The sequence below is a fragment of the Delphinapterus leucas genome, chromosome 7 (assembly GCF_059928025.1).
Source record: "Delphinapterus leucas isolate spDelLeu-1000000601 "Yukka" chromosome 7, BTC_Dleu_Yukka2, whole genome shotgun sequence".
Classification (NCBI taxonomy): Eukaryota; Metazoa; Chordata; class Mammalia; order Artiodactyla; family Monodontidae; genus Delphinapterus; species Delphinapterus leucas.
In genome coordinates this window covers 95,245,267-95,317,355 of record NC_143135.1, presented here as the reverse complement: position 1 = coordinate 95,317,355, position 72,089 = coordinate 95,245,267, and the positions used below count along the sequence as shown (strand labels likewise).

Genomic DNA, 72,089 nt, shown 5'->3' with positions numbered 1-72,089 from the left:
ATCACTACCACCACCATCATCACCACTGGTTTATATGTGCCATTCCCCTTTCCCTAATACAGTTATATCATAATTTTGGTTACTTAGTCTTATTAAGGTTATTAAGTCATTAAGGCTATGTAAATGCTATTCACAAGTGAGTCATATAATGTACTATGATTAGTGTTCCTTTCTTGCAAAACTTTTTGTTTCCCGGAAGTTAATAATTATCCTTTTTGTTTGAATGCTTAGTTTTCTAATTCATCTCCAAACCTTCCCCCAGCCATTACATCCTCACTCAATACATTAAGTGCTTTGGGGGTTCTAGTGCTTTCCTTTGGCAACATCTCTCCAGGAGCCATTGGACCCACTCCAATCCAGACTGGTTGCTGTGACCCCAGCTGCACAGTATCTGCCCAGCACCTCTTTTCACCATCATCCTGTGATTCCCTTCACCTTTCTCTGTGTTGGGACTTTCCAGTCCATGTTTTCCTCCTTGATTTATTTCTTCATTTTGGTGGAGTACATCCCTTAGTAGCTTCCTGAATACAACTACAATTTCCTGTAGTTGGGAAATTAATTTTTGGAGACTTTGCATGCTTGAAAATGTCTTTGCTTTCCTACTTCATTGATAGTTTGGCTATATTTGGGATACTAGGTTATAAATAATTTTTCCTCAGAATTTTAAAGGTATCTCTTCATTGCCTTCTAGCTTCTAGTATGACTGCTAATAGGTCTGAAGTCATTTTGATTCCTAAGTCTTTCTTTGTGGCCTATTTTTGATTAGTTTTGCTCCTAAATCTTTCTATGTGGCCTACTTTTGATGAGTTTTGTTTCCTTTCTGGGACCTGTTCTTCTCTTTATCCCTGATTTTCTGATGTGCCTTGATGATGTAATGTGCCTTGTTGTGGGCCTGTTTTCATTCACTGTGCTGGCACTAGGTGGGACATTTCAATGTGGTAAGTCCTTCAATTCTGGGGAATGTTTTCTTTTCATAAATTTTATTTATTTATTTTTGGCTGTGTTGGGTCTTTGTTGCTGCGCGCAGGCTTTCTCTAGTTGCGGCGAGCGGGGGCTACTCTTGGTTGTGGTGCATGGGCTTCTCATTGATGTGGCTTCTGTTGTTGCAGAGCACGGGCTCTAGGCACACAGGCTTCAGCAGTTGTGGTGTGCGGGCTCAGTAGTTGTGGCTCGTGGGCTCTAGAGCACAGGCTCAGTAGTTGTGGTGCACAGGCTTAGTTGCTGCTCAGCATGTGGGATCTTCCTGGGCCAGGGCTTGAACCCATGTCCCCTGCATTAGCAGGTGACTTCTTAACCACTGTGCCACCAGGGAAGCCCCTGGGGAATGTTCTTTAATTGTTCATTTGATAACTTTCTCCTCTCTGATTTCTCTGTTCTCTTTCTTGAGTACCTGTTTAGATGCTGGATCTCCTGGCCTAATGCAATTATTTTGGGGCTTATTTTGTTTTTGATTTTTACCCCTTTATAATCTATCTTTGTCTTTTTTTTTTTTTTCTGTAAGATTTCCCCAACTTTGTCTTGTAAACTTTCTGTTGCGTTTTTTTTTTTTTTTTTAATTTCTGCTATCAGACAAAGACAAATACTGTATGGTTTCACTTATATGTGAAATCTAAAAAACAAACCAAATGAATAAAACATAACAAAATAGAAAGAGAGTCACGGATAGAACACGCAGGTGGTTGCCAGAGGTGAAGGGGGTGGGGGGGGGGAAAGAAATAGCTGAGGGAGATTAAAACGTACAAACTTCCAGTTGTAAAATAAATGAGTCACGGGTGTGAAATGTGCAGTGTGGGGAATGTAGTCAATAACTACGTAATATCTTAGTATGGTGACAGATCGTAACTAGACAAAAAAATTCTGCTGTCATATTTTTAATTTACAGCAGTTATTTCTTGTTTATGAGTTTCTTTTTATAGCACACTGTTCATTAATGTGATCCTCTTATTTCTCTGAGGATATTAGTGATAGATTTTTAATTTAATTTCTCTTTATCATGAAAGAAGTTTAAATTTTCAAAAAATTGTGAGAATAGTTTAAAGAAATTTTTTCTTGGATCATTTGCGAGTAAATTGCCAACATGATACCCATCATCACCAATACTAGTATGTATGTATTTCCTCAAACAAGGCCATGCTTCTACCTAACAAAATCATTAGAATCAGCAAATTCATACTGATACATGATTGCCATCTAATCCACAGACCACCCCAGTTAAATTTCTCCAATTGTCCCAATGCTGCCTTTTATAACAAAGGATCCAATCTAGGACCATACATCGCACTTATTGTCCTGTCTCTTTAGTTTCTTTTAGTCTAGAACAATTATTCCACTGTTTCTTTGGCTTTCATGACCTTGACAATTCTTTTACAGGCCAGTTATTTTGTAGAATGTCCCTCACCTTGAGTTTCCTCATGATTGAATTCAGGTTATGCTTTTGGGGGACAAGAATAGCATAAAAGTGATGCGGTGTTCTTTTTATTACCTCCTGTCAGATAATAACTGGTTTCAATTTGTCCCATTATTGAGACTGTTTTTGATCACTTGATTAAGTGGTGTCTGCTAGGTTTCTCCATTGTGAAGTTACTCTTTTGCCCCGTGTAATTAGTAAGAATTTTGTGAGGAGGTACTTTGAGACTGTGTATATATTCTGCTCCTCATCAAACTTTTACTCACTAGTTTTTTTGACTGAATGAATTTTTACTATGATGGTTGCCAAACGGCGATTTTCCAATTTATTATTCCTTAATTTTTTAGTTGTCATTCTACAGTAAGGAAAAATTTTCTCTTCTGCCCATTCACTTATTTATTCATTTTTTATATCAGTATGGACATATATCTTCCTATTTTATTCAATGGATTATGACCTTTGACTATCATTTTATATATTATTTTTTAATTTTTTTTTTTGTGTGTGGTACGCGGGCCTCTCACTGTTGTGGCCTCCAGTTGTGGAGCACAGGCTCTGGACGCGCAGGCTCAGTGGCCATGGCTCACGGGCCCAGCCGCTCCGCGGCATGTGGGATCTTCCCGGACCGGGGCACGAACCCGTGTCCCCTGCATCGGCAGGCAGACTCTCAACCACTGCGCCACCGATGCTCAAATTTTGTTAATGAAAGTCCCCATCAAGCTCCTTCTATGTTCTTTTGATATGTCTCCATCACTCTTTAAGCACCTCTTTATTTCTGACACAGAAACGTGGTCCAGGTTTATCTTGTACTTTTCCTATCTCAACCCTGGAATCAATCATTTCTCCAAGGGTCCCTGGTTTCTTTTAGTAGAGGATGGTATTTAGAGACTAAGATTTGGGCAGTAGAGGTGTTCATTGCCATTGGAGTAATGCTGTTTCCAAGCTCTCTCTCAGTGGATGAAGCTAGAGAATATGTGTATCCAAAACCCCAATTGCAGACACTCACCTCCCCTGGACCCCAGTTGTTCTCCTTATTCTGCTTAGGTACCCATAACCTGTTTTGGGCCACTGCCACATACAGCCTCCCACCTCACACAGATGCTATCTTCCCTCCACCTGGGCTCCAACATATCACACGGGTTGTGGACATGACTCCTTACTCTGCTCAGATTCTGACCTCCCGAGCTGTATAGCTGCCTCTGCTTCCCCTGGTCAGACACCCTCCTTGCCCTGCCCAGGCGCTGACACCAAGCTTGGGGCTATTGCCACCCACCCCTCAATGCCTGATGGCCTCTTTGACTCATCTGGGCTCTAATACACTGGTAGGTTACTACTGCTGCCACTCCCGCTCACTCTGCAAATATTTTCTTTATCCCACTTGGGCTCAATACCTGTGCGGATTCCTTGTCACTCTACTTAGACTCCAACTCCCCACACTTGGCTGCCAATGCCACCACCCCTGACCCCCACCCCACAGAAGTCCTGCTCACCCTGCTCTAATACTCCCCCAGCCCCTCATAGATAACCTACTTGCTCATGCCGGTCTAATGGCTTTGGGACTAAATTAGTCAAGAGGAATGGAAGACAGGAAGACAGGAAGTAGGTTTCTACCTAGTCTATTTTCTTTAAGTAGCTTTTTTCTGTTTGTTTTGGTCTCTCTTTCATATAAGAGGACATTCTCAGATACCTAGTGATTCTTGGTTGTCTGTGGGGGGAGGTGGAGGGGGTGTTTGCTTATCATTTGGACACTTTACTGATCTTGCAGGGCTATTTCACTGAGGAATGTCCAAAGGCTACATCTTTAGGTCTTGTCTCTTTTTTCTGCTCCAGAAACTAAACCTCCAGTTTTCTGTTGGAATGAGGGAAGAGGGAGGAGCAGTTGCCCAGCAGCTTGGAGTCAGCGAGGGGGTCTGGATGTCTAACAGCATTGTAACCGGACTTTCAACCAACCTCCTGTTTATAGTCCCTTCTCACCGCAACTTCCAGAGGTACCCGTGTCAGCAGTTCCTGAGCCTTTGAAAGTTCTGGGTGAAAATATAGTTGCTTCTTGGACTTCTCTGTCAGTTAGGACACCAGTTTCCTGGCTCTGCTAACCCGGTTACCATTCATCTCCTCTCCTGTCCTCTTTGTTCTTAAGAAGTGTTTTTTAAAAGTCTCTTTTCTGTCATTTGAGTAGAGTTTTGAAAGGAAGTGGAATTAAGTGTATGTTTAATCTGGCATCTCTTACTGGAACTCCAATTTGAACTTTCAGGCTTTTAATTTGCCTTCATGACTCAGTATCGAGGGTCAAAAGCCCAAATACAATTCTTTTGGATTGCGTGTTCTTTTAATCCTTCATCCTTTTACTTCTTTGTGTTTCTTTCTGTTTGGTTCTTCTTACCATTGACCTCTTTGCCATCTCTTTCACTGTGTCCTATACAATCCTCATTGCAATAACAGCAATAACAGTAATAAAGAAATCTTGACTTCTCCCTGTTGACAAAAAATTAATCAGTCAATCTAAGAAAGAAATGGAAAATTTTTTTCGAGCCAAATTGAGGATTACAACTTGGGAGAAGCCTCTCTGAAAGCTCTGAGAATGGTTCAGCCTGTTAAAGGTCAGAGTACAGTTATATAAGTTTTTGAGACAGAGGGCTCTACATTAAATGAGGTATTTTTGACAGTACACAATCCAGATTGTGGGTCATCGTGGCCCCTTACAAGATTTAAGAAGCAAGGCTATCTCCCAAGTTGCGACCCTTGATGAGATCAAGAAAGAATGTTATCTCCTAAGGATGTCTGGTTAATGCAGATGTACGATACATACTAAAGGGGAAGGAGGAGGCTCAAATGGACAAAGAAAAGTTTTATGTTTAAATTTTCCTTGTCATGCCATAAAATATGAATTTTATTTCATCATCCCTTAGCCACACATCAAATTTATCCCCAAGGCTAAATTCTTGATTCTTCCTCCTAAATATCTCTAGAGCCTGCTACTTCTCTCCCTCAACACTTGATTCTCACTCAGACCTTCATTCCTCACCTGTATTACCTTCTGATCTTCCTGCCTCTAGTCTAGCTCCATTTTATGCATCTAATTTCTTTTTCTAAAATACAAATGTGATCATGGCACTTTCCCAGGGTCATGGTTTTAAAATTCAAATTTGAATGCTTTCAGGTGAGCGTGTACTCTGGAAATCTTTGCAGGCCCCATCACTTCCTCTAGGACATTTTTTTAGGCCACCTGCCTTCCCCTAAAGGCATTTGAGCTTCTGATCCCCTGCTTTAACCATTTTCCATTGCCATAGGGTAAACTACAAACTCTTTATCTGACCTACAAGACCTTCATGATCTGGCCCTGCTCACCTCTCTCCAGCCTCATCTTTCCCCATAACTCTGTTCTCCAACCTGAACTACTGAATACTTTTACTTCAAATTTGCTAAACTGCATCTTGCCTCAGGGCTTTTTGTGTGCTATTCTCATTCTCCCCTTCCCATTCATCTGGCTGATTCTGACTCACACCTCAGTTTCAATTTAGACATAATTTCCTTTGGGGAGCCCTACCAGTTATTTGCCCTTCCTGCTGGCTCTCACAGGGAACTCTGTCTACTTCTTCTATAATAGCACTTATCACACAATATTCTAATTACCTGTTTATTGTTCTATCTCCAAAATATATCTCAGTATTTGACACATAGGAGACCCTCAATAAATATTTCTGAATTAATAAATACATTTATTTAGTAACTAATGATAGGTCAGGCCCTGGGATAAGCTATATATAAATATATAGATATTTATATACCACACACACACACACACACACACACACACACACACACACACGATCTCCTTTTGTCCTCACAATAACTCTGGATGTAGATATTATTATCATGATAATATACATTTTCTAGGTGAGGAAATTAAGTCTCAGAAAAATAAAGAAACGTGGCCTAAGTCATATAGCTATTAAGCAACAGATCCAGGATTCAAATACAAGTCTGCCTGATCCTGAAACCTTGCTCCCAACCACTTAGGTTGCTACATCTTTAGTCTAGTTCAGGAAACAGCCATCCATGCCTTCCTGGACCAAGTCCTAGCCTGCCCCAGGCACTTGCTCTCTCACAGTCCCCTTGTAAGTAGTCCACTCACTCTTTCATGATCTGTTGTGCACACAGCCAGGAGACAGAGCGGCATTCTCATGGCATCCCATAGCTTCTCCCAGGTAGGGTTGTCAGATTTAGCAAATAAAAATTCAGGAAGCCAAGTTAAATTTGAATTTCAGGTAAATAAGAAATTATTTTCTTGTCTATGTCCCAATGCAATATTTGAGACATATTTATATTAAAAACTTATTCTCTGCTTATCTGAGATTCTGATTTTTAACTGTGTGTCTTATATTTTATCTGGCATCTCTGCACCATTGTCCTTCCACCTTCTTTGAAAGCCCCTCTACTTTTAAACCATCCCGCTCACTGTCATCTGTTGATTCATTTGTTCAACACATACTGAAAAATCAGATACTGACTTGCTGTGATACCACACATCCCCTACAGGGAATATAGAGAAGTCACTACCTTATCAGTATTTAGCGCTCTATTTTTTTTTTTAATACATATCACTGAGCACATAAACATGCCTTCACAATAATTGTCAGCCCTATTTTCCCTTCTCAGAATCACCCTATTTTTCTCTTCTACTCAGCTCAGATTCTTAAAAGACTTGTCTCCACTTCCTCACCTTCCATTCATTTGAAAGATAGGGTAAAGAATAGTGATTAAGAGTATGGATTTTACTGTCAGAATACTTGGGTTAATATCCAAACTGACTCTTGCTATTAGTAACCCAAAGAGCTTGATCTCTCTAAGCATCAATTTCCTTGCCCATAAAAAGAGATAACAGTGCCTGCCTCACTTCAGAGGGTTTCTGTGAGCATTAAATTAGATCATTCATATAAAACACTTAGCACATGCCTGCAGATAATAAACATTCAATAAACATTAGTATTATCCAACTGAAATCTATATTCTGCCCAGTACTCTACTGAAAATGCTCTGGCCTACGTTATCAATGACCTTGTAATTGTCAGATCCAAGGGTAGTTTTTGGTCCTCATCTTGCTGAACTCTTTTTTTTTTTTCTTGCTGAACTCTTGTGACACTTGGCACTACTTCTTTCTTTTCTTTTTTCTTTTTTAATATTTATTTATTTATTTGGTTGCGCCGGGTCTTAATTGCAGCAGGCAGTTCCTTATTTGCAGCTCACAGGCTCCTTAGTTGCAGCAGGCGGGCTCCTTAGTTGTGGCATGCGAACTCTTAGTTGTGGCATGCATGTGGGATCTAGTTCCCTGACCAGGGATTGAACCCGGGCCCGCTGCATTGGGAGCTCAGAGTCTTAACCACTGTACCACCAGGGAAGTCCCACTACTTCTTTCTTGAAGTTCCCTCTCCCTTTCTCCCCACTTTCTCCTTGTTTTCCTTGGCCTGTCTCTTCTTCTCAGACTTCTTTGCCACATCCTCTTCTTCTGCCTGACTCCCCTGACGTGCTCTTCCTTGAGTTTATCCTTCGTCCTTCTGCCTCAGTCCCACCTACCTTTCCTGGGACATCATTCCCACTTCTGTTGTTTTAACTCTCCCTCTATGAAGAAGACATTTTTCCTTTTTCCACTTCTGACCTCTCCTCTGACTTTCAGTTCCATATCTCCAGATAGATGCCTACAATAGACTGAATGGTTGCTTCCCTCCAAAATTCATATATTGAAATTCTACTCTCAATGTGGTGGTATTTGGAGGTAGGGCCTTTGGGAGGTAATTAAGTTATGAAGGTGGAGTCCTCATGAATGGGATTAGTGCCCTTATAAGAAGATGCCAGGGAGCTAGCTAGCTCTTTTTTCTACCATGTGAGGATACAATGAGAAGTCAACTGTCTGCAACCTGGAAGAGGGTCTCACCAGAACCTGACCATGTTGACACTGATCTCAGACTTCTAGTCTCCAGACAGTGAAAGATAAATTTCTGTTGTTTATGAGCCACTCAGACTATGGTATTTTGTTATAGCAGCCTGAACTGATTAAGACAATGCCCAAGAGGCATGTCAAACTCAGTACTCAACTTAGCCATCTCTGAAAGTATCACTTAGCATCCCCACCATGAACCTAATCTTCCTCTTAGGTTCTCTCTGACAGTGGCTGTTGCTTCCAACCTCCCAAGTCTGCAGGCCTAAATGTAGACATCATTCTTTCCACCTCCTTTACCTTTCTTTCTTTTTCTTTTAAATTTATTTTTATTAACTATCTATCTATCTATCTATTTATTTATTTATTATTTTTGGCTGTGTTGGTTCTTCGTTGCTGCACGCGGGCTTTCTCTAGTTGCAGTGAATGGGGGCTACTCTTCGTTGTGGTGTGTGGGCTTCTCATTGCGGTGGCTTCTCTTGCTGTGGAGCATGGGCTCTAGGCATGCGGGCTTCAGTAGTTGTGGCACACAGGCTCAGTAGTTGTGGCTTGTGGGCTCTAGAGCGTAGGCTCAGTAGTTGTGGCGCACGGGCTTTGTTGCTCTGCAGCATGTGGGACCTTCCTGGTCCAGGGCTCAAACCCGTGTCCCCTGCATTGGCAGGCGAATTCTTAACCACTGGACCATGAGGGAAGTCCTCCTTTACCTTTCTTCCCCACATCCAATCTATTCCCATGTTCTGTCATTTAACTTACTATTGATCTCCCAAATCTGTCTCTCTTTGTCAACCCTCATGCTGGGTAGAGAATGGATTATAAGGACCAAGGAGATCAGTTAGGAGGTGTTTTCAGTAGTCTAAATGAGAGATGATGAGGAACCTCTTAACTGATCTCCTTGGCCCCTCAAAAATCCATCTCTATTCAGCTGTCAGAGTAATATTCCTTTTATTTTATTTTGCCACACCACACGGCTTATGGGGTCTTAGTTCCCCAATCAGGGATTGAACCTGGGCCCTTGGCAGTGAGAACATGGAGTCCTAACCACTGGATTGCCAGGGAATTTCCGGAGAGTAATATTCCTATAGTCCCATAAAGTCACCTTCATCTTCAAACTCTGTAGGTTAATGTATAACCTTCAATGCTTGACACAGGCTGTTTATAGAGTGACTCCTGACAGGCTCTCCAGCCTCAGCTATAGTCACTTATTTTCCCAACACACACCTACACACCTAAGCTACTTGTGGGACCCCACTCCCCATCCTAGTCAACCTGCTGTTGACTCTGTCAGTAATGCTCTTTAATCCATAGTCCACCTGATCAATTCCTACTCAACTTTCAGCAGCTTGCTCAGAATTTCATCTTGAAAGCTTCCCTGAAGCACTGCATCCCTACCCCCTTGCAGAATTAATTACTCCCTGTACTCCTTTTAGGCTTAGTACATATTTTCTTATTTTAAAGCTTGGTACCTGTTTTTATTATAGAATGCATTATTATGTTATTTTGTTAATGTGTTTATCTTTGCTACTATTAGAGTGTAAATTCCTTTTCATTCATATTTGCTCCCCCAGAGTCAAATGTCAGGCCTGGCACATAGTGGATGTACAGTTAATGTTTTTTAAGCTCAGCTGAATTTCTGTACAGATGAGGCCTTGAGGAGGAAGGAAAAGGGAATATTAAGCGAGAGGGTAGGTGGGAGCTAAGTTTGGAGAGGTTGGGAGAAGGCACCTTGTTTGCCAATCTACGACGCTTGGATTTTACCCTATGGAAATTTGGAACCAGCAGAATCTTCAAGCTGGGGAGTGATGTAGAAAAAATTGTTTCAAGAAGCCAGTTCTAAAAGCAGACTTGAAGACTGTTGCAATAATGTAGGCAATGGATAATAAATGTGTACATCAAGATAATGGCAGTGGGTGTAGACAAAGGAGCTAAGCTGTAAACAGTATTTCTGAAATAAATTTGATCAATTTAATTCAGAGGGGTAAGGAATGAAGGTTAAGACTTCTAGGTTTCTGGCTTAGATGTCTGGTGATACCATTAACCAAGATACACAATACAAGAAGGGCAGGGATGCTGGGGGGTTGGGACACAGTCAGAATGAAAGGCTAGTGAGGCAGCCAGAATAGATGTACCTAGTCACTAGATGGGGACACAAGCCTGGGGGTTATGCATTTGGTGGTTATTAACACACTAAATGCCTGGTGACCTCATGATGGGTGAGATCATCTTCAAAGGAAGAAAGAGAACCAGGAAAAGTGGAATCCTAGGAGCCAAGGAAGGAAGATATGGAGAAATAGTGGGTACTCAACAATATCTAACACTGGAGAGTAACGTGTTCCCATGTGTGTGTTTTATGAACTCCCCTGGGATGTTTTACAGTATTCTACTACTGGGAACGTGAGAGAACAAAGAGAGCAACTGGTGATCGAGTTTGGAAAATCCTGTGCTAAACAAATTTGAACAATTTTTTTCTGTTGCAGGATTTTACATTTACATATTCACACTGTGAATTTCCCAGAGGGAAATGTATTCATTCATTCATTCATTCTTTCAGTTCGACAAATATTAAACATCTTTTACGTGCTGGAATTATGGGGCTATTCAGTAACAAAACAGATAAGGGGTTCCTGCCCTGAAGAACATGCATTTCTCAGAAAAGTCAGATATTAACTAATTAAACAAATTAACTGCAATTGAGCTACATGCTACAGAGTTGACGCACAAGGTACTACAGCAGCATCTAATAGGAGGAACATGAACTCACTTTTTTACCAGAGTAACTCTAGGGACTAGTGTTCTGCAGAACCAAATTGAGGAAGTGTGGCTGTGGAAGGGTCAAGTAGGCTGAGAACTGGAGCATATGTCTGTGGATTTCAAAACAAAGAGGTCATTCATGGTACTAGTGAGGGCTGTTTCACAGAGTGGGAGTGGATGAGGTCTAGACAGACAATCTACTCTTTGGTAAAGTAAGGGAAGAAGCAAACAGGGCTGCAGCTGCAAGGGGAAGAGAAAGTCTAGGGTAAGTCTTTAGTCTTTAGTCTGTCTTTTGTCTGGGGAGTCATACCCATTTGCAAGTTAAAAGGAAGGAATCAGAAGAGCTAGACAGTTTGCACTCAAAAATAGTGAGGGCACTCAGTCGTGTACAGTATTCACTTGTAAATGTTTGTTTGGTATATTCTTTGCTCTAGGGATTGTACTAGGCACTTGGGATACAAGGGGGAAGACAATATACATTGTCCCTGCTCTCCTATATTCTAACAGGGAAGACAAACAATAAACAAGTCATCATGAAGAAATAAAATAATTAGAGCTATGATAAGAAGTATGAAGAAAATAAACAAGATCCTGTGATAAGGGACACGGTGTATGTGTGTGCGGGAGAGTCTTTGAGGAATGATATTTACTTGAAGAATAACAAGAAGCCAGCAGTGTAAGGAGAGGAGAGGAGTGCTTCAGTTAGAGGAAACAGTAGGTCTTGAGGTGGGAAAGAGTTTAGCTGATCTAAGAACTTCCAAGGGCCACTGTGGCTCAAGTAGAATGAGCAGCTAGGAGAGTGGCAGGAACTGAAGTAGAAGGGGTAGGTAGGACTCGGATCATGTAGGTCCTTGCAGACCAGGGCAGGGAATTGGGAGCATATTCTCAGCATATTGGGAAGCTATTAACAATGCAGGGTACTGATGCTTTCATTTACATGAAAAAATATCACTGAGGCTGTGTGGAAAATAGATTGGGGTAAGACAAGGAGTAAGTAGGGAGCCCAAGTTAGGACACAACAGCAGTAAACAGGCCAGTGAAAGACAATTCTATCTGGTTGAGATTGGAGGCAATGGGGTAAAGGAGTGGACAGATTCAGGAAATATTTTAGAGGTTGGTGATGGATTGGATATAAGAGATGAGGGAAAGATCTAGGCTGAGGAAGTAGAAATTGAGATACTATGTAATTCTTTTGGAAGGATTTTTATTTTCAGTAAAACTTTCTGTGATCATCGAAATGTTTTACATTTGCCCTGTCCATTATGAGCCATACTGTGTGACTATTTATTTATTTATTTATTTTTGGCTGCGTTGGGTCTTTGTTGCTGCATGCGGGCTTTCTCTAGTTGCGGCGAGCAGGGGCTACTCTTCGTTGTGGTGCGTGGGCTTCTCATTGCAGTGGCTTCTCTTGTTGTGGAGCGCAGGCTTCAGTAGTTGTGGCACATGGGCTCAGTAGTTGTGGCTCACAGGCTCAGTAGTTATGGTGCACGGGCTTAGCTGCTCTGCAGCATGTGGGATCTTTCCAGGCCAGGGCTCGAACCTGTGTCCCCTGCATTGGCAGGCAGATTCTTTTTTTGTGTGTGTTTTTTTGCAGTACACGGACCTCTCACTGTTGTGGCCTCTCCCATTGCGGAGCACAGGCTCTGGACGTGCAGGCTCAGTGGCCATGGCTCATGGGCCCATCCGCTCCGCGGCATGCGGGATCCTCCCGGACCGGGGCACGAACCCGTGTCCCCTGCATCGGCAGGCGGACTCTCAACCACTGTGCCACCAGGGAAGTCCAAGAGCCCTTTCAATAAACACTTACCGAGCACCTACCAAATGCTAGGCCTTATGTTAGGTGTTGGACATACAAAGAATAAGGCATAGATAGATCCAGTCATTGTGAAAGGCAAACCTACAACCAAATTAACTCTGATAACAAGGGATCTGCACAGTCATAGAAATTTGCACAATGGTGGCACTGAGGTGGGAGTGCTTCACTCTGCCTGGGGTACTGACATTAACTAAGGGATGTCAGGGAAGGAGGTAAGGACAGGTTCTCTGGAAGATGAGTCTAGAGGTGGAGAAGGGAAACTGAAAAAGACTGAGCTCTGTGACCTTGATTTTTTCCACGAAGCAGGAGGCAGTCATCTGCTGTGAGTCAGTAATAGGTTAGAAGACTTGAAGGAACGTTATATATTCTTGGTTGTGTTCTCTGTAGGTGAAGTACCTGGATTTGCACCTTCAGCAGCCAGCATGATGTCCTGACCTTAGTCACAGGGCATTTTATACTCATCCAGAGATATCATTGAGAGCATATCTCCAAAAATGCCTGCATCCCCACACATTACTTATTACTCTATTATTCATTCAACATTTTTAATTGTACGCTTTATTTTTCCTTCCAGTTTTATTCGTACCTGACATACAGCACTGTATAAGTTTAAGGTATATAGAATAATGATTTGATTTCCATACATCATGAAATGATTATCACAGTAAGTTTAGTGAACATCCATCATCTCATATAGATACAAAACTAAAGGAATAGAAAAAAGTTTTCCTTGTGATGAGAACTCTTAGGATTTACTCTCTTAACAGCTTTCATATCTACCATACAGCTGTGTTCATTATATTGATCATGTTGTACACAACATCCCTAGTATTTATTTATCTTATGAGTGGGAGTTTGTACCTTTTGACTGTCTTCATCCAATTCCTCCTCCCTCAACCTGCCCCTCTGGTAACCACAAATCTGATCTCTTTTTCTATGGGTTTGGTTGGTTGGTTGTTTTTGAAGTATAATTGATCTACAACACTATGTTAGTTCCTGTTACACAACATAGTTATTTGGTATTTCTATACATTTCAAAATGATCACAGTAAGTCTAGTTACAATATGTCACCATACAAAGAACATCGTTATCGACTGTATTCCCCACACTGTACATTTCACACCTATGGCTCATTTATTTTGCAACTGGAAGTTTGTACCTCTTAATCTCTCCGTCTATTTCTTTCTTCCCCTCACCCTTATTCAACAGCATTTAATAAGCATTTATTGTGTATCTGGTATAGAATAAATGAATGAATGGTGAATAAATGAACAAAAGAATAAATGGTTGAATGAATGAACAAGTAAAGAATTACAGCTTGTCATTCACACTAGAAACAAGATTTAACTAAAAATTTGATAGCAGTTATATTTTTAGCTACCCAGCCTTTAGCCTCGAAACCTTTAGCTGCCTAGATCACTCACTATAAAAATAGCTATTGTTTATTGAGGCTTGCAATGAGTTAGGCCCTATGCTAAGCATTTTACATGTATTTCTCATAAACTCTTCTCATAATCACCCCAGAGGCAGAGGTATCATCCTGATTTTACAGATAAGAAAACAGGTTTAGGGAGGTTAAATAGCTTAGGAATTCAAGGTCTTTTTATTCCAAAGTTAGATCTCAACACTATGCATAGTTTTCACTCTTCCCCTACTTCCAAAAGACACTATGCTTTTGCATAACCGTTATTTGATCTTTTGAACCTGTACCCTGAAAACCTTACTGAAATTGTTAGGATGGAGATATCCGAAGCTCCTCCTTTTGCTGGCTGGAAGAACACAGAGGCATGCATCTACAAATACGGAAGGTGATCTTTGACCCCGGTGCCACTGACTGTGGGCACCTAACCTGATATTTCCTACCACTGTCATCACTTCACTCTTTCCTACAGGTTACCAGCCAATAAGTATTGAGCATCTCAGTTATCAACCAATTTATAAATATGAACTAGTTTTGTTATGTGGAATGGAGAATTATAAGACATGATACTTACTTCAAAGAGCTTCCAGTCTAGTAGAAGAAATAAGATCACAAAAAACTCAATAAAAGCAAACTAGCTAGTATGTACCAGGGTACTAAATGGTGTGGCACAGTCTATAATCAAAGAGCTTGGGAGACATGACATTTGGAGTCAACTGGGGGCAAAGGAAAGTAACATTTATTGGACTTTTTTTTAGCCTAACACACTTACAGTGTGTTAGATATTGTGCTAGACTCTTCACATACATGATCTCATTCTAATATATCATCCAGTCTTATTCAACAAACACTTCCTGGGCTTTTACTATATTTATACAAAATACTAGGTGTTATTGATGAAAGAAATAGGAACATTACTTTGTTCCTGTCCTCATTGAGCTTAGAAATAAGACATGTGTACAAATGGCTATGATACAGGGCTTTAAACAACAGTGACTGTATAATTTATTGTCCAAATTGGGATGCTTTTGAGAATAAACAGGAGCACTATTAATAATTACCGTGGAACAACCCAGGCATTAAACCCAGACTGCTCTGGACAATCCAGGTTGTTATCACCTCGGCAAGGAGAGAGTTCGAAGTGGTGGCCAAGCACAAAGGAGCCAGGGGGCTGAATCAGCGAAACCCAGTGCTAGAAATGGATAATTTGGGCTTGCTGCTTGGGAGGGCACAGGCAATAAGCATGTAACCAACATAATTTCAGGTAGCTTAAAGGGGTAAAGAGATGGGGGAAGGGGACTACTTTAAAAGGCATGGCCAGGGGAATTCCCTGGTGGTCAAGTGGTTAGGACTCCACGCTTTCACTGCTGAGGGCCAGGTTCAGTCCCTGCTTGGGGAACTAAGATTCCCCAAGCCGCATGGCACGGCCAAAAAAGAAAAAAAAAAAGAAGCATGTTTAGTGGGAAGACATTTCAGAGGCAGTAACATTTAAGCTGAAACTTGAACGATGAGAAGAATCAAGAAATTGAAAGACAAAAAGAAAAAAAAAATCACCAAAATGGTCTTATCTCAGCAGTGATCTGAAGGTCAGCAGGCCCAACCTCCCACTCATGGGGTTTGGGGTGAGGAGGTTTAGGGGCCTCCTACTTAGTGTGAAGAGAGATGAGGGGATTTCAGTTTTATTCTGTAGGTAATAGAGAATCATTAAAGAGTCTTGAACAGAACAGTGATATGACTGCAAAAATTACTCTGGCGCTAGTGTATAGGGTGGGTTAGAGAGGGGAAGAGGTTGAAGCAGGAAATCCAGGCAGCTACTGAAATAGTCCAAGCAAGAGAAAAAACTCCTGGATTGGGACAGTGGTAGTAATATTGGAGAAATAGAGATGGAAGTGATACCCCAGAGCAAGAATGTGTAGGATTTATGCTAGGATGTCACCTAGCATAGTGCCAGTCCCTAGGAGGCCCTCAGTAAATGCTAGCTCCTCCCCACCTCTCACTCAGCAGGTAATGGGAGTGAGGGAGGATTGTTTCTGTTTGTTGTTTAGAATCGAGAAAAACCTGGGCAGGAATCCAGTTTCAGGTTAAGGGGAAGAACCAGTAGAGAGGGAGATATCAAAAATGTAAGGGAAAGGGGGTTACCGATAGAATGTTTTATTTAGAAAGGGTTAGATGTAAAGGTGAATATAGTCTTAGGTAGGAGGTGTGATACTTCATCCTCCAAGACAGGATCAACAGAAGTCTGTCGAGGGAGGTGGAAAGTCAGTGAAGCTTCTATGGAACATCTTTGATTTGAAGGTGGGCTTATGGATAGATGAAAATATTTGGAACGCTTCCGTGGGAAACAATTTGTCCAACAGCTGTTCTCACCCTTGGTTGAATATTAGGCTCTTCCTGGGAGCCTTAAAACAAAAAATGATGCTGGAGCCCCAGCCCCAAAGATTCTGATTTAACTCCTCTGGGATGGGGCCCAGGCACTGGTGTTTTCAAAAGTGCCTGTGTTGCTGTTAATGAACAGCCCTGATTGAGAACCACCAGAAAGAGGTTCGAGGGCCTCAGAAAGGGCTCAGCTGAGGTATGGGAGCAGGAATTTGTTGTTGAGCCAATCAGCCTGGTTACAGGGCTCTCTCCAGCACCAACTTTTCTGGAGCAGAAGCTGTGAAATTAGACCATGGCTCTTGTTTACTGAGGTTGGTAAAGCACTAGGCTGAAGAAGTAAGAGGAGATAGAGGTTGGGGAAAAAGAATTGGCCAACCACAGATTGTCTAATCTGACAGAAAAAGCAGAGGTTCAGATGAAAGTCGATAAAATAATAATAGCAACACCACATAATTTTTTTTGAGTGCTATCTACCAACTGCAAAAATAAAGTGATTGGGCTTCCCTGGTGGCGCAGTGGTTGAGAGTCCACGTGCCGATGCAGGGGACATGGGTTCGTGCCCCGGTCCGGGAAGATCCCACATGCCGCGGCGCGGCTAGGCCCATAAGCCATGGCCGCTGAGCCAGCACATCCGGAGCCTGTGCTCCGCAACGAGAGAGGCCACGACAGTGAGAGGCCCGCATAACGAATAAAAAAAAAAGTGATTTAGGGCTTCCCTGGTGGCGCAGTGGTTGAGAGCCTGCCTGCCGTTGCAGGGGACACGGGCTCGTGCCCTGTTCTGGGAAGATCCCACATGCCGCGGAGCGGCTGGGCCCGTGAGCCATGGCTGCTGAGCCTGCGTGTCCGGAGCCTGTGCTCCGCAACAGGAGAGGCCACAACAGTGAGAGGCCCGCGTACCACAAAAAAAAAAAAAAAAGTGATTTATACAAATTCTCATTTACTCTCATAGAGCTCTAGGTCCTCATTTATTATCCTCATTTTATAAACGGGGAAACCGAAGCTCAGAAGTTAAGAAAGGTTCCCAAGTTTATGGAGTTAACAAGTGGCAGAACTGGGATTTGAACCCAGATCTGACTGACTCTAGAACCTGAGCTCTGGTTGGGCAGGAACAAGGGAGTGGGAAGGAGGGAAGATAAGAGCCTGTAGGAATCTGCTGGGTTTGAATGGGCTTGAGATGGGCCTCGAGGAAAGGAGATGAGAGGGTTTCTGAGGGAAACGATGGAAGGTGAGGGAATGGGTCCTGGGCATTGGAGGGAGAGTGGGAAATCAGATTGGACAGGCACACTGACAGGCCCAATCTGTCAATGGAATGTAGACTCCATGTGGTAAGAAGGAACTGGGAGATACTAAGGGGTTATTTAGGAGGTGGTTGATGTGATAAAGAGTAACCTTAAAATTTATCAAGCAGATAAAGATCTAGGAAGGTCACTGAGGAGACCTCTGCACTGAAATACTTTTTTCTTCCTTTGTTCCCTGTCTTGTCCTGGTAGCCACAGATGTGACTTAACCCATCCATGGCACTCAGGACTGCAGACTGCCCACTCCTCAGCTCTAAGCTATCTTTCCAGGGATCATACCTAAGATCACAGTTCTTTGTTCAAGGATCAATAGAAGGCTCTGCAGATTGACTACTGGCTGGAAAGCGGGGCTGGGCACTTTGTCATGATTGTTGCTACCCCTGCAGAAAAGGTTATTCAGAAATATAACGTTATTTCAAGGTGTTGGGTACAAAGGAGGCACCATACACATACCAACACCACGACAATTCCACAGGATTGTCAGGGACCCCCATCAACATCACTCATTAGCAACTGTCCCTGACCTAACTCAGAAAGTACCCAAGAGCACCAAGCCATCTTCAATGGGGACGGTGTCAGTTCTTTCCTGATTTGAGTAGACCAAATTAAATTTATACCTAAAGAACTAGTTTCCAGATTTCAGTGTCTTCCCAGCCCACGTTGTTTTCAAATTAATGAAAATTAAAATTGCTGGTGCACAGTAAGGAAAACTGAAGAGGCAAAATGAATAGCTAGAATTCTCTGAATGATGACCAGAGCACAAATAATGCTGGGACCTGATGAGGCCAAAAGACACCTAGTGAGCTTAGCTAGCTGGTTGTGGTACCCTGGGAAGGGGGAGATGTTATCTGTCAAAGGGAAGATAAATTCTGCGAACCAAACCTGGTAGTTTGGGGAAAATGTGTTTAACCCACTCACTTCCCTCCTTATTTGTAATATTGCTTTCCTACTTTTCAACTTGAGTTTACTCTGGAAGTGGAACATTTATTCCAACAAAATGTGCCCGGTGTGGTCTCTCAGCGATTAAAGACATCTGCTTAGTCGGCATTAACTTCAGTGTAGTACTTGCACCTCTCTGAGGTTACTAAGCCCTCAGTAGGCTGACGCTGCTTCATTTTCTTCAGGTATATAAACTGAAGAGGCAAACTTTACCTGCTCTGAAATCCAAAGAAAATGGTACTTGGCTCCTTGGGCTCATTAGCCTTTAGTCTTGGTTAGTAATTACCAGATGTTGCTCAGGCATATTTGGAAAAGAACTTTATCTGTTGAACTTTCTTTTGGAAAATCAGAACATTATGCGCCAATTGTGAAGGAGGGGAAATGCTGTACTAGAAAGCTTAGCCAGGTGTGACATAATCATTTTCTTGAGGATGTGGTGTGGCGAACTTTTTTTCTTCTAGGTAATGAACACATTTGCTTGTAGTTTGAGTTTAAAAAAAAAAAAAGCTATTATGTTTCCTTTAAAAAAACGTGCAGAACGTCAAAAGTGTGAAATCCATTTTAGGCTGTTGAAAATATTTGGGTTTTTTTTTTTTTTTTTTTTTTTTTTTAATATTTGGGTTTTTAAGATAGCATCACAGATGTATATATTCCAGGTTCAAATTACTCAGAATTCTAGATTTTAAATATTATAAACTGTAGTTGAAATCAAATGTAAATTAACCTGTGATTTTTTTTTCCTTCTAGTTATTTTTAGCTAAATAACCGAGGATAGGAAGTGAGGCTGGCAAACAACATTCGCTGGGAGGACCCTTATTGTGATCGAATTCCAAGTAGTATTTTTTAGTCACATCTCATTCTTACACACACACACGAATCCTGTTGTGTTTTAAACAGATACTGAAAACCTCAACTCTATTTGTGAGTCTTTTTCTTTTTTAAGATATCTTTCCTACAGACAGAATCTCTAGGAGCCAGCCAACAATCCAGGCCTAACACTTTAGCTAACAGCTTCATAGTTCAAAAAAAGTAGGGTGGGGGAAGTGAGACTGAGTAAAAACAAAATGAAAATGACCAAGATGTTTTGGGAGACACTTTACTACAGTTATTAGGTGACCTCACTGGGGATAGCACACTCTCCAGAAACCATATTTACCACGAATCACCCAAACTATTATATTCAATAAGGTCAAAGGGCTGGATTTATGTAATATTTTTAAATTTACAATTTTATAAATATAAGGATACTGTGTGTATTATCAAATAATTCATCTGTATTTCTAAAGTGTCATATTTTCTATCGTTCTTGTTAATCTGTTTGAACTAGGGAGAAAAAAAGGTATTGACATAGTTGAATACTCGATCCATCAATCACTAAAATTGAACCAAGATCCAAGTTTTCATAGTTTAATTCTATACCATCCATACTTCTCACCAGAAAACTGATAAGGGCTGACATAAATAACTCAGTTGGAAGGATATCTGACTATCTTATAAAAACATTATGCAGAATCTTTAAAGGTGTTAGCCCTGGCAGGATTCCTAGGTGAGAATAGGCAGCTATACCATATTCTACTTTTGGTGACCTCCTCACTTTTGGATTTTGTCATGACTTCAACCAGGCCCCCTTTGAAGGTTTATTTCTGAACACAAACCTTTCTCCTTCGGCTGGTCTCATTTTTTTAGTGGTCTAGGGAAAGAGACCGAGGCAGGCTGTGGCCTATTTTAAATCCTTAGGTTCCTCTCCCTCCCACTCCTTGCCCTTCTCCCCTCCACATTCCTGCTACATGGAAAGGCAGTGGGGCCTCATACCTCAACATTTTATTAAAGAACCACTTAGCCATTCTCTCACCAGGATGGGCACAAGATGCCGGTTATTCCCTTAGATGAGTGGGTTTTTAAAAAGCTGGGTGGGAGACCCCATGCTACAAATTTAATTCAAAAACTGTTAAAGGAACCTTTTTTTAAATCTCAAGAACAGCCTTTTCACACTTCTCTACCACCTTTCCATTGGCTGTGTGTAAATAAACAAAGACCACCAAGTGAGAAAAGGCTATTTATTCAAAGCTTGCTACAGCAAGGGGGGGAGCCACCTTCACTCAGCTTGGGACTTACAGGCCGGCAGTGAAAAAAAAAAAAAGAAAAAAAAAGGGGGTGGGTGGAGTAGGCTTCAGGGTATGCTCTGATTGGAGGTTAACTCGGGGAAGCTGGAGGCGGGCTAACTAGAAGCCGGGCGTCTAACGTGATTGGTTGGGGGGGGAAACATATTTGGCTTTCTCTGATTGGTCCCGAGTGGGTAACAGGGGCAAAAATTTGGGAAGCTGGCAGTCAATGACCGACTCCTGCCCGTTCTAAGCTGATCACTGCAGAGGCTGTGGTTTGGCTTCCCGTGTTGGTTGCAGCAGAGATTGTGGGTCGGAGTTCTGTTGTCAACATATGGTCCCGTCATTGCCCTGTATATTGTCTGTCAACTGGGTGAAACCCAGGTTATTTTCCCTTGACCTGGATAACTTTCAAGCTTCCGATTTTTGTTTTACCTGGAACAAGATTGCATTCCTGTTATTTCTGTTAAGGATAAACGGAGACATTAGGATATGGAAAGTATTTATGGGAACAAATACATAAGTGTCTTTCTGATGAGGGTCAGGCTGGAGAAAGAATCACCCTCGGTCCTCTGATTGCCCATTTCCGTACACAACTCCTATTACCATTATAACTGACTCCTTAGCAGCGTTTCCTTCCTTCGGGGGGTGGGGCTCGGCCTCCTTGGTTCCCTCTCTTTGAGGACTGCCCTTTGGGGCCGAGAGAGGAGGATCGCTGCCCCAGTCTCCCACTTCCCTTCCCGAAGCTCGCTTTCCGGGTTCCGGCCCGGGTCGCACCCCCGCTACCCAGCACCCCACCCCCGCGCAATCCTCCTACAGCGTCCTCCACCCCCGCCCCTGCCCGCCCGCGCACAGCGCCCCCTGTCCGCCCCGCGTCCTCCCCGGTTCTCCCCACCGCACCGGTCCCGGCCGGCCCCCCTTCCGGTTCCCACACCCGGGCGCGTGCCGGCGCCTCCGGACCAGTGGTTCCGCGCGTTCCTGCACGGAGGCGCGGGGCTCGAACGGACGCGACCCCCTTGGTCCTGCAGCAGCTTCCCCGGCCCGCGGGAGATGTCAGGTCAGCTCTCCCGTCCCCGAGTCGCTACCCGGTCCTTGGTCAGGAATAAACAGATCCTCCTCGGGTCCCAAGACCCCGACATCCATTCTGGGGGTACTCTTCCCAGCCACCATTCCCCGATCATTTCTCCTCAGCTGTGGAAAAAGCAGCCCTCCTTTCTCTTCAGAAAGGGACCCGTATTTTCCCTTCAACTTCCCTCAACTTGGGCCCCCGCGGGCCCCCAGTCGGTGGGAAAGCACTACCCTCCATTTTCGTCCCAGGGACGTTCCTCGGCCCGGATTTCTCCTGCCACGAAGCAGGGGAGGCAGAGGCGCCGCGGCGGGCTCAGCGGCTGCAGCTGGGCCCTCGCCATCTTGCGCGGAGGAGGAGTCGCGGCGGCAGCCATGCGGAGAGCTAAGGGGCGGGGGTGCTGCGGCCGAGGGAGGGGGCGGGGAGCCGAGTTAGCTCGGCCCGGGCGGCGGCTTCGGCGGCGCCTTGAGAGCGGGCAGCGGCGGAGGTAGGGCTGCGCGGCTCGGGGAGCGGGCGAGCGCCGGCAGGCTGGCCCCCAGGCCCCCGGAGTGGAGCGGGACGGGGGGCGGGGCGGGGGGCGGCCGAAGTGAGGGGCCGGGTGGGGGCGGGCGGAGGTTTCCGAGGAGGAAGGAGCCGCCGCCATTTTGGGAGCTTCGAGTCAACAATAAAGGACCGAGGGTACAGAGCGGGAGTGGCTTCAGTGGTAGGACTCGGGCCCGAGTCGCGAGGAGTGGGGTGAGGTGAGGGGTTGGAGGTCGGCGGTGCAGCGGGGGCTGCGGGGAGTTACCCCCCCCCCGGCCGGCGTGGGGGGCGCTCTGAGGCGGAGGCCTGAGGCCTGGTCGGGCCCGGGGGAGGAAGGCGGGCGGCAGCTGTGGGGCGGGGGCGCCCGGGAGGAGTGGGATAGAGCACTGTTGTGCCCGGCGGGGTCCGGAGGAGGAGCGGGAGAATTCCTCGGAGGAGCTTTGTGGGAGACGAGGGAAGGTGGGATCGTAGGGGGCGGCAAGGACTTAGGGAGATCGTGGAGGTTATAGGATACGAGGCGGCCCTATAGGGGGCGGCAGGGATATGCAGTAGCGGAAGGCTGGGTTTCGAAGAGGACCGGCTGCTTGACGGAGTAAGGCCTTGCAGGTCGATAACAAGGGGGTGATTATGGAGCCCCAGCGTCATGGAGAAAGGAGGGGCCGTCTGACTTAAGGGTTTCTCTTTGGGGCCTTTTGCGGGAGCCCCTATTGTTTCCTACCCGCGGAGCTGGTTCCCTGCTCTTGTTGCGCAGATACGATTTCAGGGCCCCAACCCATTTGTGTTTATGGGCCCAGGGAGCTGACTCGAAGTGTGTGGGTTTGGTGGGGGGGGGGGGTGTTGAAGGGTAGGGAAACAAGAAATTATTTGCCTACGGTTATAGGGCTCAAATCACTGGCTTGATTCTTTCCCTTATCGCTCACTCCCCTTTCTCTTCAACAGTTCCCTCGCCCCTTCAAAATAGAACGGTCACTCCAACTTGCAGACCAAGCTTAGAGAAACTGCGCTGCATTCGCACACAAAAGGTCTTTTTGGAGATGACGATACTGTTTTGGGTGTGAAACTGTCAATTGCTAACTACAATCTGGGAAGTGCTGTAATTAACTCCGCTAGGGGTTCCTCCCAACTCGTCTTTGTTTCGTTCGTATTTTTGAAAATGTAGAAAATATAACTTGCAAATCTAAATTGGGAAGGGGTAGGAGGAATATTTCTTTTCCTGAGACGTAGAGCTGCAGTGCTGCTTTTAGCTTAATTGAGAGGGGAGCAGTTATCACATAGTCGGATTTTGGATGCAGGGAGGTATGAGGTCTTACGTGCATGATGGACAGTAATGATACCATTTAATTTTTAGAAGTTGCCACCTTCATCCTCTTAGTGTTTGCAAATAAGTAAGTCTTCTGGTGTGAAGTAGGTGATATCGCTGATCATAATATAAACCTGTCAATACAGGAAACCAATTACTACCTTGCACTGAAATTGGATGGCTCTTAACCACCCTCTGCTTAAGAGGTCACTCAGCTTCTGGGAGACTTGGAAATAATACAGCTTTGTGTACGTGATAATCAGGATTTGCTTGTGAGCAACTTTGTTTTCAATTAAAAAAAAGACATCAAAGAGGTTTTTTTTTTTATTTTTATTGTTTGAGAAACCTTGGTGTATGGCAGAAACGCTAATTAATAAGCTAGTGTATGTTTGATAAGAAATGTAAAGGAGTTAAAGAACAAAGCAAACAGAGCAGCCCTTTATTTTCTGGCCTTTTCCCCCCTGGCTTTTCAGTTACGTTTTCATGTACTTCCTTTAAAAATAATTTTATTTGGGGAATAATTTTAAAATTTTTTAAATTCACTTAATTAGTACTCTGGGTTTCCTGGAAAGTTTGATTAAAGTTTCTAGTATCTTTACCCTTTAACAGATTTTTTTTTTAACAAAGCTAATTTCCTTTTTGTGTTTTTGTAATTTAAAAAAATGCTACTTCAAGTTGGGATATACTTTTTGAAAAGTGTTATGTTTAAAAACGTAGCAGTTTTTTTAGTATTCAGATTTAATTAAGGTAGCTAAAGGTTTTCTTGGCTGTTTTTCAAGCAGAAGATTTTGACATGTAGACATATTTATATCCCTTGACATGCTTCAGTTACTGTTTTAAAGGGCAAAAACTTAAGGGAAAAAAGAAAATGTATTTTTCTTTATAAAGTTTAACTCCTGTCGTTGAAATTCACAAGGGCATAAATGTGTTCTTCTTAAAGCATAAGGTGAAGTCAAAAGCTCAACTCTTCAAGGATTCTCAGTTGTCAGAAATAGAAAAAAAATTAATGAATTGTCTTGCCTTGTTCATTTGTAGATTTACATTAAGTTGTGCGATACTTCACTGAGTTGTAATGCAATTGAATGTAATGACTCATTGACTTTAAGAGGTGGCAGGGACTTCAGAGAATTCATCAGGGAGGAAACAAGGGAAGAGATTGTCATTTGACAACTAATGCTAACTTAATCACAGTATCTTTCTACTTTGTATTCTCTGGGTTGATTTGAACTGACAGTTTAAAATGTTTGAGATGGGTCTCGGTGCAGGTTTGGTTTTTGAGGCAATTCATCTTTTTGTGTTTTTCCTAGCTTGGCTAGTGATTTGGTCTCAGTGCAGCTGTATTCTTAATTCTTTAATTTAAAAGAAGAGAGTTCTTCTAAAGGAGTTCTTTAAAAGGGAAACAAAAAAGTTTTTTTCTAATTTTACTCTGTTTGCTAATTTTAACTTTTTTCTTTGTTTCAGACTGAAGTGAGCGAATTCAGATATATAACTCAACCTTGTTAGAGGGCTTTATTAAAAAATAAAGAGTTGATTCCGTGCATGAGAGCAAGTTACTGCTGCTTACCGTTCAGAGACTTACAGGTGCTTGCCTGCATTGCAATAAAGGACTCATATATTGAGCAAGACTTATATTTATCTCTTCGTTTTGGAGAGCCTAATAAACTGTTATTACAGTTTCTCTACTGACTTTCAAAAGTTTTGAAGTTTGAAAGAGACATCTTTACAATTAATACAGCATGAGCACGGCCAGAACAGAGAACCCTGTTATAATGGGTCTGTCCAGTCAAAATGGTCAGCTGAGGGGCCCTGTGAAGCCCAGTGGTGGCCCCGGAGGAGGGGGCACACAGACACAGCAACAGATGAACCAGCTGAAAAACACCAACACAATCAATAATGGCACTCAGCAGCAAGCACAGAGTATGACCACCACTATTAAGTAAGTGTTAGAATAAATAATAAACACACTTGGGGGACCAAGGAGATTTATTTTGTTAGTTGTTGACTACTTTGTGTATACCTTAGTTTAACCATTTTGATTGCAAATAGCGGACAGACGACTTCGTTTTATGGCCAGCAGGTATTTGCAATAGAAGAATGTATTTCTTTCATAACTAATTCAGGTTTATTAAGTAACAGACTGGCACAGATTAATATATATTAATTTTGTATAGACTGTTTTTTGAAACATGTCTGGCTTTCATAATGAGCTCAGATTCATCTTGTTTTTGCCAGTATGGCTTTTTCCCTAGTGTTAGAACTTGACCTTATCCTAGTTTGAATGGCTGTTATAGCCAATTTCACATTTTAAATTTAACGACTTGCCCAGCCTTCTGAACTTCAAACATACTCACAGAAAATTTATCCATAACTTTTTTTTAGTTTATGACACTTTGCTTTTCTGCCCTATTTATTTACTTTTCAAATACACTTTCTCCTCCTTTTACACACACGCACACAAAATAACAAGCAGTTTATGTCATAGGGAACTCAGGATTTTGAACTCCTATAAACACATCTCTGAATAGTCCCGTACCCCTTTGACGACTTTTAAAAACGTAAGCGCCTCATCTTACTACAGAATATTTTTTCTTTTAAATTTAAAAGTGTGTAGGCTATCATCTTTAAGTGTACACTTTAAAGTATATGAGTGGTAACTATGACTCCAAAGAATCAGTTAATAGAAAATTAACATTCAAGAATCTTGACCCATTTGAGATTTGTCTTTGTTAAAAATCTAGCCATGTAAGTTGATTTAACCTCTAGAAATCTTCATAAGATGATAAAACTCTTTCAAGGAACCAAAGCTTGTGTTTTATTATAACCTAGATCTTTTCCATGCTTAAAAAGTACTTACTAAAGAAAAATAGCCCTAACTTCCAACAGAATTGGTTTGGTCACTGGGAGATTTGGCATTAATACATATTCTATTATTATTTTATTATTTTTTTAAGTGTTTTTTTTATTTTTATGTTCTTGCGGTACGCGGGCCTCTCACCGCTGCGGCCCCTCCTGCTGCGGAGCACGGGCCCCGGACGCGCAGGCCCAGCGGCCATGGCTCACGGGCCCAGCAGCTCCGCGGCACGCGGGATCCTCCCGGACCGGGGCACGAACCCGCGTCCCCCGCATCGGCAGGCGGACTCCCAACCCCTGCGTCACCAGGGAAGCCCTCTATTATTTTTGAGATGAATATTTTAATTAGTATAGAAATCAAGAATATTTTCTAAATTGCAGCTTGTCTTGAAAAAATATGAATAGGCTAGCAATATTTAGGCTATTTTTAATTCTTAATGATAGAAACATAAAGCTACATTCTTTCTTTCTTTTCTTTTTTTTTTGGTACACGGGCCTCTCACTGTTGTGGCCTCTCCCGTTGCGGAGCATAGGCTCCGGACGCGCAGGCTCAGCGGCCATGGTTCACAGCCCTAGCTGCTCCGCGGCATGTGGGATTTTCCCGGACCGGGGCACGAACCCGTGTCCCCTGCATCGGCAGGCGGACTCTCAACCACTGCGCCACCAGGGAAGCCCTCATTTCATTTTGAGAGTATTTTCTACTTGAAATCAGATTTGAGACAACAGTGGATTTTACCTTTTTTTTTGCTTTTCTTAGGATTAATGGTTTTTTTTCAATTCTGTGGATCTTTAAATCTCAGTTTAAATGTCATCTCTTCTATGAAGACTTCTAGATCCCATGGCTCAGAGCTCTTCTAATACCTATCTCTATCACTTGTTTTCTCGTTAAAAATTTTTTTTAACCTCCTAAGATTATAAATTTTTTTTGTAGGCAGATTTTGCGTTGTATCTTCCTGCATTTTTATCCACGATTTAGTGAATTTGGCAATGTGGCAAGCTGGCTTACTAGGATGTTCAGTTGACATTTTTGTTTATACCAAACTTTGCTATGGTATAGACTGGGGTGAAAGGCTTTAGTACCCTTGGATTGGTAGCAAATAGTTGCCTGTGTTACAGTATCTTGGATTATGTGGGACCTAGCTTTAAGTAAAATAATGTGCTTATCTTTCTAAATCAAGACTCTTGAGATGTTTGAGGTGCTTTAATTATATGAGTTGTTACAGTTAAATCAGTGAAAGCTTATTTATTTTAAAGGCACAGTTGAAAGCATTGTCTGCTTTATTGACAGTCTTTTTTCTCTTAGATGCTTTGGATATTATATTATTTGAAGTTTTTACCTGACCAAAAAGAAAATTTTTTATTACGTTTTCTTTGTTATTTTCTTTCGTGGTTTCAGGCATCCCCAGTAAAAAAGATTAAGAGAGATGTTTACTAACAGCTAATATCGAGTTCTTCTTTTGCCAGGCATTGTGCTGAGTGCTTTATAGAAATTATTTTATGTAATTTTTATCCTATTTTATATACGAGAGAATGGAGGTTTAGAAAAGTAACTGTTGCAAGGTCATAGAACTAATATGTAGAAGAGTCAGGGCTTGAACTCAAGTCTGAAACTTTATAGATTCCTTGGCTTTAACTAGTCACCAAGAGTTACAAACTCAGATGCCTATAGGGGACTGCCAGATTAGAGCGTACTTGCCCTATTAAAAGGCATCAACCACTTGATTTTAAACTCCATTTACTAAGCTCTATCAAACTGTTGCCATGCAGAAATTGGGAACCAGTGTTACTAAAGCTTCCAGATTTTTTCAAGAAAATCCAGAATCTGGACTTTTACACAAAATCTCCTCTAATTTTTTAATGTTGGCCACTAATTTAAAACACACACTATGGGCTTCCCTGGTGGCGCAGTGGTTGAGAGTCCGCCTGCCGATTCAGGGGACATGGGTTCGTGCCCTGGTCTGGGAAGATCCCACATGCCGCGGAGCGGCTGGGCCCCATGAGCCATGGCCGCTGAGCCTGCGCGTCCGGAGCCTGTGCTCCGCAGCGGGAGAGGCCACAAAAAACACACACACACACTATATAGGTCAAACAAAACATATGGGTTACTAGTTTTGAAAATGGTTGGACTGTATACAACTCTGCTTTTCTTAAGAGGATGGATACCTTACTCCCTTCTATTCTTGATTTTTTAAAATTCTCCCTAGATTGTTGTGCTTTGTAAGAAAACAGTTTTTCTAAAGTTTATCTCTTTTGTTACCTGTATTCTTAAGTAAACGGCAATATGTTCAACTTAGTGTGCTTTTTAGAATTATAATCGAGATGAATTATCTTTGTATTTTAGAATACTAATGCTGTGAATTCTGATACTTCAATTTTACTGTATTCTCTCTAGACCTGGTGATGACTGGAAAAAGACTTTAAAACTCCCTCCAAAGGATCTAAGAATCAAAACTTCGGTAAGTTGGTTGTAACATTCAAGTGGAAAAATGATCCTGAAACTCTAAAAGTGAAGTAGTTATTTAATGATAACAGGCACTGTGTTTACTCTTAAGTAAGTTGAAGTGGTTGAAATTGTATAACTCATGTATGACGAGTTGCCCAAAATTTCCACTATTTGGAGGAATTAGTAATAATGTATATGTATACACATTATTGCAATATATAATGTAATATTTAATATACGGTATACAATACAATAATTATTATATATACAGTATTTAATATATAATTTATATATTAAATATCGTGTTTATACGTATATATATCTTATCTCTTTTGTGGAATGCTTTTATGGTTTTCAAGGCGTTTTCTCAAAATTCTCGTTTCCAGCAGCACGGTAAGTTTCAGGGTAGGTATTGTCCACATTTTGTGGATGAGAAAACTGAAGTTGAGAAGTTAGTTCTCTTAGCCCAGTGTTCTCAACCAAGGGCAATTTTTGTCCCCTAGGAAGCATTTAGCAATAGCTGGCGCAATAGCTGGTTATCACAGCTGAAGGGATGCTACAGAACAGCCCCTTACAGCAAAGAATTTTCTGGCCCAAATGTCAATAGTGCTGGACTTGAGAAACCCTGGTTTAGACTAGGATATTTGTAGGCAGTGAATGGTGGAGCTAGGGTTTGACTTCATATCTTGTGGTTTGATACTTATATAGAAATAACAGTATTCCATCAGTCCTTAGAGAAAAATGACCACAGGGTGGCTGGTCTTTCCCCAAAACATAGTTTTTAAATGGCTTGTGTGTGTTAAAGAGAGTGGTTATTTTTCAGTTGAACTATAGATCAAGACAGAACTAATCTGCGCATATTTATATTTTAAATGGGGTAAAGAATTAGTCTCGCAAACACTTTATTAAGCATGCTAATTACCAAAGGAACCCAATTGTACTTCATTCTTCTGATGTTGTTTGTTTTTGTTTGACCAGGATGTGACCTCCACAAAAGGAAATGAGTTTGAAGATTACTGTTTGAAACGGGAGTTGCTGATGGGAATTTTTGAAATGGGCTGGGAAAAGCCATCTCCTATTCAGGTATGTTTCCCCTTTTTTATCGTATGTATAATGTTATGAGTTAAGTGTTACACACTTTCTGATCTGCAGGAATGATACAGTGAAACAACAGTTCTCTCCAGTTTGTACACACACACACATATATATATATATGTACACACAGGCATACACACTTTCTGAACCTTTAAATGGTAAGTTACAAAATCATGGCGCTTTATTTCTAAATATTTCAGTGTGTATTTCCTAAGCATAGGGATAGTCTCTTGAATAATCGTAGTCCAGTTATGTTCAGTCAATTTAACTTTAATGCAGTATTTCTATCTCATCTGTCATTTGTAGTCTTATTTTTAACTGGCCCCCAGATTTTGTCTTAAAGCATTTTTTTTCTCTTCCATACAAGATTCATCCTAGGATCAGGTATTGCATATAATGGTTACATCTCTTTTAGTAGTGAGCATGTCCCTGTTCTTTTTTTGTCTTTTATGACATAGACATGTTAAAAATATGGCCCCCTTCCTTTTTTTTTTTTCTCCAGTAGAACATTCCTCATTTTGGGTTTGTCTCATATTTCCATGTGATTAGATTCAAGTTATGCATTCTTAGCCAGAATACTGCAGAAGTCACATTTGGAGGTATAGTGTTCCATGTATTCTTCAAGGGTGATTTTAATTTTGATTACCCTTTCAAAGTGGTGTCTTGATTTTTCTACTGTATAATTATTGCTCCCCCCCACCACCTTAAAACTAATAAACAGTCTTTGGGGAGCATTTTAAGGCAATGCAGATATACTACTCTTCATAAAAATTTCCCCCTAACTCCTCCTTATGTATCTATATATTATCAGTGTGGACTCATGAATTTTTTTAATGGTATTTTTTATATATATAAATGTATTTATTTATTTTTTATTTTTGGCTGTGTTGGGTCTTCGTTGCTGTGCACGGGCTTTCTCTAGTTGTGGTGAGGGGAGGCTACTCTTCGTTGCAGTGCACAGGTTTCTCATTGTGGTGGCCTCGTTGCGGAGCACAGGCTCTAGGCGCACGGGCTTCCGTAGTTGTGGCACACGGGCTCTAGAGCGCAGGCTCAGTAGTTGTGGCTCATGGGCTTAGTTGCTCTGCGGCATTGGCAGGCAGACTCTTAACCACTGTGCCACCAGAGAAGTCCCTTTAATGGTATTTTTGTGCTCGAATTGTCCCGTATTTGGCCAGCGTGAGCTCCTTCAGGCTGGTTCCTTTGTGTTTGTAATGTGCCTCTTTCGTTTTTTCCTCTGATAGACTATTTTATAAAGCAGTTTTAAGTTCATAGCAATTGAGCAAAAGAGATATTTCATAAATCCCTGCCCACACTCATGCATAGCCTCCCCCATTATCAGCATTCCCCACAAGAGCAATATTTGTTACAACTGATGAACCTGTGTTGACACATTATCACCCAAAGTCCATAGTTTGCATTAGGGTTCATTCTTGGTATTGTAGATTCTATGGGTTTGAACATATGTATAATGACATGTATCCACCATTATAGTATCATACAGAGTGGTTTCACTGACCTCCGTGCTCCACCTATTCACCCTTCCCTTCCCCCTTTGTTTTTCTTGAGCACTTCCTTTTTGGTATATCACGATGTCAAGCTTATCTGTAGAGCCACCCTTCCCCAGCCTCAGAATCAGCTATTTCTCCAAGGAACTCTGATTCCAATTAGTGGGGAGTAGGTGCACTCTTTCAGTGAAAAGAGCAAGGAAATATATGTATGTATACACATACATGCCTGTAGACCTAAACATGTGTTATACATGTACAGATTTGATAAATGTGATTGTTGTCTTCACATTTTTAAATTGAAGCTGTTGAATCCAAGCTGTACTCAGGACAAACTCTGTGACATCATTGAGTACTTTTTCATTGAACAAACATGTATCAAGTGACCTAGAAAGTGTTAGACCCTGAGGGTGTTATGATGAACAAGATAAATAGGGTTCCTGCACTCAGAGTCTGGTGGAAAGGACAGCTTATTGTACAGGTAATTTCAGTGTAATGTAATGGGCACATATATGTAGTTGAAATTGCACATATATGTAGCTACTAGGGAAGATGGAACAACCTGGAAGAAGTGATCCATGTTCCAAGTGGGGAACACTGGAATGGTGATTGCCTGGGGATGAGAGTGTGCCTTTGTGGACAAACTGAAAGGAGTTTGTTGTGGTTAGAGAAAGTATCAAGATAAAGTTATACCTCATCAGGCAGTTTGAGTGCAGATACCAAAAATATTTAGGAATCTACTTTTCCATAATATAGTTCATGTTAATCTGTTTTATCTATAGGAGTGAAACATTTTATGGGCACTTTTCTACTGTATCATTCAACTTTGTATCTCTAGTACTTAGCAAGGTGCATGGCAGGAAATAGGCCCTCAGTTGTATTGCTTTGTTGGAATTATGGTTAATGGATATCTGTAAGCAAACTTCGTCTAGAGAAGTGTTTTAGAGCACTGTCTTTGCGGTGAGGCTGCGCGGGTTGAATCCCAACTCCACTCCTCTCTAAGGAGATTATTTAAATGTCTCGAAGCCTCCGCTTTCTGACCTATAAAATTGATATAATGGTGTATACCATGGGGTTGTTGTAAAGATTAAGTGAGGTAATTCATGTTAGTATCCTTACTGCAGTGGCTAATAGGTGACAAATGCCCAATAAATGTTATGGGGCTTTATTTTATGTAGTAGTTTTATCAAAAAAGGAGATTGGTTCATTTGGCAGAGTTAATTCTTAATGGACCCTTGCTGACTCCTGTTTCACACCTTTGTATTAAATTTTAAAATTCACTTTGTTATTTGCATTCTCAGTTTTGTATAGCATATAGATAGTTAACTCTCCAGCCACTTAGCCAGTCTACCATCTAGCTTTTTCTGTAAAGTAGAAATGATCTCCCTCACAGGGTTTTTATTGTGAGGATCGAAGGTTGTGTACAGGCATATCTCGTTTTACTGTGCTTTGCTTTACTGTATTTTGCAGATACTGCGTTTGGGTTTTTACTGGTTTTGTTTTTTTTTTTAAACAAATAGAAGGTTTGTGGCAACCCTGTGTTGTCAGATGATGGTTATTATTTTTAAATTAAAGTGTGTATATTGTTTTTTTACACAATACTGCTGCACACTTAATAGACTATAGTATAGTGTAAACATAACTTTTATATGCACTGGGAAACAAAAAAATTTGTGTGACTCACTTGATTGCACTGATCTAGAACCGAATCCACAATGCTCCAAGGTGTATTTTGAAATAGCAAGCAGAGTATGAATATAAAGTATTATTCTGTATACCTGAGACTATCATTCACATTGCTTTTTCCTGCACTATTGTTTTGCCTGAGGATCCATGGAAAACACAAGATAACATGCTTCTTAGAATCATTCAGTGTAACAAACCATAAATACTAGGACTTTAGAACCAAAAGAAATCTAGAAGTCCTCTAGTAAAATCCAACCTCGTGACTGGCATTCTTCTTGTCTACCTTCTTTCCTCACTTTTTTTTTTGTTATTTTTTTTTCTTTTCCTAAAACGTGTCTATTGTCTTTATAGTACTTAGTTTTACAGTTTGATCCGGGCATTTTTTTTTCTCTCTCCAGATATAAAATCCTCTTGACCAGATGGGTGTCATATACATTTGAATCTTTTTTAAGAGATCTGACTTAGTTGCACTTTGGCTATAAGATTATTAGAAAATGAGGCACTTAAAATCTTTTGAGACGATACAATTTTACACTGACAGGCTGGAACCAGATATACTACAGATTGCTTCCACACATTTTTCTTTGGTACAGCCATCTGTGATTCTAGTTCTTGGTCTGAATGCTGTACCCAGTAGCATAACCATGCCATTCTGAGGCCTAGCTTTACAGGAGTAGAGACTTCTTTGGAGGACCTAAGAGTCTGTCTTATTCTGCTTAACATTGAGAAACCTTACATTAACTTGGGGATGATTGGTGACAGCTCTTGCTGCTTCCAGACCTTAGGCACAACTTTTGAAGACTTTTTAGGTAAGAAGATGATGGAATGGCAAGTAGTTCATTATTGAGGGAAACATGGAAGTTCCTTCTTTTGGCAACCAAATTTCATATCAAGTCAGGAATCTCAAATTATTTTGAGAAATTATTTTGTTAACCAAGTCTAATTGGTTGTTTGTTAAATTTATAGTTAAGAATTAGAGCATTCTTAATTCTTTTATAATTCATTCCTCCTGCTAACATGGATTTATTGCCAAAAGAATTATTTTCCTAAATTCTCAAAGTCTTTAAATGCATGTCTTCATTGGTTACTATGGTAAAATTGGGGTGTGTTCCTTAAGGTGGAGATGTTCTTTTTGAAATTACTATCTTCCGTCTCCTTTTTTTCTGGGTAGCAGTAGATGTCGTCACCATTGCTTACCTCCTCCACAGTACCCATATTTTTTTCCCCTGAAATTAAGGTTCTTAAATTCAACTAGTCCTAGGAAGTAAAAAGAAGCAGCTACTCTAAAAGCAGCTAGCTGGGCAATTTGGAGCCTTTTCAGGTACTATACTTTTGTAAAATGCCTCTCAGTACTAGGAAATTGGAAGGTATCCCATTCTTTGGTTGTAGGCAACAGAGACCAACTTGGGTTAACTTAAGCAAAAGGAAATTTATTGAATATCAGGAATTCACAAGATTAGGGAGAAGTCTGGAGAAACACACTTGGCATTGGCCAAGAACCAGGGCAGCCCTAAAGGGCTCAGGAAGCTGTAAATCGTTATAGGATGCACTATAGCAATTTCAATTCTTAGAAAGGAGCATTCAGCCCGGCCTGGCTTCAGTCATTGTCCTCCATACAGCTGAGGAAGTTGGCTAGACTATCCATTGGGGTGGGGAGGATGTAATTCCTCAAAGTTACGGTGCTACTAAGAAAGGAGAATGGATGGATAGTAGGGTTATAAAAACACAATAAATACATACTGGCTCAGTCCCTAGACCTTACAGTGGAACATGGACTTTGGAGAGCTAAAGTGGCAGAATCAGACCTTAAGGTCGTTTAAGGTTAAGGTTTCTGTTTTTTGTGTTGTTTTTTTGGGTTTTGGTGGGTTTTGTTTTTGTTTTTGGTTGTTTTGTTTTTGGTGGCCTTAGGGTATAATCACACAGCACACAATTCACACATTTTAAGTATACGGTTCATTGTTTTTTAGTATATTCACAGTTGTGCAGTCACACAACTAAAACAGTCAATTTTAGAATATTTTCATCACCCCAAAAAGAAACTTTAGTAATCACCCTTCATCTTCCCCTAGCTCTAAGCAACCACTAATCTACTTTCTGTCTGTATGGATTGGCTTATTCTGGACAATTTCATGTAAATGGAATCATACAATATATGCTCTTTTGTGACTGGCTTTTTTGACTTAGCATGTTTTTAGGGCTCATCCATATTGTAGCATGTATCAGTACTCCATTCCTTTTTATTGTTGAATAATATTCCACTGTATAGCTATACCAGATTGGTTTATCCATTCTTCAGTTGTAGGGTTGTTTCCACTGTTAGCTGTTATGAATAATGCTCCTTTGAACACTGGTGTACGAATTTTTGTGTGGAGATATTTTCATTTCTCTTGGGTATATACCTAGGAGTAGAATTGCTGGTTCATATGGTAACTCTTTAACTTTTTGAGGAACTGCCAGACTGTTTTCCAAAATGGCTGTACATTGTACCTACTGGTATATGAGGTACCGATTTCTCTGTTTGCAAACCGAAGTTCAAATCCTGGTTCTAGCATTTCTTGCTTTGTGACCTTCAGTAAAACAGTCTGAGGATCCATCTGTCAGTTGTAAAACAAAACATACCTAACTTGAAAGGATATAATTAACGTTAAGTATCTAAGCATAGTGTCCATCATAGTAAGTTTTTAAAAATTATTTAGCTTCCTTCCTCCTTCCTCTTCTCCCTGGCTGCTCCCCATGACTTCCTCTTGGGTTTCAAAGCTGTGTGAGTCGGACTTGAATTCTTTTGCTTCATATTACTTAATCTTCCCAGGAAACAGTAGTAAGAGACGGTGTGGATATACTGGATCTCCTGACTGCTAATCATAATGATCACCATATGAGATGAAATACAGTGCATCTTAACTTACAGACTAGCTTACTTTGTTAAAGTCCTGTCCTTAAACAGTTTCTGTAGAGCATAAGTCCTGTCAGAGTAGAGGAATAGAAGTCAGTGAATGGCCTTTAAGTCAAAAGATAAACCCCAAATAGGAATTAGGATACCCCCAATCTAATTCTGCCCTGTCTTCATTCAGAAGTCTTATCTTTTTTTTATTAATTTTTATTGGAGTATGGTTGCTTTACAATGTTTTGTTAGCCTCCACTGCACAACAAAATGAATCAGCCATACGCATACAGGTATCCCCTCCCTTTTGGACTTCCCTCCCATTTCGGTTACCACAGTGCATTAGGTAGAGTTCCCTGTGCTATACAGTACGTTCCCATCAGTTGTCTATTTTGTACATAGTTTCAATAATGTATATGTGTCAATTCCAGTCCCTCCTTCCCCACCCCTTTCCCCCTTTGTATCCATACATTTGTTCTCTACGTCCACATCTCTTTCTGCTTTGCAAATAAGATCATGTATACCATTTTCTAGATTCCATATATACACGTTATTATATGACATTTGCTTTTCTCTTTCTGACTTCACTCTGTATGACTCTCAGTTCATCCGTGTCTCTACAAATGACCCAGTTTCGTTCCTTTTTATGGCTGAGTAATATTCCATTGTATATATGTACCACATCTTCCTTTTTCTTTTTCTTTTTTTTTTTTTTTTTTTTGCGGTACACGGGCCTCTCACTGTTGTGGCCTCTCCCGTTGCGGAGCACAGGCTCCGGACGCACAGGCCCAGCAGCCATGGCTCACAGGCCCAGCCGCTCCGCAGCATGTGGGATCTTCCCGGACCGGGGCACGAACCCGTGTCCCCTGCATCGGCAGGCGAACTCTCAACCACTGCGCCACCAGGGAAGCCCATGTACCACATCTTCTTTATCCATTCCTCTGTTGATGGACATTTAGATTGCTTCCATGACCTGACTGTTGTAAATAGTGCTGCTGTGAACATTGGGGTGCATGTGTTTTTTTTGAATTATGGTTTTCTCTGGGTATATGCCCAGTAGTGGGATTGTTGGGTCATATTGTAGTTCTATTTTTAGTTTTCTAAGGAACCTCCATACTGTTCTCCATAGTGGCTGTAGCCATTTAAATTCCCACCAACAGTGCAAGAGGGTTCCTTTTTCTCCACACCCTCTCCAGCATTTATTGTTTGTAGATTTTTTGATGATGGCCATTCTGACCGGTGTGAGGTGATACCTCATTGTAGTTTTGGTTTGCATTTCTCTAATAGTGATGTTGAGCATCCTTTCATGTGTTTGTTGGCCATGTGTACGTCTTCTTTGGAGAAATGTCTATTTAGGTCTTCTGCCCATTTTTGGATTGGGTTGTTTGTCTTTTTGATATTGAGCTGTGTGAGCTGCTTGTATACTTTGGAGATTAATCTTTGTCAGTTGCTTCATTTGCAAATATTTTCTCCCATTCTGAGGGCTGTCTTTTGGTCTTGTTAATGGTTTCCAGAAGTCTTATCCTTTTAAAGAACCTGATTCAGGAAGTCACTGGGAGACTACCTAGCCTTTTTTTCTGCTGTAGAACTGAGTAGTATGCAGGTAGCCTGTTTAAAAGCCATAGAAGAGAATGAACTCATGGGGATAACGGGCCTTCAGGACAACAAAAGATTAATAGAGTTGACTCAAAGTAAGAGGGGAGAGATCAAGACCAAAGGGTCAAAACCAAGGTTTTCTTCTTTGACCTGCTTTACCATACATAATAAGCAGACTGTTTAATGCTGGCTGTAGGAACAAGATAATAGAGTATTATGACTGGATCATTTTCGCAGTTGTTCTGGCAGCTGTGTTAGTTATTCTGACCATATGGAACCCATCTGACCCCTGTGATTGGGGTTCTAGAATAAGAGTCATGGTGGGAAATGAAAGTCATGATGCTTATGATTTAGATATTTCTCCAGTAACGGTGTGGGGTTTTTTTTTGGTTTTTTTGGCTGCGTTGGGTCTTTGTTGCTGTGCGCAGGCTTTCTCTAGTTGCGGTGAGCGGGGGCTGCTCTTCATTGCGGTGTGCAGGCTTCTCATTGCAGTGGCTTCTCCTGTTGCGGAGCCTGGGCTCTAGGCGCATGGGCTTCAGTAGTTGTGGCACGAGGGCTCAGTAGTTGGGGCTCAGTAGTTGTGGCACGAGGGCTCAGTAGTTGGGGCTCACGGACTCTAGAGCGCAGGCTCAGTAGTTGTGGCACACAGGCTTAGTTGCTCCGAGGCATGTGGGATCTTCCCGGCCCAGGGCTTGAACCCGTGTCCCCTGCATTAGCAGGCGGATTCCTAACCACGGTGCCACCAGGGAAGTCCTTCAGTAACAGTTTTAAAGTGCTAGAGATACTTTTTTTGGTCATTAGCTCAAGCATAGAAAGAGCTAATTATTTTAGTGATTGTGAATCTCTTTTCCTAATTTATTTTCTTAATTTTCTAGTTTTAGAAATTAAAATGTTTAGTTTTAGAAATCGAAATGTTCTGCTTCCTCTCTGTTTATACCTGTTTTACTTTTTAAATTTCTCTCCATATATGTATATTTAATATTTAGTAATCGTTAGGAGTCCTTTGCTATTGTCTAGGAAATTTGTCCTAATAAGAAATACTATCTTCTTCAAAACACATATGACAAACTAAGCCAAATATGAAAATGGGAAGTCAGCCTTGGTAATGTGACCATGGATCAAGATAACTGGAATAGAGTTGAGACTCCAGTTGAGCACATCTCAGGACGGAAGTTGGCTGTGAGACAGACATTGGACATTATGTAATACGATTTTTTAAAAAATCAAATAGGACCCGAGGTTAAACTTTTCCAGCTGATTCCTGTTTTGTGTAGGGATAAATTGTCCAACCTACAATTTTTCATTGTGGTCAAATTGGTTTACTAGTCTCAGAATATCTTATTACAGTCTTTCCTTTGAATATTGTTTGTGCTGTCTTTTCCTCCAGTTTTTAATTGTGAAATGTCCTTTGCTTTTTTTCCTCTATGTATTCATGATGTTAGCCCAAGTTACTCGTCTTGGTTGTTGATGCGTAGCTTCCTTAGACAACACATTTGCACATGCAGACTTACATATACAGTTTTTTTATTACTTGAGTATGTATTTTATAAGCAGTTCTGGTAAATGTCAGTTGATACTGATGGTGACGTGGACTGTTCCTGCTAATTTATTTGGTCTCTACTTATTCTTGTAAAATACTTCAGAGTAATACCAAAGAGCTATGTATACTTTCAGTGTGTTTTAGAGAAGAATTTGCTTATGTACTGTTTTTATTCACAAGTAATTTGCATTGTCTTATCTCTTCTAGGAGGAGAGCATTCCCATTGCTTTATCTGGTAGGGATATTTTAGCTAGAGCAAAAAACGGAACAGGCAAGAGCGGTGCCTACCTCATTCCCTTACTTGAACGGCTAGACCTGAAGAAGGACAATATACAAGGTTAGTTGTTTGTTTAAACTGTAAATGGCGATTTAAATCTTGGAGCGATTACCATCTTTTTTTTAGTCAGAACTTAAATAATCTGGAATTCGTATTTGTCCTTTTCACAGTTTCTGGCCTGGTTGTCTTGTAAAAATGATTCCTACCTTTTTTTAAAGAGATTTCTAGTTTTCAAAGTTCTTTTACATATTACACAGCTATGACAACATTCCAGTGAGATAGGCAAAATAAGATTATCGTCCTATAGATAGATAGGAAAAGCTAAGATCTTGAGAAGTTAAATTATCTGACATAGATACTTACAAACTATGGAACTGAAATGTTTCTTGTGACAGCTGTGTGTCTGCAGAGTTCCTTGTAGAAACATGAACTTTTTCTCTTTAAAGCCTGTGGTTTGGGGATTTTAAGAGGTTAGGCAGTAAGGAAGAAACAAATTTCCATAACTGTACCCAGAGTAAGCTAATAGAGTTAAGTTTTCATCTCTGAAGCTTTTTCTTAAATTTTCAGCTGTTTTTTTCCCCAGCTTTCTTGATCTATAATTATTATTTCTGCCATCTCTCTGTTACTTACTTTCATATGATATAAATAGAACTGGGCGGCAAGAGTTTCTTATTTGGGTATTTTGACTAGTGAATCTCTTACTAAAATATTAATGAACTTTGGGCTAATAATTGACCACTCAAAGAACCCTTTAAGGGTTTGTAAATAAGAAGAGTACAAGAATTGTATAGCATTGTTACTGAGGAAAAGTCTAAATCTGGAACACTATAATAGGTTCTCTTTTTTTTTAAGAAATTTATTCATTTGAGTGTCTTAATTACAAGGGGAAATATTTCTGTAGCTTCTTAAACTCTTAATATATGCTGTTTTTTTTCTGTTTTCTCTGTTATTTGTTATTTTCCAGCAATGGTGATTGTTCCCACTAGAGAACTTGCTCTACAGGTCAGTCAAATTTGCATCCAGGTCAGCAAACACATGGGAGGGGCTAAAGTGATGGCAACCACAGGAGGAACCAATTTACGGGATGACATAATGAGGCTTGATGATACAGGTAGGAAATGATTGATGTAAGGTGGCTGGCTCTCTGTAATTCCACACACAGGTGTTTCCTTTCAGTAACTTATTAAAATTGTTTTTTAAATTAATAAGGAACAAACATTGCAGTAGAAAAATGAATAAAGGAAATGACTATTTCATTCAAGCAAAAAAAACCAGTTGTTTTAGTAATTGAAAGAATATTCAGCCTTACTAATTTTTTAAATTGTACATAAAAACAGTAAAGCGATATTGTACCTATCTGATTGACAAGGTTAATTCAGATTGGCAAGGCTAATTAGTAACCAGTAATGTGAGTTTGTGGAGAAGTTGGCTGTCTTGCAACATGGGTGTATAAATTGATATAATCTCTGTGGTGGGCAATTTGGCATTATATTTCAAAATTATAAATGTATATTTTTAAGAATCTTTTTTTGAAGAAATAATTGGACAAATGCAAGGTTGTTTACTACAGCATGGTTTGTAGTACTGAAAAACTTGGAGCAACCTGAATGTCAAGGGAGTTTGGCTAAAATACATTGGATATAGTCTGAAGGGAATTCCACACGGCCATTAAAGAGTGAAGCTGACCTGTATTCATTTTTTAATGAAGAGTTCTCCATTGTACGTTATTTAGTGAAAAAAGAAAACAGCAAGAATGAAATCCACTTATATAAAATTATACATAGAATTTTAGTCAAAATTTTATATATGATTATCATTTGATTAGTTTAATTACTATATTCTTTGTGCTGTCCTGTTATTTAAAATGATTATTTTATTTGATCCTTATTACAGTCTTCGGAAGACCCTTGATCTAGATTAAAGGCAAGCTACTGTATCAGAAGCTTGGCATACCTTTTGTTTTTCCTTGGGGGTTGCCCCAAGACAAGGAAGTATGCCCCTTATTTGGAGCAGGTGATTTGGGAAGTTGTAGCCCCACCCCCATGTAGCAGTGAAACTAACAGGTACTCTCTAGCCAACCAAAGATGAAATGGAAATCCATATTCTAAAACACATCTGTGCCTCTTTGTATTATTCCTGCCTCTACAGCAGTATTTCTGATAAAATATATGATATAAACCTTTACTATATCCTTTTTGCCCCAACTAAAATTAACGAAAATATGTTTTCTAATCTTGTGTAGTGCATGTCGTGATAGCTACCCCTGGGAGAATCCTGGATCTTATCAAGAAAGGAGTAGCAAAAGTTGATCATGTCCAGATGATAGTATTGGATGAGGTAATGTCTCTTCATTTGGAAATATACTATTCTGTACTACTCTGGCTTTGTTCATAACTGCCAGTTAATGAAGCATAACCTCTTTGTGTTTATGCGCTTTTATTTTATTATTATTTTTTTAATATTTGGCTGCATTGGGTCTTCGTTGCGCGCAGGCTTTCTCTAGTTGTGGCAAGCGGGGGCTACTCTTTGTTGTGGTGGGTGGGCTTCTCATTGCGGTGGCTTCTCTTGTTGCAGAACACAGGCTCTAGGCACACGGGCTTCAGTCGTTGTAGCACGCAGGCGCAGTAGTTGTGGCTTGCAGGCTCAGTAGTTGTGGCACATGGGCTTAGTTGCTCTGCGGCACGTGGCATATTCCCGGACTAGGGTTCAAACCCATGTCCCCTGCATTGGCAGGCGAATTCTTAATCACTCTGCCACCAGGGAAGTCCCTATGACCTTTTAATAAATGCATGACTCTTGTCGGTTCAAAGTAATTTGCTTATAAAACATGTTTTACCCTTTAAAAACAATAGATGATAGGAATTTATAGGACTAAATCAGCCTTGTGTCTTTTTCTTAGTAAAGCAAGGTTTTTATTTTTCAGTGAGAAGTTGTTGAATAATCTCAAAGCCAAGTTCATTCAAAGTCTCTTTCCATTCTGTGATTCATCTTAAGAAGCATGTAATGTCTCTGACCCCTCATTTAACATACAACTTTGTACTGTTTGGTTTTTCGTCCCTGTTATAATGTGTTATCTCACCAGGTTATAAGTGCCTTTTAAGAACTTATTCAGCTCTGCATCCTTAGGACCTAGCAGTGTTTTATACATATATGAAACCAGTGTTGATGTTTTTACAGTTATTTTCCTGTTTGGTCTGTGTTTTAGATTACTAGAGCAGTTTCGTCATGATCTATTCAGAAGAGGTGTTTATCTTTGAGTAATGAGAGCACATTTATTAGTTACTGCGTGCTAGCACTAAGTGCTTTATGTGTTTTTTCATTTAATTTTTGCAAGAATCCTATAAGATAGGTATCCTATAAAGTAGTTACTACAGTAAGAAGACATCTTAATTTTTAAATTGTGGAAACTGAAATAGTGGTTAAGAAACCTCCCAACATAGCTGATAAGGAGACAAGTTTTAAACCCAGGTAGTTTGACTCTGTAGCCTGTACTTTTAACCACTATACTATAATGTCTCTGTAATGGAAGTCACATTAAAATTTTGTTATGGGAACAAGGATTATATCTGTCTGGGACTTTTTTTCCTTGGAAGATGAGTATTACAGACTTTTCCCCTTCTGAATCACTGGTAATGTGTCTTGGTGCCTTTGGACTATGCAGTGTTGTAGAGGACTTACTGTTTACAACCAGGAGCATTCCATGAACTTGCTGGATGATGCCTTATTAACCAAAGACCTTAGACATTATTTCATTGTGTTTAAGATCGTCTTCTCTTTGTACTGCAGGCAGATAAGTTGCTGTCACAGGATTTTGTGCAGATAATGGAGGATATTATTCTCACGCTACCTAAAAACAGACAAATTTTATTATATTCTGCTACTTTCCCTCTTAGTGTACAGAAGTTCATGGTGAGTATAAACCTGTACTTGGAAGCAGTACTATCCTGTTGTCCATGAGTATATCTTTATCCATAATTACATCTTACTACTAGTCTGTATTACACTGATTTCAAGTTTGGGGCTTTTTCTTCAGCTGATCAATTAAGGTTTGTTGTGCATAAATTAACTGATTTTTTTAAGATACAAAAGTAATTTGATTCTTATTTGTTCACTTAGCTTTTGGTGTCAGACTGACATAGCCATTGGTTCTAGATAAATTGATTACAGCATAATTCTATAAAGTACAAAATAGTAACTTAGCTGTATATCTGAATGTTATATCTCCCATTTTATGGTAATTTACTTCTTCCATGACAGATAATAACATTTTAAAGAGGGCTCCATTCCTTAAAGTAAGAGTTTATCAGGCAGAAATGTATGAGGTTATATTCTGAGTTTAAGAAATAGACTCTGCTTTCATTTAAATATGAGACTCTTCTTTTTTTCAGAATTCCCATTTGCAGAAACCCTATGAGATTAACCTGATGGAGGAACTAACTTTGAAGGGAGTAACCCAGTACTACGCATATGTAACTGAGCGCCAAAAAGTACACTGCCTCAACACACTTTTCTCCAGGGTAAGTCTGTTAGGCTTCAGCAGCTGAATGTTGTCCATTACTACTTAACCTCAGTAAAACAAACAGTTGTATCAGTTTTCTCACCATTTTCTTTTTCTTTCTTTTTTTTTTTTTAAATATTTATTTGGCTGCGCCGGGTCTTAGTTGTGGCATGCAGGATCTTTTAAGTTGCAGCATGTGGGCTCTTTTAAGTTGCAGCATGTGGGCTCTTAGTTGCGGCATGCGGGATCTAGTTCCCTGACCAGGGATCGAACCCGGGCACCCTGCACTGGGAGCACGGAGTCTTAACCACTGGACCACCAGGGAAGTCCCTCTCAGCATTTTCAGTGTAAAAAAAATTCCTTAGTTTTTCCTAAAGGTAGTTTGAGTTGTTGATCCGAAGCTGATACTGTATGATTGTCAAGTCACAGGCACCTTCTAATTTGATTCTAAAATAATTTGACCTTAATTACAGATAATCCTCATTATTCTCAGTAATTATAATTGTTCCGTTGTAGGCAGATTCTGTTTTTGCAAATTTTCCAAAATTTCCTTGTCACCCCAAAGTCAGTACTCAGGTGCTCTTGACGTCATTTGCAGACATACGTGAAAAATTTGAGACCTCGTGCGGTTTCCCCCTGCTTTCTTGTTTCAGCTCATACTATAAATGAGCACCCTTTCCACCGTCTATTTAGTGCCACATTTCCCACATTTCTGTGCTTTTCTGTTGATTTCACTCTTTTAAATGGCCCCTAGGCATAGTGCTGAAGTGTTGTCCAGCGCTCCTAAGTACAAGAAGACTGATGTGCCTTGCAGAGATAATATATTAGATAAACTTCATAAAGGCATGAGTTACAGAACTGTGGGCCATGAGTAAATAAGGTGTCTTTAAACAGTAACACTGTTTAAACCAAATTCCTTGGTGGTCCAGTGGTTAGGACTCTGCGCCTCCACTGCAGAGGGCATGGGTTCAATCCCTGGTCAGGGAACTAGGATCCTGCAAGCTGTGTGGCAGGACCAAAAAAAATAAAACCAGTAACACACATAAAACAAGGTTATCTGTTGACCCGTTGATGAAGAAGTTAAGTGTCCCTCACAGGAACCTAACCCTGTATTTCCCCTGGAAGCAGTGGTCCTATATTCAGTAATTCAGTGTTTCCAGTAACTGTATAGAACGTAACTACCTCAAGTAATGAGAATTGGCTGTGTTTTACACCTGTTGGCAATTATGCAGCCCTTATGAAAAATACTCTGCTACAATAAAACTTACTCTACAATAAAAATTATCTTCAACTACTATGTAAATGAAACAGTACTTAAAATTTTTACAGTTTTGCATCTCTCTTGTATCATGAGATTCTAAGTCTTAGATGATATTTTCAAGATTTGGCAAAGTTAATGAAGGTTTTTGTTTTCCTTCCTTACGTCATCTTTTGTTTTGTTTTCCCCCTGTGCTCAGCTTCAGATAAACCAGTCGATCATTTTCTGTAACTCCTCTCAGAGAGTTGAATTGCTAGCCAAGAAGATTTCTCAACTGGGTTATTCTTGCTTCTATATCCATGCTAAAATGAGGCAGGTGAGTATAAAACTTGAACTTGTATAGATTATTTTAAAAACCTTTTTCTTAGTATTTCTTGGATTTTGTTTTAATGCTCTTCCAAATGCCGTGAGTTTAAGAATAAATTATTCCTTAGCAGGCAAAGGACCATTCATTTTAACCTCTCTGAGGTTAGGTTTTCTAACTACAAACAGGGTTAATAGTACATATTCTTACCTCACAAGGTTGTCAGGAAGATTGAGATTATGTATGAATGAGTAGTTTGTAAGTTGCCAAGCATAATAGAAATGTGAGATTTTATTCCCTTCCTTCCCCGTATTCTTAGATTTGGGCTAGTATTTAATACAGTAATCACTAGCCACAGGTGGCAATTTAAAAGAGTTAAAATTTAAATAAGTTAAAATTAAACAATATTTAAAATTTAGATTCAGTACAATCCCTGTCAAACTACCAATGGCATTTTTCACAGAACTAGAACAAAAAATTTCACAATTTGTATGGAAACACAAAAGACCCCGAATAGCCAAAGCAATCTTGAGAAAGAAAAACTGAGCTGGAGGAATCAGGCTCCCTGACTTCAGACTATACTACAAAGCTACAGTAATCAAGACAGTATGGGACTGGCACAAAAACAGAAATATAGATCAACGGAGCAGTATAGAAAGCCCACAGATAAACCCACTCACATATGGTCACCTTATCTTTGATAAAGGAGGCAAGAATATACAGTGGAGAAAAGACAGCCTCCTCAATGAGTGATGCTGGGAAAACTGGACAGCTACATGTAAAAGAATGAAATTAGAACACTTCCTAACACCGTACACAAAAATAAACTCAAAATGGATTAAAGACCTAAATGTAAGGCTAGACACTATAAAATTCTTACAGGAAAACATAGGCAGAACACTCTGACATAAATCACAGCAAGATCCTTTTTGACCCACCTCCTAGAGAAATGGAAAGAAAAATAAATAAATGGGATCTAATGAAACTTAAAAGCTTTTGCACAGCAAAGGGAACCATAAAGAAGATGAAAAGACAACCCTCAGAATGGGAGAAAATATTTGCAAACGAAGCAGCTGACAAAGGATTAATCTCCAAAATATATAAGCAGCTCATGCAGCTCAATAGCAAAAAAACATGAAAACCCAATCCAAAAATGGGCAGAAGACCTAAATAGACATTTCTCCAAAGAAGACATACAGATGGCCAAAAAGCACATGAAAAAATGCTCAATATCACTAATTATTAGAGAAATGCAAATCAAAATTACAATGAGGTATCACCTCACACCGGTCAGAATGGCCATCATCAAAAAATCTACAAACAATAAATGCTGGAGAGGGTGTGGAGAAAAGGAACTCTCTTGCACTGTTGGTGGGAATTTAAATGGATACAGCCACTATGGAGAACAGTATGGAGGTTCCTTAAGAAACTAAAAATAGAGCTACCATACAAACCAGCAATCCTACTACTGGGCATATACCGTGAGGAAACCATAATTCAAAAAGAGTCATGTACCAAACTGTTCATTGCAGCACTATTTACAGTATCCGGGAGATGGAAGCACCCTAAGTGTCCATCAGCAGGTGAATGGATAAAGAAGATGTGGCACATATATACGATGGAATATTACTCAGCCATAAAAAGAAATGGAATTGAGTTATTTGTAGTGAGGTGGATGGACTGAGAGTCTGTCATACAGAGTGAAGTAAGTCAGAAAGAGAAAAATACCATATGCTAACATATATATGGAATCTAAAAGAAAAAAAAAAAGATTCTGGAGAACCTAGAGGCAGGACAGGAATAAAGACCTAGACGTAGAGAATGGACTCTAGGACACGGGGAGGGCGAAGGGTAAGCTGAGATGAAATGAGGAAGTAGCACTGACATATACACTACCAAATGTAGCTAGTGGGAAGCAGCCGCCTAGCACAGGGATATCAGCTTGTGCTTTGTGACCACCTAGAGGGGTGGGATAGGGAGGGTGGGAGGGAGATGCAAGAGGGAGGGGATATGTAAAGCAATTATACTCCAATAAAGATGTTAAAAAAATAAAATTTAGTTCTTCAGTCGTACCACGTTTGAAGTGCTGTATTACATGTGACTAGCAGTCACAGTTTTGGAAAGTACAGATACAGAACATTTCCATCATTGCAGAAGGTTCTGATTTTTCTGTGTACCTCCTCAAGTACATCTGTTTTTACTATTTGCCTTTAGAAAAGGATGCAATCTATATTTCAGAACTTAATTCAACAGAAAATAAATTCAAAACTATCACAAGACAACATTTTGTGTTTGTGCTGACGTTGTGAAATTTCATAAGAAAGCAGTTTCTGTAGGCTAACGGGTTAAGAACTTAATCAACTCACATATGGTTTTCAAAGAAGCTTAGTGTCATGGATCAGATACCTTCATGTAGGCCCCTAATATTAAAATTGTCACAGGAAATGAATGTATTAAGTTGAAGAGAATATTTCAGAATGGAAGAACATTGTGTTGAAAAAAAAGACCAGTTTACCAGATGCTAGATTTATTGCTTTTGCTAGAGTCAGTGTATGTTTTCATTTTTGTTTTTTAATTGGAAAGTAGTTATTTTTAGCTTTTGTATATAATAACTGAAAAGGTAAATAGTAGATGTTTTGGTCAAGCCAAAAAACTTTTGGCATCTTTTGTTTGAAATATTTTAGAAGTATGGTGAAAATTATCACTAAAAATCCACTCCAAAAAAGAAAAATACCTTTTTTTTTTTTTTTTTTTTTTTGCGGTACGTGGGCCTCTCACTGTTGTGGCCTCTCACTGTTGTGGCCTCTCCGGTTGCGGAGCACAGGCTCCGGACGCACAGGCTCAGCGGCCATGGCTCATGGGCCCAGCCGCTCTGCAGCATGTGGGATCCTTCCGGACCGGGGCATGAACCCGCATCCCCTGCATCGGCAGGTGGACTCTCAACCACTGCGCCACCAGGGAAGCCCGAAAAATACCTTTAAGAATTGAGATAATAAGCAACATATACATATGTATTCATATTTATTCCCATGGGAAACTAATCTATGGTTAATTATTTTCACCTTTTGTTTTTAATTTATGTGTATTGAATTTGGCTCCTTTCTCATTCATGTAAAAAATAATTTGGGTATAAAGAACTTTGGGTAGGAGAAAAAAATCATGGCAGTTTGGGGGCTTGTGTGAGTTTTAATCAAATCAAATGCATTACTTTGTTCCTAGGAACATCGGAATCGTGTATTTCATGATTTCCGAAATGGCTTATGCCGCAATCTTGTTTGCACTGGTAAGTATTTTGTTTCGTTTACACAGTTTTGTGTTGTTTTTGTTTTGTTTTGTTTTTTGCGGTACGCGGGCCTCTCACTGTTGTGGCCTCTGCCATCGCGGAGCACAGGCTCCGGACGCGCAGGCTCAGCGGCCATGGCTCACGGGCCCAGCCGCTCCGCGGCATGTGGGATCTTCCCAGACCGGGGCACAAACCCGTGTCCCCTGCATCGGCAGGCGGACTCTCAACCACTGCGCCACCAGGGAAGCCCCCTACTTGTATTTTTCAAAGTCTTAATTAGCATAATAATTGTGGGACTAGAAAAGAATTAGAAGGGATCGCCTTGCATATTAGCTTACCTCAGGCCTGTTATAAATCATTTAGCAGAAGGGGATGAATGAATTCTAAACAAAGCATAAATAATTACTGCTAGAGGATTATGTCTTTTTAGAAATATTCTACGTTACACAACAAAATTTTTAAAAATAACTTTCTCTGTTAACCTTGGATTAAATACTCAAAAATAGACTGAAGAAAATTATACTCCTGAGACTCATTTATGAGTATATAGCTTATCAGTCATCCTTGATTTGCACAGTCACCTTAGACCATTTTTTTAAAACTTTGTTACAGGACTGGGAAAAGGTAACTTGTTGAGCAGAAAGCTGCTTATGGTAATGTGCATGACAGATAATGCCAGTAATTTGCAAATGCTTTTGAATTACTGATGAAGTGAATGAAGCTTAGATTACATTAGAAATATATGTTAAAGAGTATAATGACACCAAATTGAAGGATATAATGGAGTTTTGTGTTTTTGGTTTTTTTTTTAAGATTTGTTTACCCGAGGTATTGATATACAAGCTGTGAATGTGGTAATAAACTTTGACTTCCCAAAGCTGGCAGAGACCTATCTCCATCGTATTGGAAGATCAGGTGAGGAAAAGGAAGGAGATGTTCTTTGTGGACGTTGTTTGAGAAGTTTAATCACTAAATTTTGTTCCTTTGTAGAGTGTGGTAGCAGTTAGAACAGTGAATTAAAACTAATTTAGTTGTTTGATATATCAAATTAATTTCCAACTCTTCCAGAACACTTATTTTAAAAAGTTAAAATAACTTTATGCTTAATTTAAGATTCACAAATGAGAAGCTCACTTCTCTAACTGTACTGTTTAGTATGTATATTCTGGCAATTTTTGACAGAAATGAGCACCCATTTTTTCATTTGACAAAGGTAAGATAGCAGTGCTACTTGAGGCTGTGAAACCTGACGTTGTAGCGTGTGTGTGAGTTCATATACTCAGAAGGGCACTGAACCAAAACATACATCCTGTATGGATTTGCCACTTATAGACTAGTACTTGCACATTGATTCCCATGTTTAACTGTTTCATTAATTAAAATTGGTTTTTGTTAGGTCGCTTTGGTCATCTTGGCTTAGCCATCAACTTGATCACATATGATGATCGCTTCAACCTGAAAAGTATTGAGGAGCAGCTGGGAACAGAAATCAAACCTATCCCAAGTAACATTGACAAGAGCCTGTATGTGGCAGAATACCACAGCGAGCCTGTAGAAGATGAGAAACCTTAACAAGCATGTGTGTACCCGACAAAATAGCAAAGTGAGCATAATGTTTAAAAAAAAGAAATCAAGGTCCTCTTTCCTGGGGGAAATTTGATGTTCCACGATAATAATTAGCAGTAAAGGATGAAATACCTCTTGGCATAAATGACAGTAAACAGGAAGTATCTTGAAGTTGTAGTTGTGATCTTATTGGCGAATCCATAAATGCAGTTCACTTGAATATAGTCTTCCTAAGTAATGTAGTACGTGAGCAGTACTTAAGACAAATTCAGACTTCTAAAATAATGGAAACAAAAAAGAATCTTAGCGATTTTGAATATGAAAATATTTTTGCTCTTTATCACTCGGTCATCTCTGTTAGTGTTCACTCTTAATTTCTAATGGGAACCTTAATAAATTATGTTAAATTACCTGTAAAATTTTATTGCTAAAGGTGTAATCAGGTTATGATGATAACTGTCTTATTTTAAATGCCCACTCTGGTTTCCTGCAGATGGTTTCTCATCTTTTGGTGACTGTTGGGCTCTGGTAGAAATGCTTAAAACAAGGCTTAACACAGGGAAAAACCCCTAAAACAGCCTACATTCCTCTAAGGAAACTCTGATTTAATTTGAGAGCTGATAGTTTTCAAATCAGCAGTGAACATTCTACCTGTTACTATTTTTAGGTTTTTCAAGTTACTCTCTTCACTTTAACCTTTTTATCCTAATTTAAATGTCAAACACAAAACCCTTGGACAAATGTAAAACTAGCCCATGTTTGCTAATACATTGGCAGGCTGTTGAGTTCATGTACGGTTTAAAAAAAAAATTTTTTTTTTTTTTAATTGTCATAGAGACTGCTGCCTGTTACCAGAACTTTCAGGGTTTCATTCTGTCTCTGGGATGCATAGCAGAAATTCCTTAATCCTGAGTGAATTCTATAGTAGGCAGACAGGCTCAGAAGAAGCTGTTATAGAGAGCAGTGGGATGGGGATTGTGAACACCTATGTATCCTAGTTCATATTGCTTTCATGGCATTAATTTTAGGCTTCTTTTTTCTTTAGGTTTTGACAAACTACAGAAGGCTCGTTTGGATCTGTGACACATCGATTTTGGGGGGATGCTCTTCTCTTTGTGGGTTTTTCATCTTCTTTTATTTTGGAACTATGAAGACTTAAAAGAGCTCAGACATTTTTTCTTTTAATTGGTGAAGAGAAAAAAAGCTAAAAAGGAATTTACCTTTTTTGTTCCACTTGTTTGCACTGTGTGCTGACTGAACATTAGTTGCACTAACTGCTGGTTTTTTAAAAATGTTTTCTGGGGAAGGGGGACAAGGAAGGAGGAGAAAGAAGAGAAGGGGAGAAACCCTAAAAAGAGAAGAATCTTGATGAACACAAGCTTGTCTGCGATTTCAAAATTCTCCAACAGCTGACTCTTGAGTGCATTTCAACTTCTCCCTGGTTACTCATCCGTTTTTTAAGCCTGAAGAGCTTATTACTTATTTGTGCAAAGTGCCTTATGCTATGAGACCATTCAGAATATCATCTTTTAGACACAGCCCAAGGAATCAACAGTAGTATTGTTTTTTTTCTTTTTTCATTCTTTTTAAAATTTTTGTCTTTCCGTTTTGGTTTCAATTTGAAGTCTCTCTCTTCCCTTTCTACCCGATACTCAAGCCCAGGGCTGGAAGATGAAACGTATTAGTAATGTTAAACACCATTTTCTTTTTCTTTATGTGGAGGAGTTGATATGCAACTGCAGTTCATCCGCACTGTAAATACATGTATTTAAAAAAAAAAAACAATCCCAAGTAAAAATTTCTTCTGGGCTGAGTAGATGCAACATCATCGCTCCCAAAGGAAAGAGCAGTCTATCATTGCAGGAGCCATATGACAAGCCTTTTGTGCTCTATAGCAGAACACTAAAGACTGGTTTACATACACCTCCATTAGCAGTTATGGCACTTGATGTGTAGACATGTCAGAGCCTTTGACCCTCTTTCCTCTGTGGCAAAGCGTGTCCCATAGAAAATTGGGTGTGTATACTTGTATAAACTTTGTAAATAGGTTTTTTTCTGGGTTCATATATATATATACATATATATATATATATATATTTTTTTTTTTTTTTTGGATGAAGGTTGCTGGGATTAAGGGGATTAGATTGATTATGGGAGCAGCTAAAGATGAGAGGGGCTCAGTTTTCCGCAACACTAAATTCTAAAAAAGTACTTTGGCTTCTTACTGTAGAGAACAGACCTCTACAGGGACATCCTCTGTTGGAAAAGGGACCCAGAAGTCTGGGATCACTGCTGCCACACTTTGTCTCATATAGTACCTTTGGAGGAGGCCTGACAGAGAGAGCAAGGAAGCTTCAGAAACCTGTAATTCAAGATGTTATTTTTGAGACACTCTCTCTGATAATGTTTCTTCCCCCCTTTTTAAAAGTTTGAGAAACTTTTCAAGCTCAGCAAAAGGGGACAAAGACTAATTTGCCTTGCAGTGTGGCAGTTTGATTGAGTGGCAGTTTCTTTGAGCAGTATATGTATAAAGCATGGATTTGCATTTCAGAATATTAGCCAGTACCAGCTGTGGTGACATTAGCAGTTCTGGGGCTTACTTTCTGTGGATCTTCTCCTGTACTGTGTAAGTGTATTGCCCTCTGCCCACCTTGATACATAAACTTGCAGGAATGGGCAACCCCTGAGAGCTGTTAACCTTGATGCTACAGAAAGCTGCTTGCCACCCTCTTGCTTTGTGACAAGAATTATCTGTCATTTTGCATTGTAAATTGCTGGCAAACGCGTTACAGTCAATAGTGTTGCTTTAAATTGTGCCCCTCCCAACATGCTTGATGTTTGGCCTGATCTCCAGGCAAAAGGAGTGAGATGAAGCAAAACCAGTGAACTTTTTTTTTAATGTTTTTAATTCCCTTTTAACCCAGTGTACTAGGTCAATTAGGAGGCATCTAGGATTTTTTTTTAAAAAAAAGGAAAAAATAAAATTAAAAAAATTTGATTTCCATATGCCACTGTTTTCCAAAACCCTAAAATATTGCAAGATGTGTCCTTCATAAACTTTCATGCTTAACTCATCTGGAAAAAGAAATCAGTTATTCAGAGTTGCTTTTTGACTCTGCCTAGTTCTAAGCAAAATTGTGACACCCAGAATTCCTTGAGGATCAAAATCCTGCAGATGCCTCCTGATCAGACATAGCCCTAACTCCTTAAAAACTGTAGCAAGAGCTGCACAGTACAAACCCCAAAAAGAAGAACTCATTTATCTGGTAGCCAAGCCACATGTGTCTATCCAGCCAATGTTGGTTACTAAATACAAGGCCTACTTAAGGAAGTAACCTTTTTCCGGGGAGGGGTGGGGGGAGGGAATTTAAAAGGCATCAACTTTTGACCAAAAATCTTGCCCTTGTACTGATGCAGCTCTCTCTTTCTCCCCCACCTCTGGCGAGATAAGAGGAATCATTCATTATAGAAGAAAAACAAGGAATGCTCATAAATGAAGTTTTGTGTCTCGCTAGAGTGTGGGTGACTAAGCAGCGCGGTCTTGTTTGCCATCAGACTGTGCTCTGCCTGGTGCCACGTGCCTGTGGGTCCCTCTAAAAGCACAGACTTTAAATTGAAAGTATTACTGAAGTACAGCCTCTGATGAGGAGTGGCACTTAAAACTATCTGGGACACCACTATTGGACACAGTCTTGTAGAGGCAGCTGTCCAGTTTTGGTGCTTGTCTCTTGAATAGGAATTGTTAAATGGAAAGATGCTCAAAGGACTAGGTCAAAGCCTAGTCTCTTTTTTTTTTTTTTTTTTAATTGCCCTTACAATAAGGAGCATTGTTACTATTGGAAGTTGTTTTTGTGTTCCTTGCAGATTGGGTGTTTAAGTAATGATAATATTTTTCCACTGGTTCATTTGGATGAAAACTGTTTGCCCAATTTTTAATATTTAAATTACATTCAGCACCTGGTTTAACCAGTGGTTATATAGTTGTGTAATGGTTTGTGGACTGTTACATAGCTGGCTGCCTCTGTCCTTCTCTTTTCCTTACATTCCGATGGAGAAACTTTCTTGCCTTTTCTCTTAGTAATGGAATGGAATAAATTTATTCTAAAATGATCTTCCATGGGAAGAAGGGAGAGAGAAACCTAAATATAATCTCTAAATTATTTTCAAGTTGGTCCCAGCATCATAATATGGGTTGGCCCCAAAGACTGGGGGGAGGGGGGAGGCAACTGGTTATCAATATTTGTTTTCAGAATGAGATGGGAGCATCTTTCCTTTGCCATGTGCTTTGTGTTAGAGACCATCATGCTTGGGTTAGAACCAGATAACCCAGCACAAAGCCTTGAGTGTAAATTGTTGGAATCAAAACATCTCATTCTGATAACTTGATTTTTTTTTTTAAATAGGGGTGGGAGGGAGGTTACTTTGCCCCAAAAGGGAGGGTATCTGCACTAAGGATTTAGAAACACTTTGGAAGCTCATAACCTCATCAGTAACTGCCTTTAGTCACACTCCTGACCTTATAGATGAGTAACAAAAAGATGGGAATTAAGCCATGTTATTTTAATTTGCTCCTTTTTCAACGTTCTGTGTCTCTTAAGCTGTTATTGTGGAATCATTTTCTGGCAAAATAACCTTTGTCAAGCAAAATTATTGGCCTTGTGGGAGCTGACGTCAGTCAACTTTGGTGAATTTAAGTGGACTTTGGTGAGCTTATAGTGGTACTTTATATCCTTAAAGGTAGTTTTTTAAAACTTCCAAAGAAAACCCACTCTCCTTTCTGATCTAAAAACTCATCTTTGGGGTAAAGAGTTCAGTGTCCAAAGGTTGTAACAGTTCATGAGGTAAGAGGGCGCTAGCCTGGCAACTGGATTCTGCCCCTCTGTAGCTGACAGATTCCAACAGAAGTGTGTTTAAATTCTCCAGTAGACAATACTGGGCGGGGGGGAGGGAGGGGTAGGGTTGGGTTGCTAAGGTACAGGCTGCTGTACTTTACCCAGTGGTTGTGAGGGAGGGTCCCTGGAGAAAACCAAGTTGCTAGTCCCTTTTTTGAAACAAAATTAAAACTTGAAAAAAATGTTTAGTACAAAATGGGATAGAATTTAATGTCCCTAGCCACAAGGGACCAGTTCCACTGAGAAGTGAACAGTGGGGACTCAATTTTGAAAACATTTGGGGAAAGGGAAAATTGGCTTTCTGTTAATTGGCAAATGTTCCAGTGGGGCTGTTTTTGTTGGAATGTGTTATGTTGTATGTACACATATATGGACCAGAGTGTCTGCTGAGTTTATAAAGTTAAAAGCTGGTTGATAAAATCTTGATTTTTGTTACTTTATCACAATAAAAGCCCACTGGAACTTCAGATGTGTGTGTGGTGTGTCTTTAGCATCAGGCTGTGCGGTTTAGGAATACTTGCCTTTGAAATAATTTTTACTTAAATAACTCACATTCTGGTAAAGCAGTAAGATTCTCAGCACTACTCCTCTGAATAAATTATGTGAGCACCTTTGTCCAGCCTTATTCATTGTCCCACCGTTTGCATTTCACTCTGTTTTCATAGCCTAAACACAACAGATAATCAGTTGGAAAGGAGAGAGATGTTGGTCCACAGTATGCCCGGGGGACTGCTAGTAGTCAGTCACCTCCTAGAATTGTTAAGGTATTTTAGAAAGTTGAACAGAAATTACTTAGGAATTAACGATATGAATGGAATTTGTATTCTGAGACTGAGAAATACTAATGAAAGAAATCAGAAGACCTAAATAATTGGAGAAATCCAGACACGAAGCTGGACACAGCATCCTCGCCCCCCACCCCAAAAGAAATACTTCAGTATAACAAAATAATGTTCCAGACATGTATGCTGAAAACTGCAAAATCGCTGATGAAAGAAAGAAGGCCTGAAGACATAGTCTTCCAATCCATGAATATGACACCTCTATTTTTGTCAGTTCCCCAGTTTCATCTGTAGGTTCAGAGTATTTCCTTCCAGTCCCAGCAAGCTTTTTGACAAGATAGCCACAAGATAATTCTAAAATTCATATGGAAAGGCAAGCCGCCATAACAGTTTTGGAAAAGAACAAAATTGGAGGACTCATTACCTGATTTCAAAATACAGGAAGCTACAGCAGTCGAGAAATTTGTAAATTCAGTTCTTTCACTACAATACACTGAAGAAATGTAGGGAGACATGCCATCAACTTTTTCATCTAAGGAGCAAAGAATGGATGTGTACAGTCTGGCCGAAGATCAATTTTTCTTGTAGATGCTGTGTGGGCAGTTTGTTCCTAGTTCAATAGGTGCATTTCCATTATCCTGTTAATCTAATCGCGGAACAGCGTACGGCTATCTCTCTGCCTCTGGATTTGTCCCACCCTCCCTCACTTTACTGTCTCCAGAGATTGACCTGTATGAACCACATAAATATTTCCTCTGCTCTCCGGCTCCCATCTGGGTTTGCTCACCAGGGATTCCCCCTCAGGAAATTAGAAAAAGTGAGGTACGAGTTTGTATGCCTTTAATTCCCTTCCCGTAAGATGCCTCCAGCTGTTTTGTTTCTCAACTGGAGATCTCTGCAGCTGAGTCTGTCACTCTCTCCCTCCATTTTCTGGTAACCATCCTCTCCCCTTGATAGATTTTCCCTACACCCATGCTTTTGTAAATAGGCCAGATGTAAATAAACTCTCCTCAAATTTTCCTATGCCATCTGTTTCTTGTTGGGACCCAGACAGAGTAATTGGTACCAGAAGTGGCCCCAGGAAACAGACTCTTAAAATGAGATTCTGGGATTGGGTTAGTTATATTTGATGAGCTCAATGATAACCTCCTTATGGGGGTTGGTGGGTGGGATGGAACATGAATAATTCATGGTATACAGTGGCATCACAATTCAAATTTTCACTGGTAGTACCACGGGATTAAGTGCAGGTAAAGGACGAGGCATAGGGAAATCAAGGGGCTGTGACAATCAGCAATAAAACAACCTACGGACTGGGAGAAAATATTTGCAAATGATATGACCGACAAGGGATTAATTTCCAAAATATACAAACAGCTCATACAACAGAAAAACAACCCTATCAAAAAGTGGGCAGATAGAGAAAAAAAAAAAGAGAAAAAGTGGACAGATTGGGGCTTCCCTGGTGGCGCAGTGGTTGAGAGTCCGCCTGCCGATGCAGGGGACACGGGTTCGTGCCCCGGTCCAGGAGGATCCCACATGCCGCGGAGCGGCTGGGCCGGTGAGCCATGGCCGCTGAGCCTGCGCGTCCGGAACCTGTGCTCCGCAACGGGAGAGGCCACAGCAGTGAGAGGCCCGCGTACCGCAAAAAGAAAAAAAAAAAGTGGGTAGATGATCTAAATACTTCTCCAAAGAAGACATACAGATGGCCAAAAGGCACATGAAAAAATGCTCAATATCACTAATTATTAGAGAAATGCAAATCAAAATTACAATGAGGTATCACCTCACTCCGGTCAGAATGGCCACCATCAAAAAGTCTACAAATAATAAATGCTGGAGAGGGTGTGGAGAAAGAGGAACCCTCCTACACTGTTGGTGCGAGTGTAAATTGGTGCAGCCACTATGGAGAACAGTATGGAGTTTCCTTAAAAAACAAAAATAGAGTTACCATATGATCCTGCAACCCCACTCCTGGGCATATATCTGGAGAAAACTATAATTAGAAAAGATACATGCACCCCTATGTTCATAGCAGCACTAGTTATGATAGCCAAGACACAGAAGCAACCTAAATGTCCATCAACAGATGAATGGATAAAGATGTGATACATATATACAATGGAATACTACTCAGCCATAAAAAAGAATGAAATAATGCCATTTGCAGCTACATGGAAGGACCTAGAGATGATCATACTAAGTGAAGTAAGCCAGACAAAGACAAATATCATACGATATGCTTATATGCAGAATCTAAAAAAAAGAGATAAAAATGAACTTATTTACAAAACAGAAATAGACCCACAGACATAGAAAACAAATGTATGGTTACCAAAGGGGAAAAGTGGGGAGGATGGGATTAACATATACTCACTACGGTATATAAAATAGATAACAAACAAGGACCTACTGTATAGCACTGGGAACTATACTCAATATTCTGTAATAACCTATAAGGGAAAAGAGTCTGGAAGAGTATATCTATCTATATATCTATATCTATAGATATATATATCACTGAATCACTGTGCTGTATACCTGAAACACAACATCATAAATCAACTTTACTTCAATAAAAAAAATAACTTCCTTGTACCTTTCGTCCACCAACCACACACACACATAAAAGTGGTAGGCCTTTTAAAACTTATTCTTTGGCACAGGGTAAAAAAAAAAAAAGAAAAGGCCTCAATTGCATACATAAGATTAAAAATATGAACATGCAGTTAACATACAAACAGAACAAGAAGGCCTCCACGGGAGTTTTGAAGAGGGTCCCTTATCTGTAGCTTTGTCCTTAGCTAATTGGTTACTGTGTCCCTAGGACTGAAATAGATGGCAGCCTTCTAAAGTTTTACTTGATTTGTATACACAGAAAATCTCTGGATCTGATGAACAGAATTCTGACTTGAGCCAGTCTGTTGATATCTGAAGTTTCCAGGTGTGAGACAGCTGACACAGAGCCTCTTGAATAAAAACGAAGCCTTCCTCAAAAGGACTTGTGACCATTTGCTAGTGTGACTATATATTGGGGAAGAGGGAATAACTAGACTTTTGAGGACTACTGGGGGCCCAAAATGCTACAGGTCAGAGTAAAGGCTTATGGAGGTCAAGTGATCCATGGAGTTTTGGCTTGGGTCCGTATCACAGTTGACATATTAGGTCCCCAAACCCAGGTCTAGATTGCGTAGTGGGAATTGACATCCTCAGCAACAGGCAAAATCACCAAATTAGTTCCCTGACCCATGGAATAATATTATGGTAGAAAATGCTATGTAGAAGCCGCTAGAACTGCCTCTAACTACCAAAGTAGTGAACAAAACCCAATACCACGTTCCTGAAGAGACTGCAGAGACTAGTTCCACCAATGAAGATTTAAAAGATGCAAGACTGGTGGTTTATAGGCCTTCCCTGGTGGTCCAGGGGGTGAGACTCCATGCTCCCAATGCAGGGGGCCCAGGTTCGATCCCGCATCTAGTCAGAGAACTAGATCCCACACGCATGCCACAACTAAGTTCGCCTGCTGCAACTAAGACCCGGCGCAGCCAAAATAAATAAATAAATATTAAAAAAAAAAAAAAAGATTGGTGGTTTCTACTACATCTTCCTTCAACACACATATCTGGTTTGTGCAGGAGACAAATGGATTGTGGGAAATGACAGTGGATTATCATAAACTTAAGTGATGATACCAGTTGCAACTGCTGTTCCAGATGTGTGTGTTTTCTGCTGGAACAAATCAACACATTCCCTGCCACCTGGTATAAAGCTACTGATATAGTGAACACTTTCTTTCTCTAGACCTGATAGTAAAGACTGTATGAAATAGTTGGTTTTCAGCAGGCAGGACCAGCAACACACTTCATTGGTCTGTGTCAGGGCTCTGTTACCTCTCTAGCTGGTCTACAGAGACGGATCATCACTGAATTCTACAGGCTATCATCACGCTGGCCCACTACATTATAGCAGGATACGGCATCTACCTGGGATACTTTGGTAAAATTCAAGCATGCCAGAGGACAGGAAATAGATTCCACCAAAAAATCATGGACCTGCCCGCCCCGGTGAAATCCTAGGTGTCCAATAAACTGGGGCATGTTGCAATATCCCTTTCTAGGTAAAGGGCAGATTGCCACATCTGGTTCTTTCTACCACTAAGAAAGAGATACAATGCCTAGTGGGCCTCTTTGCATTTTGAAGGCAATATATACTTTATTTGGGTGTATTACTTCAAGTCGTTTGCTGAGAAATCTGAATTTTTGTCTTTTTTAACAATGGCCCAGAACAAGAGAAGGCCCTGCAGCAGGTCCACGCTGCAGTACAGTTTGCTCTGACACTGGGGCCTTACGATCCAGCAGATCCAATGATCTCAAAGTGTCTGTGGCAGATAGACTTGTACAGAGCTTTTGGCAGCCTCCTGTAGGTGAATGACAGCACAGACGTTTAGGATTTTGAGAAAAGCTATGCTATCTTCTGCAGAAAACTATTCCCCTTTTGAAGAACAGCTTCTGTGGACTTCCCTGGTGGCACAGTGGTTAAGAAGCCACCTGCCAATGCAGGGGACACAGGTTCAATCCCTGGTCCGGGAAGATCCCTCATGCCGCGGAGCAACTAAGCCCATGTGCCACGACTACTGAGCCTGCACTCTAGAGTCCGCATGCCACAGCTACTGAGCCCGCGTGCCTAGAGCCCATGCTCTGCAACAAGAGAAGCCACAGCAATGAGAAGCCCGTGCACCGCAACAAAGAGTAGCCCCCGCTCGCCACAACTAGAGAAAAGCCTGCGCTCAGCAACGAAGACCCAATGCAGCCAAAAATAAATAAATAAATTTATAGAAAACAAAACAAAAAAACAGCTTCTGGCTTGCTCTTGGGCCTTAGTAGAAACTGAACTCGACCACCAGGCATTACCAAGTCACCGTGCAACCTGAGTTACACTTGATAAATTGGACATTGCCTGACTCATCAAGTCATAAGGGAACTTTGGGTTCTGCTGGCCCAGAGGTCTTAATTCCCAAGAGAGAAATGCTTCCTCCAGAGAACTCAGCAGAAGTTCTATTAAACGCGAAAGTGAGCCTGCCACACCAGGCTTCTGTCTACTTTGGGCTTCTCATGCTAACCAACCATTGGGCAGCTTTGTGACTATTGATCCTAATTTGAAAGGGGAAATTGGGTTGTGATTACACAAAGAGGTAAGTAAGACTTTGTCTGGAGTGCAGTAGATCTCCTGGGGCTGCTCTTAATACTACCATATAAAGTGATAAAAGTTAATGGAAAACTACAACAATTTAGTGCAGGCTGGATTAGTAATAGTCCAGACTCTTCAGGAATGAAGGTTTGGGTCATTCCATCAGGCAAGGAATCAGGACTCTCCAAGGTACTTGCAGAGGGCAAAGGAATTATGGAATGGGTAGTGGAAGAAGGAAGAAGGAATTTATAGATAGCATGTATGGCCACATGACTAGTTGTAGAAATGAGGACTATAATAGTTATGAGTATTTCTTCCTTATTTTATTATAAATCTGTCAGGTATTGTATCAACTAGTTCTTCTCTTTTTTTCTCATCTCATTCTCCTACTGTCTGAGATAAGATGTATTGTAGATATCAAAGAGGGTTTTGACCCACTAGAAAAGGCTTGAACATCACCTGAAAATAAAGTGACCTACAGGAATGTGTGTCCTCTTTTGGGACATGATTAGCATGCTTTTAATTTTTTGATGGACAGGAATATGTTAGATGCATGATTTTGCAGATTTTTTACTCTGGAAGTTAAATATGGTGTAAAAGAGGTGTGACTGAATGTCATATTAACGTGGGATGAAATGTTGTGGGTTTTTCAATTGTCCATTTAGCTAATCTGGAGCTACATTTCCTAGAATCTCCTGTCTTGTTAAGTGGACTTTGGTAGATTTGTAGTGTATTAACTTGACTAAGCTAAAATTAAATTTCCCACAATCCCCTTCCCTGTTTGGCTCAGGATCAGAGTTGGCCAAAAGAAAATTTGCACAAGATTTGGGAGGTGAAACGGAAGCAGCAGGCATTACAAACTGAAGGTCATCATGGTCAGAGGTGAGAAGAGACAGAGAGATGCCAGAAAGTTCCAGTTTTCCCTTGCTCTTTTTTTTGCTGCACATCCTTGTTCTTGCTCTATGTCCAGCTCTTTTTCTTTATTTCTAGCTCTGCTGACCAATAGCAACCCAGACCTATTGCCAGACCACTTAGCTGTGAATTCACAGAGCGTAGCTATGAAGAGACAACAGCCTCCCATGGTCTTCTACCCCAGTTGCCTGTGTGATCCCGTTCAAGCAGCTGACGTGCCTCACTTCCAGACTTCCCTGAAAGCACTAACTAGTTCACCCAAACTAGTGATTAAGAAAACCAATTAGTGATTTTCCCCCTGGTTTTTTAACACCCTCATTTGGACCATTACTTCCCCAGTCTCTCCTCCAATTATGTTAAGCAGCGGCTCTCAAACTTCAACAGGCATCTGGATTACCTAGAGGGTTTACTGAAACCAACTTTCTGAGTCTTACCCCCAGAGCTTCTAGGTCTGTGGTGGGGCCTAGATATTTGCATTTCTAACAAATCCCCAGGTAATGCTGATGCTTGATGCTGTTGGTCCAGGGAGCATACACTGGGAACCATTGGAGTAAAGCCTAATTCCTCTAATAATTCCTCATTCTGTAATATCCATTGTAGTTCTGCTTCCTTGATTGAACTCTGGCTAATATAGGGCCATAGACCATATAGGGGAAGAAAAATTAAAAGCTATAAACATGCAATTAGGAACTTGCCAGTGGGGGTGGGAGAAGAGGACTTCGGCCTTTCACTTCCTGCCAAGACAGAGTAATGGTGGCCAAATCTACTCCCTTTCCTAAAGCAGCCAAAAATGGACAATATATGAAGCAACAGTTTAAGACACTAGACACCAGGCAATGAAAGACAGTGAAACCTGAAAATGAGAAAGACAAGATGAGCCCTATGATTACGATCACCCAACTTACCGCCTTGAGAGAGTTTTCCAGCCACGATGCAGGGAAGGGAACCAAAGTGGAGCCCAGCAGACTACCTGAGTTGAGGAAACAGAGCTGAGATTCTGAGAAGAGCAAGAGGATGGAGACCACAGGACAGAGTGCCAGAGAGAAGAGAGCTGCACAGAAAGAGAACTCCAGAGATGTGCAGAGGGTCTCCCTTGAGTATTTAGCTGAGTATTGATTTGCCCAAGCATGTGCAGGAACTACTTGAGACCAGGGAAAGAACCACCCAAAATGATTAGTGGGAACAGTGCCCAGAGCTCACACAGGGTTGGGAATACTGCCTGTGCCCACCAGGCAGACTGCAATACCTCATGATTCATGAGGTATTGGGTAGAGTACTCAGAAAGGTCTTGCCTCAGTAATGGGTAATAATTAGACTTAGATAGAGTACTGATATGCTCCCACCTAACACACCTTAAAAAACAAGACCCAAAAGGATCAAACTCTTTCCAAATAACTGCTTCCCAGAAAAAAAGTTCAATAATATTTATAAAAATATAAAAAATCGGGCTTCCCTTGTGGCACAGTGGTTGAGAGTCCGCCTGCCGACGCAAGGGACGCGGGTTCGTGCCCCGGTCCGGGAAGATCCCACATGCCGTGGAGTGGCTGGGCCCGTGAGCCATGGCCGCTGAGCCTGCGTGTCCGGAGCCTGTGCTCCGCAACGGGAGAGGCCACAACAGTGAGAGGGCCGTGTACCACACACACACACACACACACACACACACACAAAATATATATATATATATATATATATTTATAAAAAATCCAGCACCCAAAGTAAAATTCATAATGTCTGGCAGCTTATTAATAACAAGAAAGCACGCAAAGAAGCAGGAAAAATAGGACCCATAATATAGCGAATAATCAGTAAGTCAGAACTGACCCAGATGTTAGAATTAGCTAGACAAGAACATTTTTTAAAAATCAAATTAAACTTCTAGAGATGAAAACTACAATGACTGAGATGAAAAACATACTGGAGGGGATTGATGGCAGATTTGAAAGATTAATGAACTTGAAGATATAGCAATAGAAACTATCCAAAATGCAAAAATATTTTAATGAACAGAGTTTCAGTGAGCTATAGGACAATTTCAAGTGACCTAATATCTGTGTAGCAGGTGTCTCCAAAGGAGATGAAGAGGGAGGGATGGAAAAATTTTTTGAACAAATAATGGTCCCCAAATCTTTAATTTGATTAAAACTATAAACCCACAGATTCAAGAAGCTTAATGAACTCTGAGCACAAGAAATATGAAGAAAACTACAGGGTATATCATAATCAAATTGCTCAAAACCTATGATAAATAGAAAATCTTAAAAGCAACCAGAAAAAGCGACACATTATGTACAGGGGAACAAAGATAAAAATGATGTAGATTTCTTAGTAGAAAGAATTGTTAACAGAAGACAGTAGGGCAACACCTTTAAAGCACTGAAAGAAAAAAAAATGTCAATCTAGAATTCTATACTCATTAAAATACATTTCAAAAATAAAGGCTTAAGAAATTTTCATACATAAAAAACTGAAAGAATTCATCACCATCAGACCCACATTGTAGGAAGTGTTAAAGGGAAAAGCCAAAATGAAATGATATCACATGGAAATATGGATCTACACCAAGGAAATAAAAAGCACTGAAAAGGGTAATTACATGGGTAAACATATAAGATATTTTAATTTGTATTTTAATACTTTTAAAAGGTAATTGATTGTTAAACAAAGATAATAAAAATGTAGTGTGGGATTTATAACACATGTAAAAGGAAAATATATGCTAATGATAGCAGAAAGTCAGAACAGAAGGAATGGAGGCATACTATTGTAAGATTCTTATTCAATACTTACAGTGGTATAATATCACTTGAAAGTAGACTGTGATCATTTTAATGATGCATGCTGTAAACACTAAAGCAGCCACTAAAATAACCAAAGAGTTATAGCTAATAAGCCAAAAAAAGAAATAAAATGGAATCATAAATAAGACTCAGTTCATTCAAAAGAAGGCTGAAAAATTTTTAAATGTACAAAAGTACAGATGGAACAATAGAAAATATGTAGCAAAATGACAGGTGTAAACCTAACATTTTCATTAATCACATTAAATGTGTTACTACTACACATCTATTAGAATGACTAATATTAATATCTAAAAGACAGTTGGAACTCTCTTACACTGCTTGTGGGAATGTATAGTTGTACAACTATTTAAGAAATTGCCAGTCTGTTTTCAAAAATAAACACACCTACCATATGATCCAGCCATTTTACTCTTACATGTTTACACAAGGAAAACAAAAGTGTTTGTCCATATGAAGTCTTGTATATGAATGTTCACAGCAGCTTTATTGGTAATAGCCAAAAAGTGGGAACAACCTAACTATTCATCGATGGGTAAATAGATAAACAAATTGTGATATACCCAAACAATGGAATACTTTTCAGCAATAAAAATGAATTATTGATACACAAAACAACCTGAACAAATCTCAAAATAGCAGTGATGAGTAAAAGTAGCTAGACAAAAAGAGTACATACTGTATCATCCATATAAAAAATAAAATTCTGAAGATACCACAATAAAGAAAATTACAGGCCAATATCACTGATGAACATAGATTCAAAAATTCTCCACAAAATATTAGCAAATCAAATTCAACAATACATTAAAAGGATCAAACACCATGATCAAGTGGGATTTATCCCAGGATGCAAGCATGGTTGAAAATCTGCAAATCGGGGGGAGGGATAAATTAGGAGTTTGAGATTAACATATACACACTATTATACATAAAATAGATAACCAACAAGGTCCTACTGTATAGCACAGGGAACTATACTCAATATTTTGTAATAACCTATAAGAGAAAACAATCTGAAAAAGGATAGACATACATATATATGTATAACTGAATCACTTTGCTGAACACCCGAAACTAATGCAACATTGTAAATCAACTATACTTCAGTTAAAAAAACCCAAAATCTGAAAATCAATCCATGTGATACACCACATTAAGAAACTGAAGAATAAAAATCATATGATCATCTCAATAGGGCAGAAACAGCTTTTGACAAAATTCAACATCTATTTATGATAAAAACCCTCAACAAAGTGGGTATAGAATGAATACATCTCAACATAATAAATGCCATATATGACAAACCCACATCCAACATCATACTTAATGGTCATTTCCTCTAAAATCAGTAACAAGACAAAGATGCCCACTCTCGCCAATTTTATTCAACATGGTATTGGAAGTCATAGCCACAGCAATCACACAAGAAATAAAAGGAATCCAAGTCAGAAAGGAAGAAGTAAAACTGTCACTGTTTGCAGGTGACAAGACATAGAAAATCCTCAAGATGTTATCAAAAAACTATTAGAACAAAAATGAATCCGGTAAAGTTGCAGGGTACAAAATTATATAGAAAGTTGTTGTAGTTCTATACACTAATAATGTACTATCAGAAAGAGAAATTAAGGGACTTCCCCCGTGGTCCAGTGGTTAAGAATTCTCCTTCCAATGCAGGGGTTGCAGGTTCAATCCCTAGTGGGGGAACTAGTTGCCCCGCAGCATGTGGGATATTAAGTCCATGCACTGCAATGAGAAGCCCACAGGCCACAACTAGAGGAGCCCATGCACCACAACTAGAGAGCAGCCCTCGTACCGCAACTAGAGAGAAGACTGCACGCCACAATGAAGACCCAGTGTGGCCAAAAAAAAAAAAAGAAAGAAAGAAAGGAAGAGAAATTAAGAAAACAGCCCCATTTATAGTTGCATCATAAAGAATGAAGTACCTAGGAATAAATCTAACTCTGAAAACTATAAGATGTTGATGAAAGAAAGTGAAGAGGATACAAACAGAGGGAAAAATATACTGTGCTCGTGGATTAGAAGATTTAATACTGTTAAAATGATCATACTACACAAGGCAATCTACAGATTCAATGCAATCCCTATCAAATTACCAAAGACATTTTTCACAGAACTAGAATAATTCTAAAATTTGTATGGAAACACAAAAGATCCCTAATATACAAATTAATCTTGAGAAAGAATAACAAAGCTAGAGGTATTATCTCTCTGATTTCAAACTATACTACAAAGCTACAGTAATCAAAACAGTATGGTACTGGCACAAAAGCAGATCAATGGAACAGAATAGAGAGCCTGGAAATAAACCCACGATTATATGGTCAATTAATCAATGACAAAGGAGGTAAGACTATAGAGTGGGGAAAAAGCCTCTTTAATCAATGGTGTTGGGAAAACTGGACAGCTATATGCAAAAGAATCAAACTGGACTACTTTCTTAAGCCATATACAAAAATAAACTCAAAATGGATTAAAGACTTAAATGTAAGATCTGAAAGCATAAAAATTCTAGAAGGAAACACAGGTAGTATGCTTTTTGTTGTAGGTCTTAACATTTTTTTGGATCTGTCTCCTCAGGCAAGGGAAACAAAAACAAAAATAAGCAAATGACACTACATCAAACTAGGGTTTTGCATAGCGAAGGAAACTATCAACAAAATGAAAAGGTCGCCTACTGAATGGGAGAAGATATTTGTAAATAATATATCTAATAAGGGGTTAATATCCAAACCATACAAAGAACTCAGACAACATCAAAAAACAAACAACCTGATTAAAAAATGGGCATGGGGCTTCCCTGGTGGTGCAGTGGTTGAGAGGCCGCCTGCCGATGCAGGGGACACGGGTTCGTGCCCCGGTCCGGGAAGATCCCACATGCCACAAAGCGGCTGGGCCCGTGAGCCATGGCCGCTGAGCCTGCACGTCTGGAGCCTGTGCTCCGCAACGGGAGAGGCCACAACAGTGAGAGGCTCGTGTACCGCAAAAAAAAAAAGGGCATGGACTTCCCTGGTGGTCCAGTGGTAAAGAATCCACCTTACAATGCAAGGGGTGTGGGTTCGATCCCTGGTCAGGGAACTAAGATCCCACATGCCACAGGGCAGCTAAGCCCACATGCCACAACTACTGATCTTGCGCGCCCCAACTAGAGAGCCTGCATGCCACAAACTAGAGCCCTCGCACTTTGGAGCCTGCACACCACAACTAGAGAGAAAACCCGCACGCCACAACTAGAGAGAACCCCGTGCGCCAACATGAAGAGCCCATGCGCTGCAACAAAACATACCTCACACCTCAATGAAGATCCCACATGCTGCAACTAAGACCCCATGCAGCCAAAAATAAAAATTTTTTAAAAATTTTTAAATGAGCAGAGGACCTGAATAGACACTTCTCCAAAGAAGACACAGATGGCCAGAACAGACACCCAAAAAGATGCTCAACATCACTAATCACCAGGGAAATGCAAATCAAAACCACAATAAGACACCACCTCACACCTGCCAGAATGGCTATCATCAAAAAGACAACGAATAACAATTGTTGACGAGGATGTGGAGAAAAGGGAACTTTTGTGCACTGTTGGCGGGATTTTAAATTGGTGCAGCCTCTGTGGAAAACAGTATGGGGTTTCCCCCCTAATTTTAAAACTAGAACTACCACATGATCCAGCAATTTCACTTCTGGGTAATTTACCCAAAGAAAACAAAAACACTAATTCAAAACAATAAATGCACACCAATGTTCACTGCAACATTATTTACAATAACCAAGATACGGAAGCAACTTAAGTGTCCATCAATAGAAGAATGGATAAACATGTGGTGAATGGGATATTACTCAACCAGAAAAACATCTTGCCATTTGTAACAACATGGATGGATCTAGAGGATATTATGCTAACTGAAGTAAGTCAGACAGAGAAAGACAAATACTGTATGATCTCACTTATATGTGGAATCTAAAAAACAAAACAAAACAAAATGGAAACAGACTCATAGGTACAGAGAACAAACTGGTGGTTGCCAGAGGGGAAGGTGGTATGGGTGAAATAGGTGAAGGGAAGTAAGCGATACAAATCTTTACTTATAAAATAAATAAGCCATGGGATGGAATATACAGCATAAGGAATATGGTCAATAATATTGTAATTACATTGTATGGGGACAGATGGTTACTAGACTTACCATGGTGATCATTTCCTAATGTATGCAAATGTCAGATAATCATGTAGTATACATGAGGCTAACAATATTGTACATCAACTGTATTTTAATTTTTTAAAAATAATAAAATAAACAATAAAATTCTGGAAAATGCACTCTTACAGGGACAAGAAGCAGGTCAGTGGTTGCCTATTGGGGAAGAGGTGGGAAGGAGGGGAAGGTTATAAAGTTACATGAGGAAACTTCTGGGAGTGATAAATGTGTTCATTATCTTGACTGTGATGATGGTTTCACAGGTGTATACATGTTAAAATATTAAATTAAGCAGTCTAAATATGTGCAATTTATTGTAGGTCAGTTATACCTAAGTAAAGCTCTTAAGAAAAAATAGAGCATGCAGAGAGAACCAGAAGGCCTTAAGGGAAGCTTTGAAGGAGTCATATGTAGTGATAGGGCACAGACAGCTGAAGACCAAGACCTGGGTTTGATGGTAAGGATTATGGAGCCACAGCACCAGTTGGAATGCACAACCTACCAGGTCTCTCACATCACAGAAAACTGGTAGGGAGGGAGGAGCCCCTGAGATATGGGATGGGGCATTTGGGCATACATAAACCAGGCTAGAAACCTTGAACCTTCTCCACTCTTCTACGTGTGGGCTGTACATAGTGACTTCTTTCCAAAGAGGACATTATGGAAAGGGGAGAGGAAAAGAATCGCTTGATGGCAGAGAAACCTGACAAACATGACTCAGCCAGGTGATCCTGGTCAGGATCAAGAGTAAAAAGCCATGATGACATATGTGTCCTTGATATGATGTAATGAGAACAGCACTTTACCTCTGTGGTCTTCCTCCTCCAAATCCACAACTCCAATATAACCATGAGAAGAACATCAGACACCCCAAATTGAGGGACATTCTAAAAATGGCTGGCCAATATGCCTCAAAACTACCAAGGGCCTCAAAAACAAGAAAAGTCTGAGAAACTGTCACAGCCAAGGGGAGCCTAAGGAGGTGTTACAGCTAAATGCAATGTGGGCTCGTGGAACAAAGAAGGGCATAAGTGAAAGACTGAGGAAATCTTTTAGTAACTAAAGGGTGGGCTTTAGTTACTAATAATGTATCAGTGTTGGTTCATCAATTGCAACCGATGTGCCATACAAATGTATTGGGTTGGCCAAAAAGTTCGATTGGGTTTTTCTGCAAGGGAAAAACCCAAATGAACTTTTTGGCCAACACAATAAGCTATTAATTATAGGGGAAACTTGGTGTGGGGTGCATGAAAACTCTTTGTACTACCTTTGCAACTTTTCTGTAAATCTAAAACTATTCTAGGGAATTCCCTGGCAGTCCAGTGGTTAGGACTCCACGCTTCCACTGCAGAGGGCCTGGGTTTGATCCCTGGTCTGGGAACTAAGATCCTGCATGCCGTGCAGCATAGGTAAAGAACTAACTAAAGAACTAAGTACATCTATTCTAAAGTAAAAAGTTTGTTTTATGGCCCGGCAGGATGGCTCCTGCAAAGAAGGGTGACAAGAAGAAGAAGGGCCGGTCCGCCATGAACAAGGTGGTAACCAGAGAATACACTATCAACGTTCACGGAGTGGGTTTCAAGAAGGATGCCCCTCCGGCACTCAAAGAAATCTGGAAGGAGATGGGAACTCCACATGTACGCATTGACATCACGCTCAGAGCTGTTTGGACCAAAGGAATAAGGAATGTCCCATACCTTACCCGTGTGCGGTTGTCGAGAAAATGTAATGAAGATTCAAACAAGCTCTATACATTGGTACCTATGTACCTGTCACCACTTTCAAAAATCTACAGTTAGTGTGGATGAGAACTAATTGCTGATTTTCCAATAAAGTTATAGAACGGTAAAAACATTAATTTCATTTATTGAAACTAATGTCTCTCTTGGAATTAGGTTGGGCTGGGGACATTTGCAGATTCTAATGTTGTAGGGTGAATAAAGTTTCTTAGTGTCTGAAGTAAACCTCTGAGGCTCCAAATTCCCCTCAATACATCACCTCCAACTTTCCCAACCCTGCTCAATCCCACCTACCAAGGAGTAGACTTTTCTCTTTACGTAAAGTCTGTATCCGCAATAGCTGATTGTCTCACAAGCTGTCTTCTCAGGCACCACCTCTCTTCGCCTCCAGGCCCAAGATGAGACCCTAAGGTAACCCACTCAGAGAGGAACAACCCTATATACATCAAAGAGTTACAAGATCTTGCTAATCTATATTAGCAAGAACCTAGGGGGATACACATGGGAGTGAATTACCAACACATAGGACTAGAAGGGATGGAATAGAAGGCTTGATCGAGTCAAACTCCATCCACCACATGGGTGCGGTCACCTAATATTTTGGCTGAAACAAACTCGAGTAGCACTTATCGTTTGTTAAATTGCCTAATTAAAGCCTGGACTTATTGGTGACCTACAGCAGGGGTTCTTAAGAATTTCCCTGGGTGTTCTTAGAATTGCAGATTCTCAAATCCCAACCCAGACCTCCTGAATCAGAAACTATGGGGGCAAGGGCCCAGCAATTTGTGTTTTACAAGCCCTTCAGTTGATTGTGAGAACCACCTGCCTACAATTAATGAGGTCGAAA

The 72,089-nt window shown here is 40.3% G+C and overlaps 1 protein-coding gene, 1 long non-coding RNA gene and 1 pseudogene across 8 annotated transcripts; 2 read left to right on the top strand and 1 right to left on the bottom strand.

The window, feature by feature from the left end:
• Positions 1-20,980: 20,980 nt before the first annotated feature.
• LOC111166864 (uncharacterized) lies at positions 20,981-22,621 on the bottom strand. The gene is made up of 2 exons (XR_002642698.3): positions 22,339-22,621; positions 20,981-21,474 (listed from the first exon to the last, which is right to left on the bottom strand). It is a non-coding gene; the product is annotated as an uncharacterized LOC111166864 (long non-coding RNA).
• On the top strand, positions 21,917-56,068 carry DDX6 (DEAD-box helicase 6). 7 transcript variants are annotated; one of them, XM_089915662.1, is made up of 15 exons: positions 22,572-22,592; positions 23,567-23,649; positions 25,389-25,863; positions 29,170-29,233; positions 30,199-30,303; positions 39,731-39,860; positions 40,765-40,911; positions 42,043-42,137; positions 43,587-43,709; positions 44,189-44,317; positions 45,756-45,872; positions 49,080-49,143; positions 49,957-50,058; positions 50,540-50,746; positions 51,755-56,068. In XM_089915662.1, exons 3-14 carry the CDS (start codon positions 25,664-25,666, stop codon positions 50,713-50,715), a joined length of 1,452 nt encoding a protein of 483 aa, XP_089771788.1. In that variant the 5' UTR covers positions 22,572-22,592; positions 23,567-23,649; positions 25,389-25,663; the 3' UTR covers positions 50,716-50,746; positions 51,755-56,068. The 7 variants fall into 7 exon arrangements, with proteins under 7 accessions (XP_022414726.1, XP_022414728.1, XP_089771788.1 ...); XM_089915661.1 differs by lacking the exon at positions 22,572-22,592 and adding an exon at positions 22,785-22,808; XM_022559018.3 differs by lacking the exons at positions 22,572-22,592; positions 23,567-23,649 and adding an exon at positions 21,917-22,096.
• A 14,668-nt stretch (positions 56,069-70,736) lies between these two features.
• Positions 70,737-71,488, top strand: LOC111166921 (large ribosomal subunit protein eL31 pseudogene; annotated as a pseudogene).
• Positions 71,489-72,089: the final 601 nt, after the last annotated feature.

Coding starts and splice junctions, on each gene's coding strand:
- DDX6 (XM_022559018.3), top strand. CDS start 25,664: ATGAGCACGGCCAGAACAGAGAACCCTGTTATAATGGGTCTGTCCAGT. Junction 30,304..39,730: donor AAAAGCCATCTCCTATTCAG/GTATGTTTCCCC, acceptor TATCTCTTCTAG/GAGGAGAGCATTCCCATTGC. Junction 45,873..49,079: donor TCCATGCTAAAATGAGGCAG/GTGAGTATAAAA, acceptor CTTTGTTCCTAG/GAACATCGGAATCGTGTATT.